Here is a 59,667-nt window from a genome sequence, read left to right as displayed (position 1 = left end):
TACATATGAAAGACTAGTGAAAATGAATTGAACTTTAATTGATTTTCTTAAAAAAGAAACTCGGAAAGAGCTGGTTGCACTTATTACATCATGAAGATGATAAGATTTTAAGGGCATAAGGGTTTGTCAAGTTGTTTCAAGGTATTCCTGCAATACCATGATACCACACTAAACGCATTCGACGTCTATCTCTGTTAATCTATTTTGTTCCTAAATAAGCATCTTAATTTATTTAATGTTATAGATACAGACTTTTCAAAATAAAGAACCCATAAAAAATGAGACTTCTACGATTCTAGTCGCTTTTAGTGTATTTTAGCTACATGTTGACCTTTTGACCTTTCCCTGACCTTGTCTTGACCCTAATATCTTCTGGATAAGGACCTCTGAAGGTGAACTTATTAAAATCGAAAATAAAAAAGTACAAACATGAACAAGAAAAGAAAGAACCCCCCGGAAATAGATTTCTTAACACCTTCAGTGTAATTTGCCATATATACAATGTAACGAAAGTTCGTTGACCTTTTGCTATTTCCGGTCATAACTTTTTTACGGGAGGTCAAGAGTATATGATTGTGTACACTTTTTTGTTCAGTATAATCAGACAAACAATTCGATGTATAACTCGACACAATCGGGGCAATTCCAAAAATTGACCCCATTTTGACCCCTCACATGGTCAAGATGACCATTAGAAATTTGTCACCAAGTTGAAAGTTGATCCTTGTGATGTCACCAATCACATAAAAGTGAAAAATCAGACTTAGCCAATTTGTCGAAGTAGCCTGTAAATCATGACATATGCTGCCTGACTATAAAGACGGAACAAACGCATGTTACAAAAAACACAAAATTTCGGGAAAAATGATATCCAATCCAACATCTTCACACTGGTCACTGCACTGCAACTCCCGATTACAAGTGGTGCAACTTTCCAACCAATCGACTTGCGCGCCCTGGACATGCTGGAATTCCGGAATTAACATATTGCAATACAGTATGACAGAGGTGCATTTGTGCGAACACAAAGGCCATGAGCGTAAGTTAAAATATAGTTTTGACTAGATCTAGCCCTTGAAATTGACTACATTGTACCAATCCAGTAAATATAACCATCCAAAAAAAAAAAAAAAAAAAAAATCCGGCGAAAATAGGGGGGGGGGGGGCGCCCCCCTCTGGATCCGCCACTGATCATGGTGATAATATTGTTACGTTTGTAAGCATAATAAGAACAACTAAGTCCGATAACCAGTATTCTTAGTGGATGAGAGGGGGGGGGTACTGCTCGTCGATGAATTTCTGATTTGAATCCACTGCATCCCCAAGCTACGGTCCTCATATTATTATCCGTATAGGCCGGAGAGGGTTTATTTGTCAATTTTAAACCAACGACTCGATCAGTTGTGGCACGGGGGTATAGGGGCAAGGACATCCCGGCCCCCGTTCTTGTAACCATTGCCCCCAATATTATTTTGTCAATGAAGGGGAAAAACTACATTGAGGATTTATCTATTTTACCCCGGCCCATTATTTTCTTCTGCCCTCTCATCCTAGGGAAGCATCTCAGGAAAGGACTTGTCGTGCTTGTCGAACGATGTATCCAAGAAGTCTCATTTCATCCGACAGATACCATAGTAACAAAGCATCTTATCCAATCACAATCAAGGAGTGTTGTCAGATCGGACTACTTGTCAGACAAACATGTCGATGAAATGCTGCCATGAGAAAAAAGTGTTAGTGGAGGCCTGTTTCATCGAAGTTTACCTTAAATGGGGGTGGTTTCGGCTTAAAATGAAAATACTTAATCAATATTTCTGTTTTCGACATCGAGGGCAGCGAGTTCATACACTCTTAGAAAGAACAGAAGACGTTACAAAAGAAGAATTGAAAAAACAACAGATTATACAGAAAGAAATAATCAAATGATTCTGTAAATTGTTATAGCAATAAAGTTTTTATACAATTTTTTACAATTTAAAAAAGGGGCGAAAACATTTGTATTACAATAAACATACACGGAATACAGATTTCCTGTAATTTTACATAAAAAAATCTACATTTAAGATTACAAAGTGCAGTAAGATTACAGGTATCTCGAGAATCTGCTGTTAGAATTGACCTTCTTTTTTATTGTTGTTTTTTTTTGTACAAATTTAGTAAAGACATATCCTGAGAGTTACGATTTCGGGTAACCTAAGGGGGGTTATGTTGTGCGATATCGCTGTAAATTATATCAGTTAAGGCATTGACCTATACTGCATGGTTCAGGTATATTAATTGATAGGGTCTTTTTACCAAATAGGCCCACTTGTATATGTGAATGGGAAGCACAACATGTGATGAACTATGGTAATTCAGCAATGAAGGCAATGAAAGATAACACAATAGGCATATACGTAGAGTTTGTCGGCAAGATCATATTCTTAACAGTTAAGAACTGACTTTGAACGGTTATTTTTTAGTTAAGTATTTGTCTCTCAAATTTCTTATCAAGGCGTTCAACTCTCAGACTTTCAAGATAAGCGATAAACTTTATACTTTGATTTATTGATTTATGCTGTAGTCACACTACTGGCGGACCCTCAAATTGACCAAAGTATGTCATAAACATATCGCAAGAGCTTTCTTATGTCTCGCGTAAGTTTTGTTGGTGTAACTGGGCATTAAGTAAGCCCAAGGGTCTATGTCCGACTGCTTCTGATGAATTTTTTTTCAGTTTTTGGTTTATATATCTTAAGCCCTTTTTTGTAATAAAAAATACGATTGAGACAACTTTGCCATTAAAAAAATAACTATGGGAACATGGCCCAGGGGCCAATCTAAATCAAGATTTAGCAAAACATATATTTGGCCATTTTCTATAGAAACCAGTGACAAGACAATCATACCTTTCCCGCGAAAAGAAATCGTCTTGAATCTGCTTCGCGAAGAGCTTAAGCGCTATCATAGTTTGTATTGGCATAGAAGCGCTCGGAAGTATGATTAGACGTTTAATAGTTTTTAGTCACAGCCATTTGCCGAAAAGGAAAACGCTGATTAAACTGCACATATTAGTCCCGATATTGGCAAGTTGTTAATTGGATATCGATCCTTTCAAAAGTGCTCAGAATGCCTATTTGTCAGGTCGTAAAATAATATATAATTTCACGCTTCATTTCAATCGTTTGATCAGATACGTATCATGCCTATTGTCTTCGTGGTTACAAATTAAGTAGGCGTCCTCATAGAACATCAACCTTTCTAGTCGGAAAATTAAAAAAAAAACAGTACATAGTTAAAAAGTGCTAATTTTTTCCAGTTGAAAAGTAGAAAAATCTTTTCTTTTTTTTTTGGGGGGGGGTTCCTACTTTGCGCTCGCATCAGTCGATGATATACCTATTCTGTTCATAGTTACAAAAAGTGCTAAAAATTCAGGTTTAAAAATCAGAAAATCATGAACTTTCAGCTCCTGCTTGGCGCTCCCATTAGATGTTTAGCGAGATAAGAATTATTTCCATGGTTACAAAGAGTGTTGAAAATTATTCAGTCTAAAAGTCAGAAAAAATAAGAACGTGCTTCGCTTTCGCACAAATTAGGTATCAATCTCTTCAAAAGTGCTCAGAACATTCGCTTTTCAGGTTAAATAGATTTTTAAAATAAAATCATTTCAAGATTCATTTCAATCGTTTAATCAGATACGATGCATTCTCTTCATGGTTACAAAAAGTAGGCCTTCTCATAGAATAATAATTTTCCTTGGTCGGAAAATCAAAATCTTTAGCTTGTGCCACAGTGCTTAGCAAATTATTTAGTTGATAGCTATTCTACTATTCTGCACATGATCAAAAGGTGCTGAATATTCCAGCTTAAAAGTCTATAAATCAAAATTTTCAGTTTGTATTTTGCAATCGCATCAATATTATTTGTGAAATATATTCCTGCCCATAGTTACAAAAATTGCAGTTTAAAAGTCAGAAAATCAAATTTCATTTAATTGATACATATCCCCTTTGATAATTACGAAAAGTATATTTCCAGTTTTCAAGTCGGAAAATGATATTTTTTAGCTCGAGCTTCACCCTGGCATCAATATTGTTTTTTTTAGATATACCCATTATGTTCATTTTGCAAAATGTGCTTTAAGTATACTGCTTGCACTTCGCGCCCGCATCATAAGCAACAAAGTTTATTTTCAATATCTAATCTTCAATAAATTAAACAAGATTGTTTAAACGGTTAAACAAATACTGTAAGGTTCATATAGTAAACAGTGTTGCATGAAATCCCAAACAGCGCTTTTACTGAGTACCAAATAAGCCTACATGTATACATGGGAATGAGAGGCACAACATGTAAATTGTTAAAACAAGAAAGATTTTATACAATTTCTACAATATCCTGAAATATCCTGAAAGTTACGATTTCGGTAACCTTAGGGGAGTTATGTTGTTCAATATCGCTGTAAATTATATCAGTTCAGGCAGGCGCGTACGCAGGATTTTTGAAAGGGGGGGGGGGGGGTTCGAGCTGATTTTTTTTAATCTCCCGCCCAGTCTCTAAAAAGTGATGAGCGGGGGGGAGGTGATGATTTTTTTTTCTTTTTTTTCAGCGCTGCAAATAAGACAATAACATTTAAGTGGGGATGGGGTAATTAAACAGTGCGGTCATGACCCGCGAGCGAGCAGAAATGTTCTCGTTTTTGCGTTGAAAACATAACCTTTTTGTCAATAGTTTGTTGGTCGATGCTAGTTAGTCGATGCTACTGTGTCCTTCGGATCGTAGCACTCATGATATGGCCTTGATCAGAACACTAGAAACTTGAGAAATGTCATGAATAATTACGAGCGAGCCGCAATGTTTGCGTTTTTCCGTCAAAACATACAATTCTTCTCAATAGCTTGTTGGTAATGATTACATATTGATTAATTGATGATACACGTCCTTCTGCTCGTAAGTCTCATGATATGGCCTTGATCAAGAGACTAGAAACTTAAGAAATTTCATAAATGATTAGGAGCGAGCGGAGTGAGCGAGCCGAAATTTTCGCGTTTTCCCGTCAAAACATACATTTCTTGTCAATAGTTTGTTAGTTAATCAACACTCTAAAAAATGAAGTGCTAATTTAGCTCTTAAAGAGCGCGTATAGTGACTGCACTTCGTAGTGCTAATTTGTCTAGTTCAAATTTGAACTAGACTAATCAGCACTCCGAAGTGCAGTCACTATACACGCTCTTTAAGAGCTAAATTAGCACTTCATTTTTTAGAGTGAAGTATTAGTCGATGCTACATGTCCTTCTATTCGTAACACTCATAATACGGCCTTGAACAGGAGACTAGATGCTTATGGAATTTCATAAATTATTACGAGCGAGCGGAGCGAGCTAACCGACATTTTAGCGTTTTCCGTCATTTTGGTTTTCATATTGGTAAAACATATTTTGTAAGAAAACGTTTGTCTTTGTCTTGGTTCACTTGTATTCATAAGTATACATCATGATAATCATGTATGGCCTTGTTAATGGCGATACCGTGATCATGTCGGCGACATGCGGAAATAAAAGATATAATAAAATGGAGCGAGCGAAGCGAGCGGAAATTTTTCTTCTGTGTTTTTCGTCGGAAACATGAGATTCTGTTCATTATTGCTGTCATATACATTATTGGGTAGGGGAACTGTCCGTAACCAGACCAAGGAGTTATCAGGCGCTTGCCCGATAACTCCTTGACCAGACCGACCTCTGGGGAGACAAGCAAAAAAAAAAGGAGGGGGGTTGAACCCCCTAACCCCCCCCCCCCCCTTGCGTACGCGCCTGAGTTCAGGCATTGACTTATACTGCATGGTTCAGGTATATCGATATGGTCTTTTTACCAAATAGGCCTACATGTACATGAATGAGAAGCACAAGATGGTAAGTCGGCAATGAAGATAACACAATTGGCATAGCTACTAACCGTAAAGTTTGTAGGCAAGATCAACTGTACATATTCTTCACAGTTAAGAACCGACTTTGAACGGTTCTTTTCGACAAATTTAAATATTTGTTTATCAAATTTCTTATCAAGGCGTTCAACTATTAGACTTTCAAGATAAGCGATTGACTTCATACTTTGATTTATTGATTTATGCTGCAGTCACATAACGAAAACAAATCAACCAAAGTATGTCATAAACATATCGCAATTGCTTTCATATCTCTCGCTTCTATTTTGTGGGTATAACTGGGGCATTATCCAATTCCAAGGGTTTATTTTTGGACTGCTTCTGATTAATTTATTTTCAGGTGATCCTACAACGTTTGGTTTTGATCTTAAGTCTTTTTCATGATTTATAATTTATGATTAAAACAACTTTGCCATTAAAGAAGTTACTATGGTAACATGGCGCAGCGGGCAATCAGACTCAAGGTTTAGTAAAACTGACATTCGGCCAGTTTCTATAGAAACCAGTGACAAGACAATCGTACCTTTCCCGCGAAAAGAAAATCGTCTTGAATCCGTTTGGCGAAGAGCTTAAAGGAGAATGAAACCTTTGGAACAAGGTAGCTTGTGTGAAAACAGAAAAATCAAAGAAACAGATCAACGAAAGTTTGAGAAAAATCTGACAAATAATAAGAAGGTTATGAGCATTTGAATATTGTGATCACTAATGCTATGGAGATCCTCATATTGGCCATGCAGAATCCATGACAAATGCTCCGGCGACGATTGCTCCGGTGACAAATGCTCCCAAAAATGCGACATTTGCTCCGCGACATTTGCTTCTCGACATTTGCTCCGCCGACATTTGCTCCGCCGATATTTGCTCCGCCGACTGTTGCTCCGCCGACAGTTACTCCGCCGACAGTTGCTCCGCCGACAGTTACTCCGCCGACAGTTGCTCCACCGACAATTGCTCCACATTTAGCGACAAATTCTCTGGCGACAAATGCTACCCGAACGACACATATCCCGGCGACAATTGCTCCGCCAATATTTTCTCCGCATGTTGGGACAGTTGCTCCACCACATTTGCTCCGCATGTAGGGACAAATGTTCTGCCAATAATTGCTCCGTCCACAATTGCTCCATCGACAGTTTCTTCTCGGCATGTTTCTTTAAAAAAATAAATACTAGAGTATAAGACCTAAATAAAATACCTGCGACAAATGCTCCTCGAATAACAATTGCTCTGCTCACGATTGCTCTACCGACAGTTACTAGGCCTGAAGGAAGACACTTGCCCTGACGAAAATATTTGTTACATCCTTTTGCGTTACATACTTTTTTGTATTGTTTTGTGTTACCATTCAAGTTGTTGTACCACTTTTTCCCGGGGGGGGGGCCACTTACATTGACGAGTGGTTACCATCCGCGACCGAAAAAACAAGTAAAAAGGATGTCTTTTTCACAACAGGGCACGTTACGTACGTAACGTGAAAAGGGTGTCAAAAACACAAAAATAATGAAAAAAGGGTATCTAATTCGCTAGGAAGATTACGTGTTTAGGGTCGAATTTGCGGGGATGATAAAACAAAATTAAAATATTTTATAAAGGATGTCCTTTTTGCCCCAACACTTCGTGTTTAGAGTCCGATTTGCGCGAGGTGTAGAAGGTGGGGTCGTACTAAACCAAATAAGGTAAAGCCGACGACCGAAGGACCCGTAACAATAAAACATTCCTGTATACTTGTTTAGGGGTTCATTTCAGGGAATATTTGCCAAGAGTATCGTTTTGTTTCCAATACTTGTTAAGGGCAGGGTTTCACACGCCAATACTTGTTAAGGGGTGCATTTTCAGAATATGGAAATTACGTGTTTAGGGTGCTTTTCGAGACCCCATGGTCGCGCATGGTATCCACTCGTGAATGGAAGTGGCCCCCCCCCGGCACTTTATATCATAGGCGGATCTAGGGGCGAGGGGCCCAGGTCCCCCCCCCTATTGGCGGAGCAAAAAAAAGAGAAAAGGGGGAAAAAAGGAAAAAACAGGGAAAAGAGAGAAAAAAGAAGAGGAAGACAAGTGACAGACTTGAAAATAAAAAGAATCTTTCACATTTCACTATATAAAATTTTCCCTCGCACTTCGTGCTCGCATTGCCTGTTAATTGATTTACATATCTTGTTCACTATGGAGCTTAAATATCAAGTTTGGAAGTCAATATGCAAAAGATATCGCCGCGAAAATCGAACTTTCATTATTTTGTTTGATTTACAAATTGATTGTTTTAAAGTGATTTTTAAAAATGTTAGTCTTACGATCTGAACATTAATATGTTCTGCTCGTGCTGCACGCTTGCAAATGTTAACTTATCAGTTACCTTTATGGCGTGTATTCCATAAAGTTTTCAAAGTATCCCTTTGCAGGTCTGATTGTCAAAACGTATCAGCTAGCGCTGCACCCTCGCATTTTGATTGGCAAGTAATGTATGTCTCAATATTGATTATACAACAAACTTCTTAAAATCCACATTTCGTGACAGTCTATCAAAAGTTTCGGCTCGCGATTTGCACTTGCATTAGTTGTTAAAAAATGTATTCACTCATGCATCTTATTCATAATTACCAAAGTTCTTGAAATGTCAAGTTTTCAGGCCATGATTTCGTGCCCTACTTACTAGGCATATTAGCTTAATAAATAGGATAAATAATTTTATAATTAAATTGTCCCTTTTGTTACATCTCACACTTAGCAAAAGGAATAGGGAGATCATGTGATGACTTGTCCTAATGATGTCCCGGTCTCTAGTCAAAACCTAAAGTAATAATAATGAAAAATACAAAACATGAATATAGTGTCCCGTTTTTAGGACTAAATTTCGAATTTTGTCGCTCGCGCTTCGCGCTCGCATCAATCGTATAGTTCTATAGTTATTGTTACGATACTGCAACAAATAACAATCAGAAATTGATGTATAAAGTTTAATTTCCTCTTTTTTTATTACAGGAAATAATTATACATAAATAAAACAAATAATGATCTTACATAAATCTCTTGAAGTGTCCGATGTAAAATCCCGAAGTGATGATGCTATATCCAAGTAATAGTCCAAATGATAAAATCCCAGTTGACTGGCGAAAATTCACAATGATGGCGATGATGAAACTGATGTTGAAGTCCGATGAATAATAAGAGTCACTGCAACGAGTTGAAATGTCCGTGAAGACGATGTTGATGATGATTAACAGTCAATTTCAGCAATCCATGGGTTGAAGCGTGTTCATTGAACAGGTTGATGATGTTGATGATCTCGATGAGAACTGATAATTTCTCAAAATAACTGCAAACAGTTCATTGATGCATAAACTACTCTGATCTGATCTGGTGAAGTGATCTCATATGATGTGATGTGATCTCCTGCTCTCATATGATGTGATGGTGTGATCTAATATGATGTGATGTGATGATCAAGAAACTGCAGCTTTATATAGTTTGCAGCTATTCTAGAACTCACTATTAAGGAAGGTTCTAGCATTTTCTTTAAAAAGAACTTTCTCCTTTCAGGAGCAGTCAAAATCCAGAACACTCTTGAATGACCTCATTGAAATCAACAGTGTGTCAATAACATAGTTAAGCCTATTGTTCCTAATCTCTATTCAGAAATAACAATACAACTCCTTGGCCTTTTAAATAGGCAAGGCCTGCATAATAAAAAGACATTCTTGAATGTTCTTTACAATTCTTGGCTATCCTTAAAGGGAAATAACTAATAGATAAATGTAATTGCTTTTAAAATTCTTTTACAATTATTCATATATGTAACACCTCCCCCACCGGGGAAAAGAAAGCTTTACCGTAGTAAAGGTTTCTTTATGATTATTTTTTCTTTTAACTGTTCAAAGTCATCTTGATAAATCATTTACAGTTATCGTGTACAAAGATATAGTACTTAACGAACATGTTAAAATAAATGAACATCAAAGATGTTTTCTTCAAATGACACACTTGGTCAAAATCATGAATAATTTCACTTTTTATACTCTTGATAGAGCATCAGCAATTACATTATTCTTTCCCTTTATGTGTACAATTTTCAAAGGGAATGGTTGGAGCATTAGGCTCCATCTATACAGTCTTTGATTCTTTGTTTTGAATTTCTCCAAAAACACAAGAGGATTGTGGTCTGTATAGACTGTAATCTCTCCATTGGTTAGATACACCTCAAACTGCTGAAGGGCTAGTACGAGACTCAGGGCCTCTTTTTCAATAGTTGAGTACTTCTTCTGAAATCGATTGAGTTTCTTAGAGAAGTAGCACACTGGTTTTTCGATGCCTTTTTCATCTTCTTGGAGCAATACTGCTCCTATTCCAACATCACATGCATCAATAGCTACTTTGAATGGCTTTGTGAAGTTTGGAGCTGCCAAAACAGGCTCATTCATCAAAATGGCCTTTAATTTCTCAAATGATCTTTGACATTCGTCAGACCAAACATACTTCACTTTTGCCTTCAGCAGGTTTGTCAGAGGACTAACCACTGTACTGAAATTTGGAACAAATTTCCTGTAGAAGCCACTCATACCTAAGAATCTGAGCAATTCTTTCTTAGTTGTGGGAATTGGGAAGTCTAAGATAGCTTGTATCTTGGCTTCTCTTGGTAGCACTTGCCCTTGACCAACCACATGACCAAGATATGTGACTTTTGCCTTGGCAAATTCACTCTTCATCAGATTCACTACTAGATTGGCTTTGTCCAGCCTGTCAAACAGTGCTCGCAAATGATTCAGATGATCATTCCAAGTATCACTGTATACTAGGATGTCGTCTATGTATACGACACAATTGTCAAGTCCGGCAATCACTTGATTTGTCAACCTTTGGAAGGTTGCTGGTGCATTTTTCATTCCAAAAGGCATGACTTTGCATTGAAACAAGCCTTCAGGTGTGACAAAGGCTGATATCTCTTTGGCTCGGTCAGTCAGTGGCACTTGCCAATATCCTTTAAGCAAGTCTATCTTTGTGATATAGGCAGAATTTCCAACTCTATCAATACAATCTTCTAACCTAGGAATTGGATACGAGTCAGTCTTAGTTACTGCATTCACCTTTCGGTAATCAATGCAAAATCTCTGAGAGCCGTCTGGCTTTGGAACCATTACAATGGGAGAACTCCAACTACTCTGACTCGGTTCGATTATGTCATTATCTAACATAAACTGTATTTCCTTATTCACCATTTCCAACTTGCTTGGATTGAGCCTATAAGGATTCTGTTTGATAGGTCTTACATCACCTACGTCTACATCATGTACAGTTAAAGGTGTACGACCTGGTTTGTCTTTACATACATTCTCATATTCTCTTAACAGGCCAGATATATCATTTCATTGATCTTCAGGCAGGTGTTTTAATGCCTCATCCATGTTTCTTAACATCTCTGAGTTAGACAACTTTATACCACATGGTTCGTTCTTAGATACATCTGTATAAGACAATTCATTATCTGTCTTTCCATAGCATTCTTCTTCATGTACATCTACATGTTTTTCTTCTTCTTTGACCTGTGTTGTACCTATTGGCTGACTAGCCTCTCGCTCAAAGTATTCTTTTAACATGTTTACATGACAAACTCTTTGAGACTTTCTTCGATCAGGGGTACTGATCACATAGTTGACATCATTCAATTTCTTTTTGACTATGTAGGGACCACTAAACCTAGCTTTCAAGGGCTCACCTTGCAAAGGCAACAACACTAATACTTTGTCTCCAGGCTTGAAACTTCGCTCTTTTGCATTTTTGTCAGCATGAGCTTTCATTTTTCCCTGCGACTCTTTCAAGTGTTCCTTAGCCACATCACAAGCTTTTGAGAGCCTTTCTCTAAACTTTGACACATAGTCTAGAAGGTTTACATCATCATCCTGAACCATAAACCTCTCTTTGATAAGCTTTAGAGGACCCCTAACCTCATGACCATAGACCAATTCAAATGGACTGAAACCTGTGGACTCATTCGGGGAATCCCTGGTTGCAAACAGTAGGAATGAGATCCCTTTATCCCAGTCATCGGGATAGTCTTCACAATAAGCCCTAATCATGGTCTTCAAAGTCTGATGATAGCGTTCTAACGCTCCTTGGGACTGTGGGTGATAAGCAGAGGATTTGATCTGCTTTATTCCCAACTCCTTCATAACTTGCTGAAATATTCCTGACATGAAATTTGACCCTTGATCAGATTGAATTTCCTTCGGCAGACCGTACCTAGTGAAAAACTGCACTAACGCCTGCACCACTGTCTTTGCAGTGATACTTCTCAAAGGTATCGCCTCTGGAAACCATGTAGACAAGTCCATAATCGTCAGGAGAAATCTGTGACCCGACCTCGTTCTGGGTAAGGGTCCGACACAATCAACAAGAACCCTAGTAAAAGGTTCATCAAATGCAGGAATGGGTATCAATGGAGCAGGCTTGATAGAAGGCTGTGCCTTACCAATAATCTGACATGTATGACATGTCTTACAGAAATGCACAACATCTTTGTGCATCTTAGGCCAATAGAAATGCCTCATAATTCTATCTTCTGTCTTCCGAATACCGACATGACCTGCCATAGGTAACTCATGAGCCATTTTCAGAATATCTGTGCGGTAACAAGGAGGAACTACAACCTGGTGAATTATACACCAATCTTCATCAGCTGGTCTCCGGGGAGGTCTCCATTTCCTCATCAAAATGTCATCTTTGACATAAAAACACTCAGGAACCTTATCAGCCTCAGCCTCAGAACATGCTTTTTGTGACAAGCTTTTTAATTCTGGGTCTGCCTGTTGTGCCTGTACAAGGGAGGATTTACTAAACAAACTATCATTGTTAGCAACAGAGCCTTCAACACTATCCCCATTCAAATCCTTGAAAAAGGTTTCAGCTAACCAGACATCAGTACTCTCCTCTACATCAGCAGATTCCGCATCATCCTTTTTAGCTCTACGAGTCTGAGACCTAGTAACAACACAATCCGGGAAAATCCCTGGAAAATCTTCCTGCAACAATTCAGTTTCAGCTACCTCAACGGGCTTTTCCGAAACCACTGGAGATGCAACAACTTTATCTCCAGCCAAGTCGTTACCTAACAAGAAATCAACACCTTTCATGGGTAATTCTGGAACGACACCAACAGTCACAGGACCACTAACTAGGTCACACTTTAAGTCGACCTTATGCAAAGGGACCGACATGAAATTTGGGCCAATACCTTGAACTAAGACGTTGGCCTTTTCTGAACTCTCCAGAGGAAGAGCCGAATCACCTGGCACCATCAGGGACTGTGCAGCCCCTGTATCCCTAAGGATCACCACTGACCTACCAGCAGCACCAGTCGAACAAGGGGATACTTCACCATCATGCAAAAAACTTCTAAAAGTTTCATCAACCTGTTTGACTTTATCAGCAAATACTAGAGAAACACTCTCAACATCTTGATTGGGCTCTGATGGAACAAACTCCATCGAGGGAACACTTGTTTGCTTGACAAAACCCATGTCTTTCTTAGTTTTGGTTGGCATTCCAACCAATTTCCAACATGATTCTTTCAAATGTCCCGATTTATGACAATGAGTACAAATTTTGGAACTACGACTCTCAGACCTTTTGGTTGATTCTGTGCCCCCACTAGCCTGATTCTTGTTAGCGTCTTTATCCTTGCTTGCATATTTTCCCTCACTAGGTTTATTGTGGGATTCAAATGACCCTTTACCTTTCTTTTTCCAATAATTCTTGAAAGGAGGCCTATCTCCACTACCTTTATGTGTGACCTCAAATTCATCAGCTACTATGGCTGCTTTACTGACTTCAGTAACTCTATGGTCATCTAAGTGAGATTTAATGCCAAAAGGAAGACTCTTTTTGAATTCTTCTAGGAGGACAACTTCCCTAAGGTGAACAAAATCTTTGTCAACTTTCAGTGATCTGTACCACTTATCGAACATCATTTCTTGTTCCCTAGCAAATTCAACATATGTCTGGCCTGATTGTCTTTGCATGTTCCTAAATTTATGTCTGTACGCTTCTGGTACTAACTCATATGCATTGAGAATTGTTTCTTTTACTGTAGCATAGTCACATGATTGCGTTTCAGAGAGTGAAGAATAGACTTTTGCAGCCTTTCCAACAAAAACACTTTGGAGGAGAAGAGTCCAGTATTCCTCGGGCCAATTCAGTCTCTTGGCCACTTTTTCAAATGACACAAAATATGTATCAACTCCCTCTTCATCAAATTTTGGCACAAGGCGAATATTTTTCGCCACATCAAGGCCTTGGGGAGATTTATCTTTAACAGAGTTAGTATTAGTATTTGCATGAGCTAACTCCATTTCTTTCAACTTTAACTGGTACTCCAATCTCATTTTCTCCATTTCAATGTTTTCTCTGATTCTTTCCTTTTGAAGGTTTTCTTTGATTCTTTCCTTCTCAAGGTTTTCTTTGATTCTTTCCTTCTCAAGGTTTTCTTTGATTCTTTCCTTTTCCAATTCAATGTTTGCCAGTTGTATCTGAGCATCGTCTGAAATATTGATAGAAGTTTCAGACTCCTCTGTAAGCTTCATGTGACTAGCTAACAAGTCAATTATCTCTGCCTTCTTTAAACCTGGGGCTAGAGATACACCCAAACGATCACAAACTGTTATCAAATCATCCTTCTTCAGTGACTTCAAATGATCATATGACAATTCTGTCATTGCAAGAAATTCTTCAACATCAAATGTAGCCATAGTGAATATACACAAATACAAGCACGTAATAACACAGTACAGTATATTCTAGAACTTTCCAAAATGTTTCCAAAATGTTTCCAATTCAAATTGGCTTTTGTTTCAAATTGACTTTCGTCTCAAATTGGCTTTCGTTTCCTGAAAAACTGGTTTTAGTTTCAAATTGGCTTGTACAAATTTGGTTTTCGTTTCCCGGACAAGCCCCCAAAATTATTTGTTACGATACTGCAACAAATAACAATCAGAAATTGATGTATAAAGTTTAATTTCCTCTTTTTTTATTACAGGAAATAATTATACATAAATAAAACAAATAATGATCTTACATAAATCTCTTGAAGTGTCCGATGTAAAATCCCGAAGTGATGATGCTATATCCAAGTAATAGTCCAAATGATAAAATCCCAGTTGACTGGCGAAAATTCACAATGATGGCGATGATGAAACTGATGTTGAAGTCCGATGAATAATAAGAGTCACTGCAACGAGTTGAAATGTCCGTGAAGACGATGTTGATGATGATTAACAGTCAATTTCAGCAATCCATGGGTTGAAGCGTGTTCATTGAACAGGTTGATGATGTTGATGATCTCGATGAGAACTGATAATTTCTCAAAATAACTGCAAACAGTTCATTGATGCATAAACTACTCTGATCTGATCTGGTGAAGTGATCTCATATGATGTGATGTGATCTCCTGCTCTCATATGATGTGATGGTGTGATCTAATATGATGTGATGATCAAGAAACTGCAGCTTTATATAGTTTGCAGCTATTCTAGAACTCACTATTAAGGAAGGTTCTAGCATTTTCTTTAAAAAGAACTTTCTCCTTTCAGGAGCAGTCAAAATCCAGAACACTCTTGAATGACCTCATTGAAATCAACAGTGTGTCAATAACATAGTTAAGCCTATTGTTCCTAATCTCTATTCAGAAATAACAATACAACTCCTTGGCCTTTTAAATAGGCAAGGCCTGCATAATAAAAAGACATTCTTGAATGTTCTTTACAATTCTTGGCTATCCTTAAATGGGAATAACTAATAGATAAATGTAATTGCTTTTAAAATTCTTTTACAATTATTCATATATGTAACACTATCCTGTTCACGATTAAAGAAATTTATTGAATTTTTCCATTCTTTATGTAGAAAGGTCAAAAATGTTCAGCTCGCGCTTCGCGCTCGCATTATTTGATTGCTGAAATATGTAGAGTCTTCATGGCTAACTGCAAGCAGTCCTTAACAGGTACCTTTTCGATCAGTTAAAAACGTATATACAAAATTTTTTCTCGCGCTTTGCGCTCGCATTATTAGTGTTAGGAAGATCCCCAATTACTCATCCTTTACATAATTTACAAAACGTGAATAGAGTATCTCGTTTTAGGTCTTAATCTCGAAATTTTCCGCTCGCGCTTCGCGCTCGCACCAATTGTTTAATTGTATACCTATCGTGTTGAAATCACAAAAAGTGCTAAGAATTTCCATTTTTTAGAAATGTCAAAAAAAATAAGCTCGCGCTTCGTGCTCGCATTATTTGATTGTTAAAATATGTAACTCCTTCATGGCTTACTGCAGGCAAACCTTAATAGGTACCTTTTTGATCAGTTCAAAGCGTGTATTAACAATTTCTGCTCGCGCTTCGCATTCGTAGTTTTTATCCAGTTGCATACACATCTTTTTATGATAGCTTTGTCCAGAATGTTCAAATTTTAGGACAAAACACATAAAATAAAATAAAAATTGTTCGCGCTCGCGATTTCATTATTCAAATAAGGATTATGATATCATATATTTATGTTGATTTATAAGAATAAAGCTAAGATGTGACTATTAGGACTACCCCCTTCAAAGAAATGTTAAATAATGATAATTCCACATGTTCAGGGAGAATAAAACTTTTTTTCACAGGAAAATGAGGAGAAAATTTGAATATTGTATATTTCTTATAATAAAATACAAAAGAAATAGTGAATGAGTGATGTCATCAGTTCTCTCATTTGCATATCGACCAGGATGTACATATAACTATTTTGTGAAATTAAGCGAAACTTAGAAATATCATAACTTTCTTATTTTACATCCGATTTTGATTAAATTTTCACTGTTACGCTTGTTTGATTTTCCTCTTTTTATTCAAATCAACTTTTCCTTGTGGTGGATATGTCCTTTAAGAGGAGAGTTTTTTAATTGAAGGGAAACAGTAATAAAAGAAAATGGAGTGAAAATGACAGGAAACACCTTTCTAACAAGATTGTAAAACTTTATTAGTTTTCAATTCCATTAGAGGAGGTAGGAAAAAGTTAGAAGAATAAACAGTAAAAACAGACAAAAATAGCATTAGAGCGAGAAGAAAGAGATAGGAGAAGATGGGAGAAGTTGTAAAAGAAATAGGAACAGAAGTTACTAGGAATGCAGAGAGAGGAGAGAGAGACGGGGGAGAAAGTGGTTTTCAAGGAAAGAAAGGGAAAAAAATAATCGAGATTAAAACGCTGATGGGAAATTTAATTTGAGCCAAACTATTTCTTTTCTATTTGTCCCTACATGCGGAGCAAATTTCGGCGGAGCAACAAAACTGTCCCTACATGCGGAGCAAATATTGGCGGATCAATTGTCGCCGGAACATGTGTCGTTCGGGTAGCATTTGTCGCCGGAGCAATTGTCGGTGGAGCAACTGTCGGCGGAGTAACTGTCGGCGGAGCAATTGTCGGCGGAGCAACTGTCGGCGGAGCAACAGTCGGCGGAGCAACTGTCGGCGGAGTAACAGTCGGAGGAGCAAATATCGGCGGAGCAAATGTCGGCGGAGCAAATGTCGAGGAGCAAATGTCGCATTCTGGGGAGCATTTGTTACCGGAGCAATCGTCGCCGGAGCATGTGTCGGGTTACCATGCAACAAAGATGTATGATGTCACTTCTAAACAACTCTCCCCATTACTTTAGTATATATTTCATTTAAATGGCTTCACATCTATCAGTAGATCATGTGTTCTTTCTGTAGCAGGGCATGTAATAGAGATTTTGTAAAGAATACATCATGGATCATGTGGATAAAGGGTTTGTATCACCATAAGAAAAAGCAAAAAGATACATTTGGGGGGTATTTTATAGTCATTCAGAGGAGAAGTTGTTCACATGTGACATCACTTCCTTGTCGTATTGCCGATGTGAGGATCTCCATAGCAATAGTGATTGCAATATTCAAATGCTCATAACTTTGTAATTTTTTGTCTAATTTTTCTCAAACTTTCATTGGTCTGTTTCTTTGATTTTTCCGTTTCGACACAAGTCTATTTATTCCAAAGGTTTCATTCCTCTTTAAGCACTATCTATTTTGTTGGTTTTGACGTAGAAACGCTTGGAAGAATGCATGGGTAGACGTTTAATACTTCACAGCTATTTGCAAAAAAAAGAAAACACTGATTAAAGTGTACATATTAGTCCTGATATCGGCAAATTGGGTATCAATCATTTCTAAAAGGTTCAGAATATTTACTTGTCAGGTCGTAAAAAAAATCATTTTACGCTTCATTTCAATCGTTTGAACAGATACCTATTGTCTTCATGGTTTCAAAATTAAGTAGGCCTCCTCATAGAACGTCAACTTTTCTAGTCGGAAAATTGAGATTTTCAGCTCGTACTTCGCATTAGTTGTTTAGTTTGATACCTATTGGACTATTCTTTACATGGTTCAAAACTGCTAAAAAATTTCCAGGTGAAAAGAAAAAAAAATCTTTCTTTTTTGGTTCCTACTTTGCGCTCGCATATTAGTGAGATACATATTCTGTTCATAGTTACAAAAACTGCTTAACATTTTGGGTTTAAAAGACAGAAAATCATAAATTTTTAGCTAGTTCTTCGCGGTCTCATCAGTTGTTTAACGAGATAAGAAATATTTCCATGGTTACAAAAAATGCTGAAAATGATTCAGTTTAAAAGTAATAAAATTAAAAAAATCAGATAATAATAATAATACTCAATATTTATAACGCGCTTTTCCCAAATGGCCCAAATCGCTCACAATTTCAATCAACATATATTTATACAAACAAAAATCAGAATGATAGATTATTATAATGACGGCAATCGCTTGAACAAAACGAGTTTTAAGGGACTTCTTACAGGACTTGATCGTTGGTGATTGTCTTATTGCGAGGGTGAGCTTGTTTAGTGGGGGGGGGGGTGAAAAGGCAATTTTAAAGTTTCCGCGCAGAGCGCGGAAGCAAAATGTTGTATGAAGGTAGAAAAGAACATCGATCTCGTTTAGGTTTTCATTCTTTTGACAAAAAAAAGAAAGAAAAAAAAAGCTGTGCGTATCTTAATCTCTTTTCTGCCTTTTTCTTTTTTCTCCCCTCTTCCCTTCTGCTTCTACGCACGGCCTGCCTTCTGTATACAAAGGCTCATTTTACACAATGATGATGATAATCATGATTAAATTATATAATACTGATAGACCCCGGGGTCTATTCAATCATGATTATCACCATCATTGTGTAAATAAGTAATATTGATAATAATAATAATGTTAATAATTGATAATAATAATAACAATAGTAATATAACATAATATCAATAAAAATGATAATAGTACTATGATCAGATTTATTATGACGATATTTCCATAAGAAATAGGCCTACAAACTCAAGAATATTCTAAATCTAAACCTTGAAATTTTCAGCCCGCCATATCGGAGGCCTATATTTATTCCATTTGAAAGTTCTATATCCAAGGGGGAGGGGGGGGGGGGGGGGGCAGTCAAACGGAAATTTAAATATAAGTATAATTACAGAATTACCCCGTCATAAAAGTTTCAGGGAAATGCAAATCTTTTAATGATTGTTAATGGTGGGTTTATTTACCCCCCCCCCAAAAAAAAAAAAAATAAAAAAATAAAAAAAAATAATAAAAATATTATAATTATATGGCCTATAGCAAAAGGGGATCTGAAAGAAGATGCAGATTCAAAGCCGGGATTCAAAGAAATAAAAACTGTATTGTTCTGGAATTCATATAGTTTCATTCATTCTTAATATAAAAAGGAGCCGTTTTTTCCTACTGAAATTGATTTTAAATCTATATATTTTTTCATACGATCGTTTGTTATTTCTCAAAATCATTCGAAGTTTCAAGGCAAGGCTAGCTACAGAAGCAGAGCACACAAACACGTGCGTGGGACTGCATGTTGACTGCTGCTGAGAGGCAAGAAGTACGAGTGATGTCTTCCCGATCAAAATCGAGAGAAAGTGTTTTAAAAGATGAAAGTAATGAAGATGACACTGAAGAAAAAATGGAGATTGACAAAGAGGAACTGTCTGCACCTATAAAAGCTGTTCAGGTTAGAAATTAGCATGTTCAATGTGACTGAGTACGGTCGTGCTAAACCCAGCCCCAGGGCCAGGGAACTCCTGGGGCCGATAGCACGGACCATCTTTCGTGTCGCCCATCTTTTATGATGCGCCATGTAAAACGCATTTTAAATAAATCATCTGCAAACATATTTCATTCGTCCGTTAAAATAAACAAATTATTTGTTTATAAAAAGATGTGATATATCATGAAATTGTATAAAATTTGATTTAAAAGCAAGCTAACGAATCTTATTCTTTATCATAAATTTCAGAAACACCCCGCTTATACTATAACTAAGCGGGGTGTTTTTTATAAGTTATAGCGTATCATAAAAGATGGGCGACACGAAAGACGGTCCTTGGAAAGACCCTTTCGTGCAATCGGCCCCTGCTCGCTACGCGGGCGGAAGTTCCCTGGGTTAGGTTGTGCTTCATATGTCCCACGTATTTGATTTTGGGCAAGTCCAAGAAAAGGTCACCCTAGAAGGCAAAATTTCATCTTTAAATTAAGAAGTTATCTTTGGTTGGGTAAGAAGGCCCAAATGTTGAATTTTAAAATTTCATTTAGAAAAATGTGATAATATGCATATTTATGCTAATTTGGGCCTTAGTTGGGGCACCTAATTTGCATAATGGGCATAACGTATGGGACAATTATAAAAACTCAGAGTCATAGAAAATAAAAACAAAACTTGTGAGATTTAGTCAAAGGTGAGACATGGACCCCCTAACATCTCATTACTTTTGAGGGAAAAAAGCGGTATCTAATTAATTATGCAAATTAGGTCTTGTCCAAGGATGGAATGTCCCATACGTAATTTGAGGATGTTTTTTTAAGTTATTTCTCATAATACAATACTTGTAGTATACCTTACCTTACCTTACCGCAAATACTGGAAGAATGCTGAATTAGCAGTCGAGCTTCCAGATCTATCTTCTAATTTAGTCATCTTCCATCATGCTTCAATAGATTCAGGAGGCAGTGGGGCAAGTTGGTGAAAATTGACTTTTCGTATCTAAGAGTAGTGGGAATCATAATGCTTATCTTGCCAGTATCGGTCTAGCCTGAATTTGAAGGTGTCTACTGTGGGAGCTTCAACTACCTCAGCTGGGAGAGAGTTCCAATCATTGACTACTCGGTGACTAAAAGCATGCTTTCTCACATTTGTTCTGCATCTTGGCTTTACAAGTTTGTATCTATGACCTCTTGTAGTACTGTCAGCTAGTTGAAAAAAGTGGTCTGGGTTAAGCCTGTCGACTTCATGAGTGATCTTATACACTTGAATCATGTCTCCTCTCTTTCTTCTGTACTCCAAGGATGGTAATTTCAGGTGTTTAAGCCTTTCCTTGTATGGAAGATGTTTGATCCTGGAGATTACTTTTGTTGCTCTCTTCTGAACTCTCTCGACAGCCTTAGCATCAGCAATGTACTGTGGTGACCAGATGACATTTCCATATTCCAGGAGTGGCCTCACTAACCCTTTAAATAGTTTGGGGATAGTGGTCGAATCAAGACACTGGAAAGTACGTCTTATGCTGATCAGTACCCTGTTTGCCTTATTAACAGCATTTGACACTTGCTTGTGGAATTTTAGATCGTCGTCAATGATGATCCCTAAATCCTTTTCTTCTCTAACTACATTCAGTGCTGTACTCCCGATGTTGTAGTGCTCTCTTTGGTCACCTGATCCAAGATGCAAAACACTGCACTTGTCAGTGTTGAATTGAAGTTGCCACTTTGAGGACCAGTCCATCAGTGAGTGCAAACTTGCTTGGAACAGTTCACATTGATTTGGCGAGGAGACAGACGAATAGGCCTTAGTGTCATCTGCATAGATTCTTACAGTGGATTCCATAACATCAGGAAGATCATTGATGTACAACACAAACAATGTCGGGCCGAGCACGCTACCCTGGGGCACCCCACTCTTTACCGTGCACCACTGAGATCTGGCATTGTTTACTATTACCCTCTGGGTTCGGCCACTGAGAAAATCAGCAATCCAAGTTTTGAAGCTTCCTTGGATGTTGTACGCATCTAGTTTTGCCACAAGACGTTGATGGGGTACACTGTCAAAGGCCTTTCTAAAGTCTAGGTAGACAACATCAACCTTTTCACCTTGATCCAGTAAGGATGTCCAGTCCTCTAGTGTCTGGAGCAGCTGTGTAACAGTTGATCTTCCTGGGACAAATCCATGTTGGGAATCGCTGATTAGTTCATTCTCCATCAGATGATCGACGATCTTGTCTCTGATCAGCGACTCCATGATCTTACAAGGTACTGAAGTCAAACTTATCGGTCGATAATTATTGGCTTCAGACTTGTTTCCCTTCTTGTGAACTGGAACAACGTGACTTGCTTTCCATGCTGAAGGAAGCTTGCCTTCTTTGAATGATTTAGTGTAGATGATGGCCAATGGTGTACACACTGAAGGTGCCGTTTCCCGTAAAATGCAAGGATGGATACCATCCGGTCCAGCACTCTTGAATTTGGAAAGCAGATCAAGTTTGCGATGTACATCCTCTGGGGTTATGTCAAGAGCAGATAAGCATCCCGCTGACTGTCTGCGTTCAAGCTGTGGGATGGAAGAAGTGTCCTCTTCAGTAAATGTTGTCTCAAAGAAAGCATTCAAGATTTCGGCTTTCTCTTCATCTGTTGAAGTGAAGGTACCATCTGTCTTTTTGAGATCAGGGAGCCCCTTTCTGGTCTTTAGATTATCAGATGCATATCTCCAGAATGCTTTTGGATCATTCTTCACATTCTTCGCAAGGTCCTTTTCAAAGTTACTACGCAGTTCTCTCGTGAGGCATTGAAGAGCCTTTGCTAGTCTCTTAGCTCTAGTATTGTTGCATCTCTGGGAAGTTCTAATTTATTAAGTATGAAAATGTTATACCCCAAAAAGTTTCAAAAATAGAGTTTACTTTTTAATTAAAAGTTCATTAAAAAATTGTTACGTATGGGAAAACATATTACGTATGGGACATTTACACACAATGTCAATGGGGAGATTTGTGTACAAAGTGAATGGAGAAAAACAAATTTCGAGAGTGCTCTAAAAAAGTGATTATTTACCTTTTCTTTAGTTTTTAAAGACTGATTTGTTATGAATACTGATTAATGAAAACAACTGAAGCAAAAAAATTGTGAAAATGGAAAAATATGAAAAAATAAAAAACAATAGAAATACATAAGAAATTCATGAAACCATGAAAAACAAGAAAAAAAGTTGAAATGGCTAATTTCCTTTTCAGTCATATCAAATATGTCTCAATAGAACATTTTAAAAGACAGAAACTCTTTTGTTATTTCCATATTTTAAATTATTTCAATTTTTTTAATTATGGGGAAAATTGTGTACGTTCTCTATGGGGACAAAATGTCCCATACGTAACTGTCCCATACGTAACATAACATTTATTTGTTTAATTAGAGTCTGTAATTAGAGGGATTTGGTTTATGACATGAAACTTGCCTTAGTGTGACTTCTATCACACTAAGTTACAGGTTGTCAAATGAAATACTTTCAGAGAATTCTCAACTTGAAAAAAATGTTTTAAAAATTGTCTTTTTCTGTGTCCCATACGTAACGGCCCATCTTTTCTCTCTAAAAGGTCAAGGTCATACATCACCATTTTTCCATGATTTTTCTTCTAGATGTCTAGCATCATGAGGGTATTCAATCTAATCAAATTCAATTAACACTATTTTTCAGGTCATTAAAGCTTCTGAAATGTCCCATGCGTAACGCGTGCGAATTCTTGGACTTGCCCTTTTGTGGGTGTTTTCTATTTGTGGGTCTCACACTCTCTCTTCCCTTGTTCTCTGTTATTACTCCCTGTGTGGAGAAGAAATGTTGGCAATTTTTGGCTTATTTTCTCTTTTTCTTTGGGACAAATGCTTGATTCTTTGTCTATTGTCTTAGCTATTCAAATCAACTTCGGAAATCTTCATCTAGGGCCTGGATCTATAAGCCTTATCCCATCTCGACCAACAAAAACTGTTACAAGTATTCGTTCATTCCAAGAACCATCCCAGACTGGAACTCCCTCACACCCCCAACAGTAGAGGTGCACGGCCAATATTGGAGACTGTCTCCAATGTGGGAGATTATCTCCTATATCAGAGACTTTTGTGAAGAATTTGGGTATCCAATTTCAGAGACAGTCTCCAGTTTTGGAGACCAATTTCCTTTGTTTACATTTGCGGCAAAAGGATTACCTTGGCGGCAAATAAAAATGTGATAAGCAGATTCCTCATGAAAAATTACCCCTTTTCACCGTCTACTTTTGTTTTGATAAGGATTTTTGTTGTCAATCACACACAGAACAAATGGGCTTCTGACCTCAGTGAGACAAAATTTTGGATGGAAAAAATCATGCTTTTGTTGGTGTTGTTTCTTTTGTCCTTTTGCAAAGCAAGTCTCCAATGTGGGAGATTGTCTCCCCTATTGGTGAGAGTCTCCCATATTTGCCGTGCGCCTCTACTGCCCAACCATCGAAAGCAAGAACATAGAAACCTTCAAGCGAAACATAGGCCCTACTTCAAATCTATACAAAGCAAAGCAAACACTAAAAAACATCTGCTCTCTCCGCGCAAGGCTCAAAATAAGCAGTGGCCCAGGGCCACCAGAAATTCACCTCGGGCAACCATTATTAAAAAAATGTTCAGTTTTGGTGGCCCGAATCGGGCAACCAAGTGGTAGTGGCTGCAGAATTAATATTTCAGAAGTTTGTTTTATTCATTTTTAATTAATGTTTTTCTTTATATTTTTCGGGCCACCAAACTATACTAACGGGCCACCAAAAAAAATTATTTGAATGTTTTGGTGGCCCGAACGGGCCACCACCAAAAAAGTTAATGTGGAGCCTTGCTCCGCGCCATTAACATCTGCGCACTTCCTGCCCGGTTGGCTCCCACTGCGGGGCGTGGGCAGTATACCTAAAGAAGAATTTAAATTTGGCTTGGCTAATAATACACAACATACAAGGTTAGTAATAACCTCGCACAACGCATGTGATTTCATAGTGGACTTTGACGTTTTCATTCATCATACGAATGTGAGGGAATACAAGCCAAACCTTTCATTTCTTCAAGGGGAAGTTCACCCTGAAGAAAACTTTGTTGTAAAAATAGCAGAAAAAATAGTAAAAAATATTGGTGAAGGTCTGAGGAAAATCCGTTAAAGAGTAAGAAAGTTATGAGAGTTCAAAGTTTTGGATTTGTGACGTCATAAACGAGCAGCTGCCCCGTGTGTTATGTAATATAAAATGCATGAATTTCAAATTTTGAGTGGTTCCTGATGACTTAATTTTGTTTTCTATTCATGATCGGGTGTGAAGTGATTTGTATATACAAATGGCACAGTGAAAACCAATTTCAATTTTCTGAGAAAATGACTTTTCATTGATTTTTTACCATTCGCTATGTAGGAATGCTGCTCGCATATGACGTCACAAATCAAATAATTGAAATTCTAATAACTTTTTAATTATTTGATGAATTTTTCTCAAACCTTCGGCAATATTTTTTATTATTTTTTCTGCTATTTTTACAATAAACTTTTTGTCAGGGTGAACTTCCCCTTTAATACTGCCGTGGAATAACGCAAACAACAATCGAAACGCAATTTTTCCTATCGAACATTCTCGATTCAAGTCGTCGGCGCATAATAGATTATACCAAAAATCAAGAGGTTGCATCTCATGTATATACTTAAGTAAAGTACGCCATTTTTTGACAAGATGATGATGAAAGTGGATTGAACAAGCAAGAAAATAATGCTGAGTGCCTAGAATGCAGCTAGCAGTACAAGCTGCAGAACCGTATGTAAAAAAAACGGCTTGTGAATAATATCACATGCCCTCTCTAGGCGAAAATTGATATCCAAGCTGACCAAGAGGTATGTACGTGAAGATAAAAAAAAACACTTTTTTATGAAAAAAAACAGCAAAGAGAAGTCAACAAACGATCAATATGGTTCGGTAAGTGTCATAGCACAATTTGAAATCTTAGGTATTAGGTAATGGTACATTATTTTGAAAAAAAATGGTATGAAAAATTTGCGTGTACCAGCTGCATATGAATCCTTCGCATGCGAGATGAATTGAAGCCATGGGTGTGCTAATTCTATACTCCTCTCTGCTGATACATCTAACGTTACTTTCTCTGACTGACCTCTCTTACAATACATACTAAGTTACGTGTACTATTTGTGCAGGATCTCTCTGCTGATCTCCGAAGCTAACGGAGGAAGAAGCAGAAGAAGAATAATAATTTGGCTCTTAAGTAACTTTGATTCTTTAAAGGGGAAGTTCACCCTGTAGAAAAGTTTATTGTAAAAATAGCAGAAAAAAAATAATAAAAAATATTGCGAAGGTTTAAGGAAAATCTGTTAAAAATTAAAGATTAGAAAGTTATTAGAGATGAAAGTTTTGGATTTGTGAAGTCATAAACGAGCAGCTGCCCCATATGTTATGTAATATAAAATGCATGAATTTCAAATTTTGTATGGTTCCTGATGACTTAATTTTGTGTTTATTCATGATCGAGTGTGAAATTATTTGTGTATTTATATACGAAAATTTACAGTAAAAACCATTTTCAATTTTCTGAGAAAATGAGATTTCATTAATTTTTTACCATTTGCTATGTAGGAATGCTGCTCGCATATGACCTCACAAATCAAATTAAGATTCTAATAACTTTTTGATTCTTTGATGAACTTTTCTCAATCCTTTGGCAATATTTTTAATAATTTTTTTTCTGCTATTTTAACAACAAACTTTTTGTCAGGGTGAACTTCCCCTTTAAATTATTACTTTTTCCCTCCTTCCCCCCCCACTTAAAAAAAACTGTAAAAAAGCGTAATAACTGTTCCGCTGCCCCTTCTTGGGATATATCAGCTAGTACAAGGGCCACAAGTCATGCGTAAAGTCATTCACAACTTTGTATGAAAACCCACCAGGGGAGCCTTTCATCAATATTTTCATCCGACAAGTTGTCAGATCTGACATCTTTCCATGATTTTGATTAATTGAGAGGCACTGTTCCTATGGTAACTGTCGGATAAATTGGGACTTGGAGGATAAAACGTCTGACAAGTCCTTTCATGAAACGCCCCCCAGGTGAGCGTTTTATGAAAGGCCATGTCGGTCATTTTATCCCACAGTTATCACAGTGACATTGCTTCTTAGCCAATCAAAATCACAAAAAGCATGAAAATATTGATGAAACGCTCCCCTTACCTCTCTGGCATTTGAGCATGAAAAGTTAGTGACCATCATCAGACGCTGTAATGATGTTTCTGTAATTTTTTTCTTCAAAGGATAAATGGAAGCTTCTTCCGGCCTTCCTGAAGGTAAGGGGTTTGGTCCGCCAGCACATAGACTCATTCAACTACTTCATTAATGTGGAGGTAAGTATTTGATTACCTGGGGCCAGTTGAAAAAGAAGTTAATGGTAAAATATGCCATTCGTGGCAACGGTCGCAAAATGAATTCGAACAGAATCCAATGAAATTATCGCCAAAGTGTTACATTTGAATAAAAATATGTGCCAAAAATCTCGGGGAGATGATACTCAATTGCCGAGAAATGAGCAAAGTAAGGGCTACTCTAGACTGAATAAAATAAATGATTTCAACCGACAAGGTGAAATCAGATATATAATGCCATCCAATTTGGACAAGGATTAAGAAGTTAATGAAACTTTGAAGAGAAATGCCAGTAGTTGCAGTAAACACTGATTTCATGAGAAAGTCTGTAAAACCAGGCTTAATTATCAGAATATCTTCAAGGATTTAGGTCTGGTACAGTTACATAAACTGAACTTTGTGAAATCTTGAAATCTACGCTGAAAAACGTTCATACTGAAGATCACCAACACAGATAGGCACACGTGGGACAGTGTATTATTATTGCTGGAATAAAGACCAGACAGAAGTGACCGAATCCGCGCTTATTTTGCTTATTTCTCAGCAATTACACAATTTCTCCCAGAATCCTTTGGCACATATTTTTTATTCATACAAACAGACACTTGGGTGGTCATATTAGATTCTGTAAAAAGCCATTTTGAGATCGTTACCAAAACTGGAATTTATCTTTAAAGATTGCATTTCTTTTATGAGCAAGTTGAGAATGTCATATCCCCACAACGGCCTCTATTGTCCATATTTCATCCCCTGTGAATGAAATTTCATTCTCATTCAAATGTTGTTTTATTCATTCATTTATTTATTTGTTTGTTTGTTTATTTTATTCTCATTCATAATTCAATTTATTTATTTATGTGTTTGTTTATCTATTTATTGTTTATTACTCATTTATTTGTTTAATTATTTATTCCTTCATTCATATTCATTATTTATTTAGTAATGTATTTATCTATTTATTTATTGCATTTACAGATCAAGAAGATAATGAAAGCAAATGAGAAGATTACCAGTGACGCTGACCAAACTTTCTACATGAAGTAAGTACTATTGAAAATTTACAATTGTCATAGTCATTATCATCACAACCATGATCATCATTTTATGGCCATCATCATCATATGATTATCAGTATATTATGATCATCAGTATGTTATGATCATCATCATCACCGCCAAAACCATCATAATGACAGACCTTCATTTTCGAGGAGTGCGACCGCGCCGGCGCTCCTACCGCGCTCCTAAAAAAATACGGAGAACAAAAAATCGCACTCCTAAAAAAAAAAGAAAATAGCCTTCACAAAAGTCGCTGAAATTTCACATTTTACACATTTATATTCATGAAATAGGCATCTGTTTTCCATAATTCCTTGAAATTATATATACTTGACTGTTTACTTTTACTATGAGGTCTTTCTGTAGCCCTGGTGCCTGTTTTACAAAAAATAAGGAAAGCCAGTTAAGTCAATATATAAAATGCATGTTTGTTCAAAATGTTTTGCTAGATATGATTAATATTCATAAATTCATTGATTTCTTGACAATATGGTGTCATCTCCTTTGTTTACAACTTTTGTAAATTTTCTCTTGAAAAAATTATGACACTGATGGATTTCCATAGAGTAAAGATTGATTGGATCAACCGTAACTTTTTTGTAAGATGGGGCCCAGATCTCATGCATATAATTCTTAGAAATTCCCCTGGTTATGTCCATTATTTCTACACCATTCTCCAAGATCTTTATTTTATTTTCTTTCATCCGCAGGTACTTAAACATTTACGTTGGTAGCCCCGACGTCGAAGAGAGTTTCAACATCACCAAGCCAACCTCTCCCCACGAGTGTCGTCTACGTGACATGACTTACTCTGCCCCCATCACTGTCGACATAGAGTACACACGAGGGCAGCAGAGGGTTATCAGAAATAACCTTCCAATCGGAAGGTATCGTTATTCAATTAAATATAGAATTCTGTAATTCCCATCTAGGTATTTTCCAGGGGCTATTTCACCACTGTTGTAGCTCTGACTTTATTGTTAATTACCGTGGTAACAGGGATCAACCCCCAATCAAAATCAAGGTTGCCATAATTGTAACTCTTATTATAGTCAGGGGCCTTAGCAAAATTTTGGGGACAGGATTTACAAAAGCGCCATTTTTTGCATGTGGGTCCCTGGTATCAAAAGCATTAATTCTAGATAGGGTGCCCCGAAATCGGTGAAGGGCACCCTATTTTAAAATGCTAATTTATGCAAATTTTATGCAAAAAACTCATAATTCACCATATCTCACTAAAAATAATTTTCAAATGCCCAATTTTTGTGTATTTGGGTCTTCTTTTGCCAAACATTCAACTGCAGGTCGATTTTTATTAAATTGGTGAGTATGAATCAATTTTTAAGGTTAATTTATGCAAATTATATGCAAATCACATGTAAAAACACATGTATTATCATATATCGACATATAGAATTGTCAAAATCACAATTTTTTTTTCTCCACATGTGTCACTGGTACCAAAAGCATTAATTCTTGATAGGATGCCTCGATATCAATGACTGGAATCCTTTTTCATAGGGCTAATTTATGCAAAATTATGCAAAATCACACTATTCACCGTGAATTACTGTATATGTATAGTACAGACCGAAACTTTTCGATAGAAGCCTTTTTTTTTCTTTTTTTTACGGGGGGAGTATTTGGGATTTATTTTGACGGGGCATCAAATCTAGATTGATTTCTGTACAGTTCCTGAATAAGAATCAACTTTCAATGTTAATTAATGCAAATTTATGCAAAATTTATGCAAATATGTGTAAAACTCATCAACTATCCTATTTTGAGGTTTTAAACCGAGGGACAAGCACAACACTATGCATAGGAGACACTGTTACACAATTCATTCATTATGACGACTTTCCATGCGACCAGAGGAGAGCATCATGTTTAAAATGCAAATTTATGCAAATTATAAATCCTGTGCATACCCCTTTCACAATAAAAAAAAACAAAATCATATGAAAAAGATAAACAGTAATTCATCTTTCTTTTCAAAGCAATTAAAAAACTCATAATTCACCATATCTCACTAAAAATAATTTTTAAATGCCCAAAAGAGTTAAGCCCCTTTTCCACTGTTAATACCCACTGGAATGGGACTAATTTATGAATTTATGAATGAATTGTGTAACAGTGTCTCCTATGCATAGTGTTGTGCTTGTCCCTCGGTTTAAAACCTCAAAATAGGATGGTCGATGAGTTTTACATATATTTGCATAAATTTGCAAAAAAATCAGGTCAGATTTCTTTCCCAAGTAGAGTTTTCCCCTGTCAGAAAGAGGAGGGTATATGGATGGTTCTCATGGCAGAAAAAGCTGTCCAAGTCTGTCCCTCTGACAACTATGTACATTTGTGTTTTTAGAACAGGGACACATAAGATTTGAGCAAAGAGACCTGATCCTTCTTCTTTTTCTGTCGTCTCTTGATTGAAGGTGACCTGAATAATTTCAGTGATTTTTCTTTATTGGCTTATGAATTGATCTCTATCTCTAAAACAATTTTAGGCCGAATCAGAGTCGAATCTGTCTGGAATAGGTCCCGAATCAGAGCTATCGACTTCCGAAAATAATTGTCCAAATGCCTCCCTAAAATTAATTCAACCGAATTCCATCCGAATTCATCCCAAATGTGGCTCGAAAAAATGTTTCTTGGCCACATTCTGGAGTATTTTGGAGGATATTCGTTTGGGAGGGAGAACAGAATAGTCCCGGATCCTTCCGAATCGATTCCGGGAGCTCCCCGAATCCGAGATGAATTAGTACCAAATCCAGGCCATTTTGGGCAGAATTGATCCGAATTTGTTCGGGAGAATTTGGTTTTGGTGTAACCCTTTGCTTAAAGCTAGGGTTAGAACGGAGCCGAATCAGCTGCGAATCCATCCATATACACGCATTCTGGTGGTTTCAGGAATATTCTGTTTTGCCTTCGTAAATGCAAGAAAATTCGGGAACATTCGTTGAAAAATTCAGCTCATTTTGAAATGTTCAAAATCAGCCGAATACCCTCCAGAATATTCCCGAATGTGACCACAAGAAATTCCATTCGGGCCACATTCGGGATGTATTCCGATGGAATTCGGTTGGATTTTTGGAGGCATTTTGTGAAGATTAAGACCTATTCGTATCAGTAGTAGAGTAATTAAATGTCCGACTCTTGCCCCCCCCCCCATATCATACGAATCATTACTCGAATACAAAGAATAATATAGACGAGTGAGACGAATTGGCCAGAAATTAGAAAAATGGCATAAAAAAGCTGACGAATATAGATCTTTTCGAAAGAATCTGGCACATTTTCGGGAAATTCTGTGGCTGTACTTTGCAAATTCTTGCATAATCGTTCGATTCGGGTCGTTATTCAGGTCGTCATTTGGCGATAATCGGAGGATTCGGGCTAAATTCGACTCGATTCTGCCCGCTCTGGCTCAATTTTTTGCCACTGTTCTGGTTGGCATACGGCTTTATGTAATATATGATTAGTCAATGGAATACAGCTTCATACATAAATTGTTGTTAATTGACATAATATAACACGCTTTTGCATGGAAGCGGGATTTTCAATAGCATACAATTGAAGATTTTGAACTGAGTGATAGAGGTACTTCAAAAGTTTGGCCCCTTTTCCACTGTTAATACCCACTGGAATGGGACTAATTTATACATATAAAATATTTGCTAATTTATATAAATTAGCATATTTTGCATGACGACGAGATTTTCAATAGCAAGTTTGATAGGGAAAATTAAATCTATGGATCTGACAGAGATTTTCTTTAAGTTTGGTTTGGTTTCTTTTTATTCCTTTTACTAATTTTCATTATTCATGCATAAATTAACTGCTAATTTACATAAAGTAACATATTTTTGCATAAAGACATGATTTTCAATATCATGTTTGACAAGGAAATTTAAAGCTATTGACCTAAAAGAGACTTTCTTAAAGTTTGGTATCTCTTTATTTACTTTTATTAATTAATTCCTATTGGCATATGGCTTCATGCATGAATTACTGCTAATTTACATAAATTAGCATATTTTTGCATAAAATTGCAATTTTCAACACCATGTTCTGTGGGAAAAATTAAAGCTATTGACCTGATAGAGACTTTCCTAAAGGTTTGGTATCTTTTTTATTAACTTTTATTTATCAATTCCCATTGGCATATGGCTTCATGCATAAATTACTGCTAATTTACATAAATTAGCATATTTTTGCATGAAGATGCAATTTTCAACACCATGTCCTGTGGGAAAAACTAAAGCTATTGACCTTATAAAGACTTTCCTAAAGTTTGGTATCTTTTTATTAACTTTTATTAATTAATTCCCATTGGCATATGGCTTCATGCATAAATTACTAATTTACATAAATTAGCATATTTTTGCATGTAGATGCAATTTTCAACACCATGTCCTGTGGGAAAAATTAAAGCTATTGACCTGATAGAGACTTTCCTAAAGTTTGGTATCTTTTTTCAAAAAGTTTTATTAATTAATTCCTAATGGCATATGGCTTCATGCATAAATAATGCTAATTTGCATAAATTAGCATATTTTTGCATGAAGATGCAATTTTCAACACCATGTTCTGTGGGAAAAAATTAAGCTATTGATCTAATAGTGACATAGGGAAAGTTTGGTGCTTTTGTAAACTCTGTCCCCAAAACTTCAAATTTAAGGCCTAAGGCCCCTGACTATTACTGATCATTCTGCAGAGGCCTAATTGGGTATTAACCTTAGGCAGAGTTGGCCAAACTCCAACTTCTTCTTGACACCAGGGATTACTTCCACTTCCAAAAACATTTCAATCTGTCTTGAAAATCAATTTTAATTGTTAATCCTGCAGGATGCCGATCATGCTGCGGAGTTCCAATTGTGTGCTGACCGGCAAATCTCAAGTTGAATTGGCCAAACTGGACGAGTGACCTCTTGACCTTGAGATGTTTGCCCTCCTAAAAACACATCATTGCAATCAATTTTAAAAATCAATTATATCTGTTACTCCCACAGGATGCCGATCATGCTGCGGAGCTCCAATTGCGTGCTGACCGGCAAGTCTCAGGCCGAGCTGGCCAAACTGAACGAGTGTCCTCTTGACCCCGGGGGCTACTTCATCGTCCGAGGGACAGAAAAGGTCATCCTGATACAAGAACAGCTCTCAAAGAATAGGATGATAGTGGAAGTGGATCGAAAAGGCATTGTTTCCTGCAATGTAACCAGGTAGGCTTGTGTGTGTGTGTTGGCCATAGTGCTCCATGGCCCTGGTTTCACGAGAGAGAATACAATTGAAATAAGGTGAAAATGATTGCATTTCAGTTTGAGCTGCTTTAAAACATTCTGGCAGTCATCAAAATGATGGGCATTGGTATTTAGCCTATCAACAACACTGTAGCAAAATATTTTCACGCTATATTGCAAGAAGCCAGGTCACTATTCCAATTTATTATAACAGACTATGGATATGTATACCCTGAGACAGATGTGTTCTTTATACATTTGTTTTATTGGATAAACTGCAATTTTGCATCAACGTTAAAAAAATCAGCATATTTCTGTTTGCAACTTCTCAGTTGTGGAATGTGCTGGAAATTTTATGATACAGTCTTTAGCCCATATTCTGAAGTCAGGTTCAATTCAAACTCTGGTTTAAAGTTGTGGTTTAACTATGGTAAGCCAGTTGTGGCATAACTCTGTAACAGTAAAGGTTGAATGTATCGGCTCATTATAGTCTAAAATAATTTGTAAGGATGAATAAACTGTATAAGGTAAGTGCTGAATGGGACATTTTAAAGATTATAACATTAAATTTAGAGAGCTTTTGCTAAATTATAATGGTCAAAAGGAAAATCAACGGCCACTAAACTGTGGATGATTGGAATGTTTAAATGACTCACGTGAATGACCCTTTACCATATAGCTGTAGATTGGCTTTAACAAACTTAGATTTTCAATAAACAAATTAACAAGGAATTTTTGAAATGTCAACTCAGATTAGTCACACGTTTTCAAGGTGACAATCATTGTTATTTTTAGACTGCAACCCATATACTATTCAGAGTTAAAAGCATGTATTTGTTGTTAATTTGTATTAACTTGACAAGAAATAGAGCATTGAAGACTGGATTGTTGTATGTTTGAGGTTGAGACCCCTTAACTATGGAATGATTCAGTGCTAAAATAGATTAACTTAAACATAAATTCCAGTTTTGGTAACGACCTCAAAATGACTTTTTACAGAATCTAATACAATGACCGATGAAGTGTCTGTTTGTATGAATGAAAAATATGTACCAAAGGATTCTGGAAGAAATTGTGTAATTGCTGAGAAATAAGCAAAATAAGCCCGGATTCGGTCACTTCCGTTGGGTCTTTATTCCAGCAATATTAATACACTGCCCCACGTGTGCCTATCTGTATTGGTGATCTTCAGTGTGAACATTTTTCAGCGTAGATTTCAAGATTTCACAAAGTTCAGTTTATGTAACTGTACCAGATCTAGATCCTCGATGATATACTGACAATTAAGCCTTGTTTTACAGACTTTCTCATGAAATCAGTGTTCACTGCAACTACTGGAATTTCTCTTTAATCATTTCCTTCTGCTTGTTTCTTTTTTTTTAGTTCTACACACGAGAGGAAAAGTCGAACTGTGGTTATCGTGAAGAAAGGCAGGCATTACCTGAAACACAATACTTTCACAGAGGTAGGAGTTCAGATACTTGAAAGTAATTACTATGTGTATTTTTGTTGTAATATAAATGCCAATCATTGTAACAATCTTGAAATAAGTTCAAACAAAATCCAATAAAATGACCATCCAAGTGTGAGGATGTACATGTATGAATAATAATATGTCCCATATATTTTGAGTAGAAAATGTTTAATTTTAGAGAAAAAGACAAATTCTGGATGGCATTTCTTGCATGTGTGAGGTCTATTTAAGCAATGATCAAAGTGCATATTTTGCACTGTGTATTGCATCATATGGGTGCTCCATTGTCTAGTGGTTAAGACTCTCGTCTTTCAATCTGAGGGACGTGGGTTTGTTTTACTTTTAAAGGTCAAGTCCACCTCAGAAAAATGTTGATTTGAATCAATAGAGAAAAATCAGACAAGCACAATGCTGAAAATTTCATCAAAATCGGATGTAAAATAAGAAAGTTATGACATTTCAAAGTTTCGCTTATTTTCAACAAAATAGTTATATGAGCGAGCCAGTTACATCCAAATGAGAGAGCCGATGATGTCACTCACTATTTCTTTTGTTTTTTATTGTTTGAATTATACAATATTTCAATTTTTACGAATTTGACGATTAGGACCTCCTTGCCTGAAGCACAAAATGTTAAAATAATGGAATTCCATGTGTTCAGTGAGGAATGAAACTTCATTTCACATGACAATGACGAGAAAATGAAACTATTTTATATTTCATATAATAAATTACAAAAGAAATAGTGAGTGAGTGATGTCATCAACTCTCTCATTTGGATGTAACTGGCTCGTTCATATAACTATTTTGTTGAAAATAAGCGAAACTTTAAAATGCCATAACTTTCTTATTTTACATCCAATTTTGATGAAATTTTCAGTGTTATGCTTGTTGAATTTTTCTCTTTTTATTCAAATCGAGTTTTTGTTGGGGTGGACTTGTCCTTCAAATAGCAAGAAATTTTACCCACTCGACACAGGTGAGGTCAATGGGTACCAGTAGGAAGTAATGATTAAAAAATATACACAAATATTTAAGTATTTCTGTGTGTATGTATATTTCTTGCAGGTCAGTTGTCTTTATGAATATTTTTTTCTTTGTTAATTTGTTCATTGTTTATTATTCTTGTATGTATGTTAATTTTTGGTTTGCAGGGCCCTGACGGGGCTACCCTGGGTAACTAAAACCAAATATATAAATAAACATTATATGTTTATCATCTCACATTTAGGACATTCCAATTGTGGTGGTCTTCAAAGCGTTGGGGATGGAAAGTGACCAAGAGATCGTCCAGACCATCGGGACGGAAGAATCTACGATGGTCAGTTTTGCCGCTAACCTGGAAGAATGCCATAGATTGCAAGTCTACACACAACTACAGGTTTGTAGAGAGTGAGAGAGAGATGGATGAAGGGATAGTAGGAAAGAGAAGGAGAGAAAGAGATGGAAACTAACCAAGAGAGATCGTCCAGACTTCTGGGACAGAAGAGTGTACGTTGGTCAGAATGCCATAGGTTGCAAATCTGCACACAACTACAGGTTTGTAGAGAGAGAGAGACAGAGAATGACCAAGAGATTGTCCCAACTTTTGGGACAGAAGAATCTGCAAAGTAATTCCCTTTCAAGTTTCTTAAGTACACTCCAGAGGGTTTAGTGCTATGTTAGCCCACTATATTTATTATTATCCAATTATGACAATAAGAAGAAAAAAAAACAGGAGGGTAGCAGGTTAATAACTATGACAATAGAGAGAAAGGGAGAGAGGGGTTATGCTAAATAGATTTTTTAAATCTATGATTGTCCACTAGTCATTCTGTTCTTGAAAACTTCTATATCTTCATGAGATTTGTTTGAGTATTGGCTAAAAAATTCACAATTTCGTATGAAGGTTTTAAGAGCCTGAGATGGAGGTGTCGTAGTCAAGTCGCTTGACTCTTAAGTCAAAGGTCAAGGGTCGAGTCCCGTCTGTCGCTAATATCTTTTGGCAAGGCACTTATCTACTTTCGCCTATCTCCACCTAGGTGTCCAATGGGTACCTGGTAGGATGTGAATATCAATATCAGTGAATATCAATATTATGAGATAGGTATGTGTGCACCAATTAAATATGATTGCCTGGCCAGGATACTCCCTCGGGAGTGGAGATGGTGGTCTTTGTGTGTTGAACAGTGAAGGATCCAATGACTGGGGTAATAAAAATTACATGTAAACGAGCAAAGGGCTAAGGATCGCAAAGTATGAAGCACTATATAATGAAAATCCATATTTTATTGTTTGAAATAGACATGAAATGAAATACTCCGAAAATTTGCTCTGCCCAATTGATCGTGGGCCTAGCAGCTGCTGTGCAGCGCCAGATCAACGAGGCTCTATTCCCTTTATTCGTTGAACTCAAATAAGGTAGCAGCAACTCCCCATTTTTTAACATCATTCGGTCTGACAAAGGTGGGATTTGAACCCCTGACCTCCTGGCTTTGAGATGAATACTCTACCAACTGAGCCAACACACCAGCTTGTAAATATAACATTTGTTACATTGGCATTATTATTCAGGGGTGTGAGAAATTTGATTTTTATCTGATTTCATACTTTTTTGTTTTGATTTTCAGCTTAATTTCAGCTTATTTTGGCTTTCCACTGTGCAGAAGTATGGGAGCTCTTTCTATTTCAGACTTTTTTAACACTCTTCAGCTTTTTTTTCGGATATTTTTATTTGTGACCACTCACACCCCTGATTATTAATGATTTCAAATAATAAGGGATATAAGTAAAGGGTTTGATTTTTCATTTGTTCTGTTTTTTTTTGTTTTTTTCTAGGCTCTGAAGTATATGGGAAGTAAAGTTCGTCAGAGGAGGATGTGGGGAGGAGGATCCAAGAAGACCAAAGTAGACGAAGCGAGAGAGTTATTAGCTACTACAATCCTTTCACATATACCTGTGAGTAACTCCTAGACTAAGGTATCTTGTCAGAAGTCTGAGTGTGCAGGAATCGCTACAGTGTAAACCCACTTTATGTCTTATTGATAGTGGCTTTCGTGCTTTCCTCCATGTTTTATGTTAAAGTGTGAGAATCGGTATTGAAATTCTGTTTGCGGGATTCCCACGTGGAAGACAAGGCTCTTGACTTTTGACAATTTATCTAAAGGGGGCGATTCTATTAACATATATATGTCCGACCTCCTGTATGTGGGACCTTCATGAAATTTTTGTCTGTGATTTCTCGTTCTTTTGACAGTCTGTAAAGTTATCAAAGGACCATGACTTGGTCACTGTTTGAACTGAAGTAAAACTTGAGAAAAATGGGGGTTGAATGTACATAAAGGTTAATCATTTTATGGAATTACCCAAAGGGCAGCACGCACACTCTGAGACGCGATTGCACTACCGTCCGATTGCATCAAACAGACCAAATATCAGACAGTTGACATGTCAAATCTTCCTGCTATTCTCTTGCGATTTTGATCATTTCAGCCGATCCTATTTTGTTGAGAAAATGATGTCTCGACCAATAGGCTGAGCTGCTGCAGCGCATGCATCACACATGGAATAGAGGAGGTGTCATATAGATCCAGCGCGTTGCAGAGCTGTTGCGATGTGTGCGCTGGCCTGCAATGTTGTTATTATTAGTTGTAATAGTAGAAGCAGTAGTAGTAGCAGTAGTAGTAGAAGTAGTAGTAATAGTAGAAGTAGTAGAAGTGGTAGGAGTGGTAGTTGTAGTAGTAGTAGTAGTAGTAGTAGTAGTAGTAGTAGTAGTAGTAGTAGTAGTAGTAGTAGTAGTAGTAGTAGTAGTAGTAGTAGTAGTAGAAGTAGAAGTAGTAGTAGTAGTAGTAGTAGTAGTAGTAGTAGTAGTAGTAGTAGTAGTAGTAGTAGTAGTAGTAGTAGTAGTAGTAGTAGAGTGGTAGTGTTAAGAGTTTCATTTTCATTATTGTCATTTACTCATTATTTTTATTATTATTCCAACCGCCCAAACCTGTCTGATTCTCAGGTTGTCCAATTCAATTTCCGAGCAAAGAGCATCTATCTTGCTTTGATGGTGAGGAGAGTGATAGAAGCACAGGGTGATGCGGTCAAGGTTGATGACAGAGATTACTATGGCAACAAGAGGTTAGAGTTGGCTGGTCAGGTAAGAGCAAACACCTTTCTTTTCTTATCAACTCATTGAGTGCTTCGTGCACGCTACGTATCCTACTATAACATGCCACACTCGTGCTCGCACGCCTACTATTGATTGCTTTGTGCTTGTATTGTTTCCTACCCTCGCCTGCTTCATGCATGACTGCGCACATTCGGAATTACAATCATTGTTACGCCGTTTTGCATTGTATTGCGCATCGCATGCATGCCGTAATTAGCACTATTGTGTGCAGTGCGAACTCTGCTTTCTGACAGATCAACTTACTCCCGTGGTTTACATCAGACTTTTTCGAGTTTTCTACATTTTTTACAAGAGGGAAGAGACCTAGGTTTTTTGATCCATACAAAACACTCCACAAAATGGAACTACTTGATACAACTCATATTTTAGCGGTAAAGATAATAACCAATCCATATAATGAGGACACCATTATAAGGGGTATGAAATTTCCTAAAACTTTAATACACAAGATTTTGTGGATAAACTAATTATAAGAGAGTTACAAGCAATTGTAATTATGACTATTGAAGGAGCGAATAGGACTTGTGATCCCAAAATCAATGTGGCACAGGGGATTAGCATCGGATTAGCACTGTGGCGTTGGGTTAGTAGTGTGCGTGGCATGTTAAGAGTTAAGGGATCATTAGTGTAAGAGTTGATGCTTTGGATATCTGATTAGATTTGCGAAAAATGAAGTACTATTTGATGTATAAACTTCAAACTTGGACGAAGGCTGCATGAAGGAATGACAGTGCTCTGATGAGATTTAAGCTCACAGAGGTAATTATATATCTTAAAATGTCATGTTTTCGCCATAAATGAGGAGCTATTTGTGGATTCAACTCCGAACATGGCCTTTGTATATTAGAATGATGTTGTCCTAGGCCCCATAACAGGAAATGTAGCAATTAATCGCTAAGTAAAATGACCTATCTAGACCATTGTTATAGACACATTTTGCTCTTTAGACAGACTGGGAACCAATCAGAATTGTTCTTTCATATAAACCATAGGTTAGCTAAGCATCTTGTTATTGGGCCCTGATTAGAATTTGGGGTCATAATGTCAAAGGTGAAGGGTGGGAAAGGTCATTTTAATACAGACATTTAGATATATCGTTAGTGAGATAATCATTTTTGGGATTGAGTTCAAACTAGACTCATGAATTAACGTTTTAATGATCTGAGTAGCTTTTGGGGTCACAGGATTTAAGTTCAAAGGTATTACAACTTTTTAGATCTGTTTCATGTAGTAGTTTCATGAAAGTTTTTTTATAATCTTTGTTTTTCGTTTATCAGCTTATAGCACTTCTCTTTGAGGATCTCTTCAAGAAGTTCAACTCAGAACTCAAGAAGTACGCCGATCAGAACATTCCGCGTCCCCGGGCGGCTCAGTTTGATATCGTCAAGTACATGAGACAGGACCAGATAACTAATGGACTTGTCACAGCTATATCCACTGTGAGTTGCCAGGCACAAGAGATAGTGCAGAGTTCAATGTACTTTCTCTGTAGACTGTACCTAGTTTGTTGTACCATCCTATGTATCCCATGATAGTGAAGAGTTCAATGCACTCTCAACATGAACAGTACATTGTTTGTTGTACCATCCTATCCCATAATATCGAAGAGTGCAATGCACTTTTACCGTAGATAGTACATAGTTTGCTGTAGGGTCCTTCCCCATGATAGTTAACCTATTGACTATTGAATTTTGTGATTTGCATAGGCTTCGTACAAGGATCATCAGGTTCCAATGGGTTTAGAGTTCAATGCACTTTCACCGTAGACAGTACGTAATTTGTTGATTGGTCCTTTCCAATGATAGTGAAAAGGTCAATGCACTCTCAACGAAGACAGTACATAGTCTGCTGGACTATCTTATAAAATTATACCTTGATAGTGCAGAGTTCGATGCACCTTCACCATGAACAATACATAGTTTGATGTATAATAAAATTCATGAAGGAAGAAAAGAATACATGTATGTTTTTTCATTGTTTTATTTTGATATTCACTGATGTCTTGGAGCACATTACTTGTTAGAGTATACATGTATAATTGTTTTGTGTTATTGAGTGTCATGTATTTTTATTGTAATTTTCTTAATCATTCTTAATTGTTTAGTTATGGCTTATATTATTTTGACTTTAGTTGGCTAGTGATGGTCTTTTATTTCTGTTTCGTCTTTTTGTCATAGAGTTGGTAGTTCAAATCCTAGCCATTTCATAATTTCCTTCTGTATGAAATTGATCTTATTGTGCTGCACTTGACCCAGGTGAGGTGAATGGGTACCTAGAGGATTAATTCCTTGAATGCACCGAGTCCTGGAAAGCAGCTCGAACTAAATTTGAATTATGATAATTGGGCATCTCTGGGTGGATTAAATCTTGATAAATAATGCAATACATATTTCTTTCATTATTATTATTATTGTTTTATTTTCATATAGGGTAATTGGTCAGTGAAGCGTTTTAAGATGGAGAGGGCCGGAGTGACGCAGGTTTTATCAAGACTCTCATACATCTCTTGCCTTGGTATGATGACCAGAATATCCAGTCAGGTGAGATAGATTACATTGATACTCTCAAGCACAGTGATAGCCAGCCCAGCCATCACCAATGTCATTATCATCATCATCACCATCATCACTATCATTGTCATCATCACCATCATCAGTTTCATCCTCAATATCATCATCATCATCATCAATTTCATCATCAATATCATCATTATCATCATCATCACCATCATCATCTTCATCGTCGTCAATTTCATTGTCATCGATCTGGATACTATAGAACCAAATAACTGCATTATCACAATTTCCCGATAGTCCCTTTTTATTGATATTGCAAGACAGAGGAAATTCATGATGTTAATAATGATGGTGGTGATGATGATTAAAATTGGTACTGTTGGTGATTTGAATTTTATCATACAGAGTCTATAGAAGATGTTTTGTTATACTGTTAGCAAATCTTGTGCAACAGGTCAAGTTGGATTTATGAAAACAACTCTTTATTTTGTTTTCTACAGTTTGAGAAGACCAGAAAAGTGAGTGGTCCCCGCTCCCTTCAACCGTCCCAGTGGGGTATGCTTTGCCCATCTGATACCCCTGAAGGAGAGGTAAGAGAAATGATCACCAGTTTCATATTATCATGAGAACATTTCATACCAGTCTTGATTATTAGTGTTAAGAAAAACAAAAAATAATTTATGATCGTCGAAGATTCTGAAACTCCTTGGCCCGAATTCACAAAGGTGGTCTTGAAAACCCACGGTTGAGTCCATGGTTTATGTAGATTTCCTGTATAAATTACGCTTAATTTAGCGCGTATCGGGCGCGTATGCAAGAAATGTACAATGCTAATGCGCGCTTTTGTCACAGTGCGCCAAAATTGCCGCCTGTTACCATGGTTAAATACGCTATTTTATTCATGAGTCCACTGTTTTTATTCATGAGTCCACTCTTCAAACAGTGGACTCATGAATCAAATAGCGTATCTAACCATGGTAACAGGCGTCAAATTGGCGCATTGTGACAAAAGCACGCATCAGCATTGGACATTTTTTATACACGCGCCCGATGCGCGCTAAATTAAGCGTAATTTATACAGGAAATCTGCATAAACCATGGACTCAACCGTGGGTTTTCAAGACCACCTTTGTGAATTCGGGCCCTTGAGTAACGAGCTCATCAATAGGCCATCTCTCTGTTCTGAAAAAAAAATTGTTCTCATATATACGTCATCATCTCATCAAATTGAGATTATATTGGACCTCATTTATCATTACATGCTTGCTTAACTTACTGTCATTTTTCGCAGCATTGTTTTCTTGCTCATATCTGATCTTTCAATGTTTTCCTCTCTCCCTTTTTATTTCATATCCTTCTCATTGAATTATTGTTGTACTTTTCCTTTTGTATTCTTAGCCATCCCCCTCAAAATTTGTTCGCAATAAATCTGGAATGCAAAAAGATTGCCACGCAACTTTTGATTTCCTTTTCTGTTCAAGTCTCGCACAACTTTTTAAGACCAAATTTGTGACATGGGGGTACGCAGTTCCTAAGTTGTGCAACAGTTCATAAGTGCTTGTCAGACCGCAAATTTCTCAAATACATGATTTCATGAAGAAATCCAATGCAAATTAATTATTTTTACTTTACTGTTATTTTTTCTTTTCTTGTAAGGGATGCGGATTGATTAAGAATCTTGCTCTTATGACTCACATCACTACGGACATGGAGGAGGCCCCCATTGTCAGACTAGCGTTCAACTTAGGGGTGGAGCCTGTCCAGCTGATGTCGGGGAGGAGCTTAGCATGAAGGATGTCTATGTTGTATTTCTCAATGGTAAGCTAGGATTCCAGGGGGCCGTTTCATAAAGCTGTTCATAAGTTAAGAGCGACTTAAAGAACGACTGGTGATCCTTTCTAATGCGCTAAACCATCGCCAATTCAATATACCACTTACTGCAAGAACCGTCAAGAAGGGATCACCAGTCGTTCTTAAAGTCGCTCTTAACTTACGAACAGCTTTATGAAACACCCACCAGGACCCTGTCTTACAGAAAGTTGTGATTGATTCAATTGAACTTGAGATCAACCTGAAATTTCTAGAGTTGTGATAGTTTCAAAGCAATTCACATTGATATTTGACATTTTAAGGTTTTGCTTGATTCCACTAACAGTTATCTGCCTATCCTGGTTGGTATGCAAATGAGGAGACTGATGATGTTACCGACTCAGTCACCCACTCACTATTTCTGTTGTATTTTGTTATATGAAAAATTTTAATTTTCGCCTCGGTATCATGTGACACAAAATTTTATTCCTCCCTGAACATTTGGAATTACCATTATTTTAACAGTTTGTGGTTAAGTCAAGTTCGTCCTTATTGTCAGATCTGTAAAAATTGAAATATTTTATAGTTCAAACAGTAAAAAACAAAAGAAATGGTGAGTGAGGGACATCATTGGATCTCATTTGTATATTACTGAGTTGTGTATAGGACTGTTTTAAGAAAAATAAGCAAAACTTATGTGTCATAACTTTTGTTTTTTAAGCCAGGTTTACACCAAATCCAAATTCTCCCAAATAAATTTGGACTGATTCTTGCCTTATTCGGATGGTTTCAGTGGATTAAAATGTTCCCGAATCCTTCCTGAATTTTCTCACATTCGCAGAGGGAGAAAAGAATACTTGTGAAACCATCTGAATATGTATATTCGGATGGATTCGCAGCTGATTCTGTTCCAGTGTAATCCTAGCTTTACATCTGATTTTGATGAAATTTTCAGCGTTATGGTTGTTTGAGTTTTCTCTGTCGATTCGAATCAAAAATTTTCTAGGGTGGACTTGACCTTAGCAGACAGCTTTTATTACTGAACCGCACCCTTTATCACAGCTGATAAAATTCTGATTGGTTTGATCTAAACAGGTAATATCCTGGGTGTGATCCGGGAGCATGAGCGGTTGATGCGGACGTTCCGTCTTGTGAGGAGGGCTGGGTATATCAGTGAGTTTGTTTCTATCTGTCCAAACCACGCCCAGAGGTGTGTCTATATAGCATCGGATGGAGGCAGGGTGTGCAGGTAAGATGATGATGATGATTGTGGTGATGATGATGATGATCCTGGTGATGGTGATTTGATGATGGTGGTGATGGCGATTGTGATGATGATAATGATAGTGATGATGATGATGGTGATGATGATGGTGATGGTGATGATGATGGTAATGATGGTGATGATGGTGATGGTGATGATGATGATAATGATGATGATGGTGATGGTGATGATGATGATGATGATGATGATGATGATGGCGATGATGGTGATGAAGAAGATGATGGTGATGATGATGATGGTGATGATGATGATGGTGATGATGATGATGGTGGTGATGATGATGATGATGACGGTGATGATGGTGGTGGTGATGATGTAAATGATGGAGATTATGATGATAGTGTTGATGATGATGATAATGATGATGTTGATGGAGATGATGATTATGACGATGGTAATGGAGATGGTGGTGATGATGATGGTGATAATGATGGTGATGATGGTGGTGATGATGGTGATGTTGATGGTGGCTTGATGATGGTGATGATGGAGATGATGATTATGACGATGATGGTAATGGAGATGGTAGTGATGATGATGGTGATGATGGTGGTGATGATGTAAATGATGGAGATTATGATAATGATAGTGTTGATGATGATGATAATGATGATGTTGATGGAGGTGGTGGTGATGATAATGATTTTGTTGATTATATTGTCATATTGATGATTATGATGGTGATGATGGTTATGGGGATGATGGTGATGCTGCTGCTGCTGATGATGGTGGTGATAATGATTGTGGTGATGGTGATGATGATTGTGGTGATGATGATTGTGGTGGTGATGGGTGATGATGATGACGATGATGTTGATGGAGACGATGATACAGATGGTGATGATATTGTCCTGACATATTCTCCTTTCTTTGCTTAATTACATGTACCTTCTCAATTTCTAGGCCTTACATTATTGTTGAGAAGTGCATCCCGAGGGTGACGGACAAGCACATGGTAGAGCTCTCGCAAGGCTTCCGAAGCTTTGAAGATTTCCTACGAGAGGGGCTCGTAGAGTATCTTGACGTTAACGAGGAGAACGACAGTCTGGTGGCGCTCTATGAGTCACACATAACAAAGTAAGTAGTATAAATAATGATGATAATGATAATATAGATGATAATAATGCTAGTAATAATGATAATGATGATAAAGTATGATAAGAAATATTAAAAGATAATGATAATGACACTAATAATAATGAGAAAAAGAAGAGAGATAACCGACTTTGGTGTAAACCAGTCTACTCTCAAATAATCATTCACCAGTGTTAAGTAGCTCAATCTATCAAAACTGGTGACCATAATCTTCTTTTCGTCTCTACAGAGTCATAGCCATTCACAACAATCCAATAATGTGAATATTCACCAGTCTTTCTCCTTATTCCATGCATAATGGTACCATATCTTACTTGTTTTTCACCCCTACAGAGAGACAATTGATCTTGAGATTGTACTGTTTACCAGTCTGCTATCAAATAATGTGATTATTCACCAGTATTTTACCTCAGTCCATCTTGACTGATGACCATATCTTCTGTTTTTCTTCTCCTTGGAGTGACAATTTACCATTCAACACAGATTAATTGATTCTTCGCCAGTCTTTTACCTCAATCCATTTAGACTGGTGACCATATCTTACATGTTTTTCACCCCTACCAAGAGACAATTCATCTTTAGATTGAACTGTTTACCAGTATAATCTAAAATGAAGTAATAATTTACCAGTCTTTTGCCGTAGTCCTTCTCTTAGGATGACCATATTCTTTCATCTCTACATAACTCACCATTAACCACAGTCTGGTAATGTGATTATTTACCAGTCTTTTTCCTCAGTCCATCTAGACTGGTGACCAAATTCACTCTTACAGAGACACAACAATAGATTGTTCTATTCTGTTCTGCGATCAAATAATGTGATTATTCACCAGTATTTTACCTCAGTCCAACTTGACTGATGACCATATCTTCTGTCTTTCTTCTCCTTGGAGTGACAATTTACCATTCACCACAGATTAATAATACGATTATTTGTTAGTCTTTCTCCTCATTCCATGCATACTGGTACCATATTATTGTTCATGTTGTTCACCTCTACAGAGAGACAATTCTTAAGATTTAACTATTTACCAGTCTACTATTAAATAGTGTGATTATTCGCAAGTATTTTACCTCAGTCAATTTTGACTGGTGGCCATATCTTCTGTCTCTCTTTTCCTTGGAGTGACAACTTACCGTTTACTACAGATTAATTGATTATTCGCCAGTATTTTCCCTCAGTCCATCTTGACTGGTGACCATATCTTATATGTCTTTCACCCCCTACAGAGAGACGACTCACCTTGAGATAGAACCATTCACCATTCTTGGTGTGTGCGCTGGACTGATCCCCTACCCCCACCACAACCAGTCTCCCAGGAACACCTACCAATGTGCAATGGGCAAGCAAGCTATGGGTATGATCAAAATTTGAGAATCGATCAAGAAAATGTTCGGGAGGGCGGGGGGATAATTTTCTTTGATCCAATGCCAGTTAGTCCAATTATCATGTCGTCTACTGTCATTTGGTCTACCTCAGCTCATCTACTGTCCAGGTCTAATTGCAGTTGTGTCCACTCACCGTTTCGTCTGATAACCAGTTGGTCCAATAGGCATTTAGTCGTATGTACCCTTTGCTCTAATTAGATTCGGTGTTAATTGAGCGAAATCAACAGGGAAAATGGGTATTAGACCAACTGGTTATGAGACAAATGGGTGATTACATAAAGTGATTTTTGGACCAAATGGTTGTTTGAGGTCAAGTCCACCTCAAAAAATTTTGATTTGATTCAATATAGAAAAATCAGACAAGCACAATGCTGAAAATTTCATCAAAATCGGATGTAAAATAAGAAAGTTATGACATTTCAAAATTTCGCTTATTTTTAACAAAATAGTTATATGAACAAGCCAGTTACTTCCAAATGAGAGAGTCGATGATGTCACGCACTCACTATTTCTTTTGTTTTTTATTGTTTGAATTATACAATATTTCAATTTTTATGAATTTGACGATTAGGACCTCCTTGCCTGAAGCACAAAATGTTAAAATAATGGAATTCCACATGTTCAGGGAGGAATGAATCTTCATTTCACATGACAATGAAGAGCAAATAAAAATATTTTATATTTTATATTTTATATTATAAAAAACAAAAGAAATAGTGAGTGAGTGATGTCAACATTTCCTCATTTGCATTACGACCGCGATGTGCATATAACTGTTTTGTGAAATGAAGTGAAATTTTAAAATGCCCTAACTTTCTTACTTTACATCCGATTTTTGATGAAATTTTCAGTGTTGTGCTTGTTGAATTTTTCTCTTTTTATTCAAATTAAGTTTCTGTTGGGGTGAACTTGTCCCTTAACAAAACGTTGATGGACTGAATGGCATTAGATTGAAAGAAGGTGGACCACATAATGAGTGGACGAGTTGGCAGTGGACAAATTGGCAAATTACTGGGTTGATTTACCCCTCTCCCCATAATAGGTTTATACTCTGGATAAACTCAGTAACCATGAGATAATTGTTAGAAAGGGCCTTGATTATTAAAAAAACCTAAAGCAAGCTATGGGTGCAATCAAACTTTGATAATCCATGAAGAAAATGTTGGGGGAGGGTGAGGGTTGAACCCCCCCCCCTGCGGTTTTAGGGTTAAATGCGGGATCCTGTTTTCATTGGTGCAATATACAATCACAAAATTTGTAAGATTATTGTTTTACAGGGCCTACATTGATTTGAATGGCAAGCTATTGGTGTGATTAAAATTTTAGAATCTAGCAAGAAATTGTTGAGGGGTGGGGTTGAATCACCCCCCCCCCCCCCAATTTTAAGGTTTTACTCTGGATATAATTAAAGTCCATTATTGTTTGAAAGGGTCTACATTGTAAAGAATGTAAAGCAAGCTATGGGTATTGAGAATGACGCAAGAAAATATGAGGGCATGGGGGTTGATTTGCCTCCCTCCCCCAAATCTGTTTTAGGGTTAAACTCAGGATACCGTCTTCATTGTGTGAGTTGTACAAAATCCATGAAATACTTGTGTGCAAGAACTTGCATTGACAAGAATGTAGAATGACTCTGAGTGGTCTACATGTAATTCAAGTGCCAAATTCATATTTTTACAAAAAAGGAAATTACAAAACAAGCGCTGCAGTTTCGAAATATTTGAGTATTGGAATTACAATCTAATGGTATTCCTTGTAAGGATACTTCTGACAGGCTTTGTAATTATATGGTCCGTATTGAGGTTTCAGTTGTACCATGGCACAAAACCATGGTTTATGCAGATTTCAGGTATTAACATGCTTCCGTCAGGTGCCTTTTGCTGAAAAGGTGCATTTATAATTTGAATTCTCTTATTGTATGTGATTATATGAGCATATAAATAACAAACATGAAGGAGACAAATATGCATGAACCATTGTTTTACACCATGGTACAGTCGAAACCTCTTGAGAATACAGGCCAATATGTCTTAATATTTCAATTGTAGGCATTGGATTGTTTCATTTACATTTTGCTATTTGCAGGTACCATAGCTTACAACCAGCGGAATCGCATTGACACTCTGATGTACCTCCTTGCCTATCCAATGGCTCCTCTCGTCAAATCTAAGGTACAGTAAGTGAATCTAAGTAGGAGTGGGCTATAAATGGGTGATTTTTGTTTTACTGTGGCAACAGTTTTTTTGTGTTCCTTTTACCTTATTTCAACATGAAAATGAGATGGGAGGAAACAGACTTGCCAGTTTACAGTATGACCATCGGCATGTTTTATTGACTGCCTCAATAACTAAGAAGTTACAAAAATTGAAATTATCACTTCAAACACACCTATCGATGTCAAAGAAGCATAATACATGAATGGACTCAATAGCAGTCAGGAAAAGAATGACCATTTGGTTTAATCCCATCACATTTTCATTGATCTTTCTTTTGCCATTTTGTGACTTTGGATTCCGGAACTTATCGATTTGAGGGACTACGTCCTCTTTGTGATTTAACCAATCTCTTAATTATTGACATGTGCTTATTGAAGATTATTGAAGCTAGCCTGTGTCAAAATTTTGTTCATTTTGACTGAGTGGAATCTGTGTTGTACACTTGAAAATTTGATGAGTTTCTTTTGGAACCCAGTGTATTTGCAATTAATTGCAAATTTCATCACAAGCATAGTGTTTCACAGCTGAGATCTTATGGAGAGCCGTAATCCCCCCCCCCCCCCGCATTGAAAAAAATACAAAAGTATCCGGGACATGATAGAGTCAAGGTCTAGGACATTTTTGAGACCATTTCGATTTTATTTCATGCTATTAGTGGAATCGGTCCGAAGGATTATCAAGAAGAGAAAAAAGGGTTGTTCAGAAATATGCTGAAGTTCAAGTTCAATGCATGTATTTTTAATTTCAAGTCCAGTTGATTAATTTTGCTTTGTGTGTCATCGTCCCTCTCTCCTCTACATGCTCTTAACCTTTTTCCACTTTCACTCCTTTTAATTCCCCCCTTTTCCTTGGTTCTCTTGCGTTCGCCCTCCCCATTCCTCCCATCCTTTCACCATTCTTTGTCATGCAGACGATAGATTTGATAGGGTTTGACAAGATTCCTGCGGGTCAGAATGCCGTGGTGGCCGTCATGAGTTACAGCGGGTACGACATCGAGGACGCCCTCATCCTCAACAAGGCTTCGGTTGACAGAGGTATGACCTATTCCACAGGGTGACGTTGAAGAGGAGGTTGATGATGATGATGCTTGTGGTGGCGATATTGATGCTGGTGTTGGTGATGATTATGATGATGATGTTGATGATAGTGATGATAGTAATGATGATGGTGATTATATAAAATCAAGGTTAAATGCTGACATATAATGATAGCTCTAGATCTGGTACCTTGAAATAATTTTGTCTTTGTGAAACCATGAAATCTAAGCTGATAGCCGATGATTCTGATGATCACTAACACAAAAAGGCATATGTGGGACAGGGTATTAATATTGTTTGGAAAAATACCCAACATTTTATGAAATCCTGTCCTTGATTTGCTCATTTTTCAGCAATTACACATTCTTTTTCCAGAGCCAATTTGCACATATTTTTTATTCATAGATACAAACAATTGTGTGGTAATTTTAGTGGATTCTGCTTAAACTTTTTTTGAGATTGTTACCACAACTGGTATTTATCTTTAAGTTTGTGTTTTTCTTCAAACAAATTTTCTTGTGGCAGGTTTTGGTAGGTGTTTGGTGTACCGCAATACTAAGTGTACATTGAAACGTTACGCTAACCAATCCTTTGATCGCTTGATGGGACCGAAGCTTGATCCGTTGTCACGGCAACCCATCTGGAGGCACCGCATCCTGGATGCAGATGGAGTGTGTGCTCCTGGTATGTTTGTTTTATTCTCTGTTCCATAAAGTCCCACCCCCTTTCTCTCCCCACTGCTCTTTCTTTCTCTCATTCTCTCTTCTTTGTCTTTAAAGCGCTTAGAGACATCATTCCGATGTATTAAGCGCTATATAAATGCGGAATATAATTATTTTCCTCTTTCTGTCTTCCTCTTTCTCTTCATCTTTGTCTTTTTCTCTCTCTTTTTTATGGGGGGTTCATACAGATATGTTATCATAATCTCATAGCACCCTCCCTCAGAGGATATAGGAATATGTATAAATAGAGTTGTCAGAGATGCGCCAGCTGGTAATAAGCAACACATCTAAGACAATGTCTTCAGCCTCTAAGATGGCAAGGCAATGATGCCATTACATAAGGTATATTGTGGAAAACAAAACTTTTTAATTGATTTACCTTATGCAACAGTATAATTGGAGATAACATTTTCTTCTATTTCATCTATCTTATTCTTGTCCTCATTTGCTCAATCCATCCTCACTATTTCTTGATGACCCTATCCTGTTTTTTTTGAGCCAACTGATATATGTAAAATCATATTTCAAGAACTATTGCACCATTTATTTTCTATTAGCCCTTTAAATAATTATTTCTTTGTACGAGTTATGCACATTTCATGATACCAGTGGCTACAGTTACAAATTAAAATCATATCTCCCTTTGTAATAGGCAATTAAGTCTGTAGCTTGGCAGTGATCTTCTGTCTGTGTTAAGTCTACAAGAACAATCCCACTTGCAGCATAGAACATTGCATTGACAGTAATTAATTTTCTGTTACTGCATCTATTTACATCCCCTAAGATCTACATTTACTGTATGACATTTTATTTTGCTAATTGTAGGAGAGAGGGTCACAAACAAACAGGTGTTGCTGAATAAGTCTATGCCAGTAGTGAACATGAATCCTCTGCAAGCAAGCCCAACCAACCAACCCCAGCAGCACGACTACAGAGAAGTCCCAATAACGTAAATTATATCACTTGAATGATATTAATTATGTCTAGCAAGCCCAACCAACCCCAGCAGCATGACTCTTGAGAAGCCCAAATAACATGCATGCTATCACTTGAATTATATTGCAAGCCCAACCAAACATCTCCAGGAACATGACAACAGAGTTGCCTAAATATTGTGGGTCATATCTCTGATTTCCTCTTCTCAGCACCTTGAGCGCATATTTAATATGGATTTTGGTCTTTAAAATACTCCATGTTATTATTATTATAATGTATAGAGTGCCAAAAATATGACATCCGCAAAATCTTCTTTGGCTATCAGTATTTTTATACATCACCTTGTCGGAGCATGATGATGAACTTCCAGAAGTTCCTAAAATCAAGATTGCATATCACCTTGTCTTGGTAGATCTGCATCTGGTTTATTTACAATAAACCTGATGTTTTCAAATTCTGGAATCTAAGCTGGTAAATAAGCACACTGAAGATCACCAACACAGATTAGCACATGTGGGACACTGTACTATTTGTTGGAAAAATTCCAGACATCTGGCTGGAAGACCATGCATGTTTTGTCAATTTGTCAGCAATGACTCATTTTCTACCAGAATAATTATTGGGCACATATTTGTTATTCATTCATGTTATAGCTTATTAGGTGTTCATTTGATCAGATTCTGGACAAATTAATTTTAAAATTGTTAACCACACTTGGCATTTATCTTTAATCTGTAATATCTGCAGGTACAAGGGGGCTGCTGATTCCTATATTGAGAAGGTCTTGGTGACCTCAAACCCGGAAGAAGCATTCCTTTTCAAGGTTCTCCTGAGACAGACGAGGAGACCTGAGATTGGAGATAAATTCAGCAGTAGACATGGGCAGAAGGGGTAAGATTGGCGGTGATGATGGTGACAAGGATGATTTTGTTGATGATGATGATGAAGATGATGATGTTAGTTCTGATGATGATGGTAGTGATGATGGTGATTATGATGATGATGATGATGGTAGTGGTGATGATGATGTTGATGATGATGATAATGGTAGTGATGATGATGATGTTGATGATGATGATGATGGTGATAATGATGATGGCTGCATTTGAGATGATTAGTGATTTAGGATCGATGATGACGATGATAAAAGTGGTTGTACTAGTAGCGATGACGATGATGATTTATGTTGATGATTACAGTGAAATTTGTGGTTGTAGTAGTGATAATTATCTTCATAATGAGGATGATGATTGAATTGTATTGAATTGAATTTATTGTCCAATTAACTGGAAATTTGGTGCTCGCTGGTTATCAGCAAGTTTTCAAATAGAGTGTATACAAATAAATGATAATTGAAAATATATATCCAATGCTAACAGCAAAATTGTGTTATGACTTAATAAATATTTGAATGGTTATTAAACACAATATGAATTAAAATATTATCACTAATAATAAGTATCATGGTGTTCGCAGGGGACTAATTCCAAAATTCCCCCCATCTAATGTCAGACTGCAAGGCAGTTTGACCTCGTCTTGCCCTACTGTTAAATATGTGTATTGAGTCTGGTACAAATGAGTATCTGTATCGACTTCGGTTTAGTTTGGGGGATGCACAAACAAATTCCCGATCAATTGTAGTTGTAATTAATAAACAAGGGATGATGATGATGATGATGGTGATGATGGTGATGATAATGATGGTAATAATTTTAGTGGTGATGGAGACAGTGATGATCATACTATTAAATATAGTAGGGAAGTAGTTTCTGTTGATCTTCATGATATTAATGATGACAATGATGGAAATGGTTGTGATTCTATTTCTAATGTGTATGAAACGTTTGTTAGTTCATTCAGGAATACAATATCCAACTGAAATTCTGGAACATTGTAATTATTGGGAGATTTTAGTTTAAAAATGTTCATGCTCTATGGATTATCTGGAGCAGGTTAGCCACAGTGGCATATTATGGTGATCATTACCTTTTCTCTTAACCCCTCCCAGAGTGTGTGGACTTATTGTTCAACAGGAAGACATGCCGTTTGATGAGAGAGGGATCTGTCCTGATATTGTAAGTAGCATCAAAGTTCATTGGCCTTGTTGATCTTTGACCTTCATCGCCATGTGACCTGAAAAACATGCCACCAAAACCAGAAATGCCTCCTGTGTATTCTAATTTGTATTTGATGTTTGCATTATTTACTCTTATTTGGCTGTACTTTTCCATATACCTTGGAAAGCCCACGTGTACTCAATGCAAATCAGTTCATTCAGGAGAGCTTTTTAAATTAAGAGAATAGGATTAAACTGAGGTAATTCCCTCTTTCCCCCTCCCTTAATATCTTTGCCATAGAATATCCAATATTGAAGAGTAACAATTTGCCTTGACCAAAACACGTGCCATATTCCCTTAATATTTCAATTCTGAATTGTGCAAAATATATGATGCTCATTTCTTTTACATGTACATCCATTCCCTCAACATGATGAATTTCAGCAAGGTTGAAAAGAAAAGACGATTTATCTCTCTCGTAATCATTACATGTATTTGACAAACCTGTCAAGCTCAAATTCATCCTTGTCTGCATCTATATTATTGTATGAATATGGTTGCTGTGAAGAAAGAATCAGAAATAAAAAATATTTTTGTTCCTTCTCTGTCCCTCAGATCATGAACCCCCATGGCTTCCCCTCCCGTATGACAGTGGGCAAGCTCATCGAGTTCCTTGCAGGCAAGGCTGGTGTACTAGAAGGAAAGTTCCATTATGGTACAGGTGAGCGAACTATTTACTTATGGGGAAAATTCCAAATTTGAAGGAAATTTCATTTCACAGGTTGGGTAATTGCTTAATTGAAATGTGTTAGAAACCTCCTTTTAGTCAAACACAGGATTTTCTTAGCCCCGGACTATCGCTAACCCCGTACTATTTTTTTCCTTTTCACACATGCCAAATTGTTATTGCTAACCCCGGATAAGCAATGCTTGCTTTTCACACACGAAACTCGCTAGCCCCGGACTAGTGGTTTTTGTCGATCATTCGTAGTACAAGTACTTCACTCGTACCTTTTTACACACGCTAAAATTTCCTTAACCCCGTACTATAGGTGGGGCTAAATTGCCATTTAGCCCCACCTATAGTACGGGGTTAAGCTTAGCCCACTTTCGTTTTACACTAGCGATCTGAACCCCGTACTATCGCTCTTAGCACCGCAATAGCTGGGATAACCCTGCTTTTTTGCAGGGCCAAATAATCCTGTACTAAAGGTGGGGTTAGCCCACTTTGCAAAAATGCTGTGTAAAAAGAAAGTGGGCTAAGCTTAACCCCGTACTATAGGTGGGACTAGATGGCAATTTAGCCCCACCTATAGTACGGGGGTTAAGGAAATTTTAGCGTATGTAAAAAGTGTATTTGTTATCTATGTGAGGAAAAGTTCCAAACCACTAATTCGAACTTGTTCGCCATACTATGCAGCACTTCACAGAAAATTTTTAAGAAGATCCATGGCTATGGACATTGGTCCATGGATCATTTTGAACTTAGGGCATTTTCACATATAAGTCACACGTCAATCCTGAACCCCATCCTCCCCTGTCTGCATTCAAATGAAAGAACGGACGACGTCATCAACTCATTAAAAAGTAAGAATTATATTGTTAGAAGAATTAAACCTCATTAAGGAAATTTTAGCCTGTGTAAAAAGGGTATTAGTCACAAAAGATCACACTTAGGCATGATTTTTTTTTTCTTTATGGAAGGGAGGGTGGAGGATCTCACTTAAGCATGAGTGCAATCTCAGTTTATTTTTTTTTTATATCATTGATTTTATTACTGGTAATAGGATGAACATAACAAACAAGAGAACAGTCCCTAAAACTAATTATAATTGAAATAATGCAGAACAATAGATATAAGTGACATGATAATTGTAGCAATGATAGTAATTATACCAATTCAAGGCAGTGGTAGAGAGTCTTAGAGAGAAACTGTCATTTAAACGGTTATATACATTTATTAATGATTTATTTCAGAAAATTTACATGCTGTTTCCAAAGAATGTTTAAAAAGTTAAGTATTGCTATGAATAGACTTTGTTTATGTCATTAGAGTGCTTGTTTTTCTTCTCTGATTTAGCGTTCGGCGGAGACAAAGTTGTAGACATTTGTGAAGACCTTAGGAAACATGGTTTCAACTATCTCGGAAAGGACTTCCTTACATCCGGTATTACAGGGTGAGTAGTGTAGAAAGACAAATAGAGGGAGCGAGTTATCTCAGTCGGCAAAGCCTCTGCCTGTTGAATCAAAGGTCTTCAAATTTAGTCCACCCCGGGCGGATGACTTAAGCCTATTTTGTGTGTAAACCTCTCTTTGGATATTGACTATTACAAATTGGTTACCTTTTTAGCTAGGTTGCCTTGCCCTTCCCGTCCAACATCTTGTCTGCTGGACTAGAATTCTTCTACATAACTATCCAAAGCATAGCTATATCTATCTTATCTTACTGCCTATCTATACAGGGAGCCCCTGACAGCTTACATCTACTTTGGCCCTGTCTATTATCAGAAGCTAAAGCACATGGTCCTAGACAAGATGCATGCCAGGGCTAAAGGACCAAGGGCTGTCTTGACGAGGCAGCCTACAGAAGGAAGAGCTAGGTAAGATTGAATAAAATGAAATGAAACCTTTCTATAGTGGCCACTAATAAGGGACAGATGGCTCCTATAGACATGGTCTTATTGGGTGTTGCAAGAAAATATTTGCAATCAATCGCAAATATTCTGTTGCAATTCTACAACTGATAGATCAACGTTAGCTGTAGCAAATCAGATTAAACTTCTTGTTTCCAGGAGCAGATTAGCAATCAATCACTAATTTGCAATTAACTGCAAGCCATATGATTGATTTAGGGACCGAAAATTGACTTGCAATTGATCGCAAGTTTCTTGCAACCATCCATAGTGGCACAAAGTTACAACAGTTGTAGATCTTGAAGAAAACAGGCTCCACTTATGCGATTCCAAAATAAGGTTACATTTTTTTAAGTGCATTTAATACCCACAAAGCTGCTGGAAACGGTGTACCAGGGGCATGTTGTAGAAAGAGTTGCGTTTAAATGCAAGTCAAAATATCAAGCGCAAGTCCCGAATGCGGGTGCTTCATTGTCTGAAAATCAAATTGCGCAAGATTTTTTTGTTGCGTTTGATCGCAACTCTTTCTGTCCTAGGTCAATGTACGATAAATTATTTTTTCCTCCCAGGTGTGGATCTAGTCGGATTAGGTACAATACCATTTCAAGGGCCATATTGTTTGTGGAATATATTCGGCCTCTCCAAACTAATGGTGTCAGGCTAGATCCCCGCCTGCTCGTTAACATATTATTTTCGTCTTTGTTCGCTGAAAGTATCTGTCATCTTTGTGCATGTATTCATTGTGTCACATGACAGAGATGGAGGCTTGCGATTGGGCGAGATGGAGCGTGACTGTTTGATTGGTTACGGGGCGAGTATGCTGCTTCTTGAGCGTCTGATGATTTCAAGTGACCAGTTCCAAGTGGACGTCTGTGGGGAATGTGGTCTGATAGGTCATTCTGGATGGTGAGTAGATAAACAAAGATGATGATGGTGATGATGATGACGATAATGATGATGATGATGATGGTGATGATGATGATGATGATGGTGATGATGGTGATCATGATGATGGTGATGATGGTGATGATGGTGATGATGATGATGATGATGGTGATGATGATGATGATGGTGATGATGGTGATGATGATGATGGTGGTGGTGATGGTGATGATGATGATGATGGTGATGGTGATGATGATGATGATGATGATGATGATGGTGATGATGGTGATGATGGTGGTGGTGGTGGTGGTGGTGGTGATGATGATGGTGATGGTGATGATGATTTTTTTTTCATGATGATAATGATGAAAATTCTGTTTAGTATGCTAATAATGATCATGATGACGTTGATTATAATGTTTTATTTTTTAATTCTCCATTATCTTCCAGGTGTCCATACTGCCGTTGCTCCCAAAACATATCATCTTTGAGGATACCCTACGCATGCAAGCTCCTCTTCCAGGAACTCCAATCAATGAACATTGTTCCAAGGTTAAAGCTCAAGAAATACACAGAATGAAGCGATTCCACGAAGCACAAAGAATCAGTCAGCGTAGAAGATCAAGTAAAAGAGAAGATGCAGCGAGATGCTTGAACTTCTTTTTGCGGAACTCCATCAGTGCCTTGTCCAAGGTCAAAGTTCACCAAATGAGAGCAAACATGTGCTTACCTGGACCCCGTCTTACAAAGAGTTACAATTGATCTAATCAATCGTAACTCCATGGAAATCCATCCATAACATAATTCTTTTTCTGCATGAAATCAGCTCAATCTCCTTAGTAAACAAAGAGAATCACACTGAATCTTCAAGAGAACAATTAATCTATGAATATACATCATATTTGACAAATATTTCGAACAAGCAATGTATTATATGTTGACGTTGCTGGCCTGTCATCTATACGCGTAGTCGTGGTTGATCGGATCAATCGCAACTCTTTGTGGCTTGATATTTTCGATGGGTACCAAGCAAATTCTGGATCAATACAATAAGATCCAGGAACACATGAATGGGAATAAAAGGCTCGAATGGTTCTTGCAGAATTCCATCATTTTTTTCCAAGGTTGAAGAAATGCACTGAATCTTGTCCAGTGGTTGTATACCTACCTGTGTAGCCAAAAAGAGGAAATGCACTGAGTGATATCAAAAGAGATATGCGTAAGAGATGCCTTTCACACTAACTGTTATTGCAAATTTATTTTATTCTATTGAGTTTTATGAAACAGGGCCTAGTGTCCCATTTCACAAAGACTTGTTATAAGAAAGGCACAAACAAGTCTTCTATGAACCAATCAGTGTGAAGGATTTTAGTAGCTCTAAACTTTAATTACAATATTTTAATTGTAACACATTTTATGAAACTGGCCCCCTACTCCTAGGTCTTGTTTCATTAAAAACTTTTATCATGCACAATTTCCAATAAGCTTCACAAATTTCATCTCAGCCAAACAGATTAAGGGATTTCAGTACCTTTTATTTATTATTAAAATTTGTTATCGCAACGAGGTTAAAGGAGAATGAAACCATTGGAACAAGATAGCTTGTGTGAAAACAGAAAAATCAAAGAAACAGATCAACGAAAGTTTGAGAAAAATCGGACAAATAACGAGAAAGTTATGAGCATTTGAATATTGCGATCACTAATGCTATGGAGATAGCAAAT

General features: G+C 37.1%; 1 protein-coding gene across 1 annotated transcript; it reads left to right on the top strand.

Moving 5' to 3' along the window:
* The first annotated feature begins 19,816 nt into the window (after positions 1 to 19,816).
* LOC121417414 (DNA-directed RNA polymerase III subunit RPC2-like) lies at positions 19,817 to 58,564 on the top strand. Its single transcript, XM_041611111.1, is given in 28 exon segments — positions 19,817 to 19,989; positions 27,328 to 27,417; positions 28,411 to 28,475; positions 29,204 to 29,380; positions 33,506 to 33,715; positions 35,117 to 35,198; positions 36,439 to 36,588; positions 38,025 to 38,144; positions 39,193 to 39,330; positions 40,641 to 40,802; positions 41,793 to 41,903; positions 42,380 to 42,469; positions 43,536 to 43,647; positions 43,650 to 43,697; positions 44,784 to 44,937; positions 45,877 to 46,050; positions 47,299 to 47,426; positions 49,543 to 49,628; positions 50,584 to 50,707; positions 51,236 to 51,394; positions 52,258 to 52,381; positions 53,116 to 53,259; positions 54,377 to 54,443; positions 55,041 to 55,146; positions 56,506 to 56,602; positions 56,888 to 57,025; positions 57,815 to 57,964; positions 58,394 to 58,564. Coding segments are annotated over 28 exon segments (3,492 nt in total). The 5' UTR covers positions 19,817 to 19,833; the 3' UTR covers positions 58,524 to 58,564.
* The last annotated feature ends 1,103 nt before the right edge of the window (positions 58,565 to 59,667 follow it).

This window comes from Lytechinus variegatus, chromosome 6 (genome assembly GCF_018143015.1).
Source record: "Lytechinus variegatus isolate NC3 chromosome 6, Lvar_3.0, whole genome shotgun sequence".
Lineage (NCBI taxonomy): Eukaryota > Metazoa > Echinodermata > Echinoidea > Temnopleuroida > Toxopneustidae > Lytechinus > Lytechinus variegatus.
Note: the sequence above shows the minus strand (reverse complement) of the source record. Positions and strands in the feature narration are given on the sequence as shown.